Raw genomic sequence first — 72,089 nt, 5'->3', positions numbered from 1 at the left:
AGATTTAGAGCTTCTTTTCATAGTTTTTATAGTGCTGGCTTGGTAGCAGCGAATTCTCTCAGCATTTGTTTGTCTGAAAATGACTATCCTTCCTTCATTTATGAAGCTTAGTTTCACTGAATATAAAGTTCTTGGCTGATAATTGTTTTGTTTAAGTAGGCTGAAGACAGGGCCCCAATCTATTCTAGCTGATAGGGGTTTTCTGAGAAATCTTCTGTTAGTCTGATAGGTTTTTCTTTATAGGTTGCCTGTTGCTTTTGCCTCAGACCTCTTATGATTCTTTCCTTCATCTTGACTTTAGATAACCTGATAACAATGGGCCTAGGCAATGATCTTTTTGTGATTAATTTCCCAGGTGTTATTTGAGCTTCTTCTATTTGAATGTCTAGTTCTCTAGCAAGGTCAGTGAAGATTTCCTCGATTATTCCCTCAAATATATTTCTCAAACTTTTAGATTCCTTTTCTTTCTCAGGAATGCCAATTATTCTTAGGTTTTGTCATTTACCATAATCCCAAACTTCTTGGAGGCTTTGTTCATTTTGAAATTCCTTTTTCTTTGTCTTTGTTGGATTGAGTTAATTCAAAAACTTTGTTTTTGAACTCTGAGGTTCTTTCTTCTTCTTGTTTGATTCTATTGCTGAGACTATTCAGAACATTTTGCATTTCTCCAAATGTGTCCTTTAATTCCTGAAGTTGTGATTGTTTTTTATTTATGCTATTTCATTGAAGATTTATTCCCTCATTTCTTTGATTTCTTGAAATTGGACTTCACCTTTTTCTGATGCCTCCTTGATTAGCTTAATAATCAACCTTCTGAATTCTTTTTCAGGTAAATCAGAGATTTCTTCTAGGTTTGGATCTATTGCTGGTGAGCTAGTGTGATTTTGGGGGTGAGTGTTAAATAACCTTGTTTTGTCATATTACCAGAACTGTTTTTCTGGTTCCTTCTCATTTGGATAGGCTATGTCAGAGGGAGGATCTGGGGCTCAAGACTGCTGTTCAGATTCTTTTGTCTCACAGGGTGTTCCCTTGATGTAGTACTCTCCCCCTTTTCCTAGGCATGTGGCTTCCTGAGAGCTGAGTTGTAGTGATTATTATTTCTCTTCTCAATCTAGTCACCGAGCAAGGCTACCAGGCTCCAGGCTAGTAGGCTCCAGGCTAGTACTATGAGTTGTCTTTACAGAGTCCTGTGATGTGAACTATCTTCAGATCTCTCAGCCCTAGATTCAGCACCTGCACCAATGGAGGTGGAGTATTTGAGCTGTCTCTTGGATCCTGCAGGAGCAATCAGTTTCCTTCAGAGAGTCTGTGGATTCTCTTGGCTTTTCTGATATATTCCTGCAATAGTTCTGGAGCAAAAGTTCATGATGTGAGTCTCCACATGCTGATCTGTCCGTCTGAGTAAACAATTATTTTTTAAATGAGCATATTCTGAATGAATATTGTTTTAGTTCATTTTCTGTTGCTTATAACAGAACACCTGAAATTAAGTAATTTATAAAGAAAATAAATTTACGTCTTACAATTTAGGAGGCTAGGAAGTGCCAGGGCATGTCCTGGCCTCTCCTGAGGACCTACTTTCTGGTGAGGATTCTCTTCATGGTCTTGAGGTGGTACAGAGTGTCACACAGCAAAGGCTAGAGCACACTAATATGCTTGCTGAGGTTCCTTTTCCTCTTGTTATAAAGCTACCAATTTCACTCCTATGATAATCCACCAGTCCTTTAATTCATGAAAGGGTTAATCCAGTTATGAGAGAACAGCCATCATGATCCAATCACCACTTAAAGGCTCCACCTTTTGATACCCTAATATCAAAACTAGATTAACAAATTACAGGAAAAAAAACTGCAGACCAAAATATCTCATGAATGCAGACACAAAAATTCTCAACAAAATATTAGCAGATTGAATTTGATAATATGTAAAAAGAATTATACACCACTACTAAGAGAGATTTATCCAAGATATGTGAGTCTGATTCAATATTTGGAAATCAATTCATGCAAATTTTCATATCAACAGGCTAGAGAAGAAACATTACATAATCATATCAATAGACGCACAAGAGTGTTTTGAGCAAATCCAATACTCATTAATAGTAAAAACACTCAGCAAATTAAGAATAAAGGGTAACTTCCTCAATTGATAAAGAATCTCTACCATAAAGCTACAGATACTATCATACTTAATGGAGGGATAGTAGAAAGTTTCCTGCTAAGATAAGGAACAAACCAAGGATGTTCTCTCTCATCATTCATTGTCTATCTTATACTGAAAATGATACCTAATGTAATAAGACAAGAATATAATATAAAAGATACATTGATTGGGAAGAAAGATTTAAAACTTTGTTCACAGATGACATGACTTCTATATAGAAACTCTCAGCATTCCTTCTTATTTCTTTTATCATCATTGTCATTCATTTCACTTACACATAAGCATATCTAAGCATGAATGTATCCATAATTCAACACATTTTTCTATTATTATTTCTCTTAGATTAAGAATGAGAAAAATAAAATGCTAGTTTAATTTTCGTTTATTTTTTCTCCAGTGCTCTTTCTTTATAGAGATCTGAGTTTCCAATCTATATTATTCATCTTTCCGAAGGTTTCATTTGACATTTCTTGCAAGGCAGTTCTGCTGGTAATAATTGCCATCAACTTATTGTTCATTTGAGAAAGTCTTTATTTAGCCTTCATTTTGAAAAATAACTTCACAGGTTACAGAATTGTACGTGGATTATTTTATTCTCCCAACATTTTAAGTATTTTATTTCACTTTCTCCTTACTCGTGTGGTATCTGTAGAGAACTCTAATGTAATTCTTACCTTTGCTTCTCCAGATGGCATAGTGTTTTTTCTTTTTTTTTTCCACTAGATACTTCCCATATTTTTTCTATGATTTTCTATGATTAAAATATGACATGCTTAGGTATAGTATTTTTTTTTTTTTTTTTTTTTTTTTTGTCATTTATCCTGCTTGGCATTCTCTGAGCTCCTCGGATCCGTGGCTTGTTACCTGACATTAATTTGTGAAAAATCTCAGTCATTCATGCTTCAAATATTTCTTCTGCTCTGTTTTCTCATTCTTCTCCTTCTCATATAGCCATTATGAAAAACTATACCTTTTATAGTTATCTCAGAGATCTTTCATATAATGTTCTGTTTTTTTCAATCTTTTTTCTCCTTGTTCCTCAGACTTGGAGGTTTGTATTGAGATACACTCAAGCTCATAGAAAAATTTCCCAACTCTGTCTAGTCTATTAATGAACTGTGAAAGACATTTTTCATTTCTTTACATTTAATGTATAGAATTTCTATTATTTTTTCCCCAGAATTTCTGTCTCTGTATTTACATTGCCCATCTGTTTAAAAACCCTATGTATTTAATTTTTTTCTTTGTATAAATTTATGGGTGCAAGTGTTGCAGGAACCTTGGGATGTCACTTTTCTGGACAGAAACCTGTGGCCAGTGGTGCCTTTGCCTGAGTTTTGCTTGGGCCCACTGGGCTCCTTGTGCCCACTCAGCCTGGCAAGCTGTGCTCAGCTCACACTACTAGCCTGGATCCCAAGCTTCCAAGGGCAACTGCTGGAGAGTGAGCAGCAGTCTCCATAAGCTGGAGCTCCTTGCTTTTATTCAGTACAGATATAATGCCAAAAGCCTGGAGCCAATATAATCTGTGGGTAATTAACATTATTGTTCCCCCTTTCTGGGAGCAGTTGCACCGATGATGATCAAAGATGGGTTCCTGGTTAACATAAGTAAACAAGCCTGTTTACACTCAATTCCCCTTCCTTGTACCTACTCTTTGCCCTCTGCCTCAGGGTAAGAGAAGAGCTGCCGTCAGCTTGTTCTCCATTGAAGCTTTGCAGAGCCTTCTGACCTTTCAAAAGGTCTGCTTCTTTCCTTATAGCTTTTTCCACCACTCTGACCAATCCCGCACTGCTCAGGTCTAGGTGGGGGCAGCAGGTGGGGGAGTCCAGTTCCAGTGCCAGAGGCTGGAGTGCATGTTATGCTGACTTCTTAGTTCTGGTTGCGGAGCCCCACTCCTGCTCACGCCTGAGTTCCACAAACTGCAGCCCAAGTCTCCCTAATACCAGAATGGCACTGCTAGTTTTCAGGATGGCTCACAGCTAGGATTGAGAATGGCATCTTAGTGCTTCTGCTTAGACCTGAGAGACTGCATTGGACACTCCCTGGAGAGGTTCTTTTTCACACTCTGAGGCTGCTCCCTAAGTTAGATTCAGGACTTGTGAGAACAAAGGTGCTCTCCTGTGACCTGAATTGTATGATTCCCCAGTAGAAAAGTGTACCTCAAAAAGAACTCATGCAATCTCTTCTATGTTGGGGATTGTCTCCCAGTTTTCTTTTTCGTTGGTCTTGGTCACATGTGCTGCTTGTTTTCTTTCTCCCTCCCAGAATTTGAAGTTTCCTTTCACTTTTCTGTGAACTCCTGTGTTCCATCTTGGGTAATAAATTTAAAGTGTGATTATCTGCATGCTATTTTGGTTCTTCTAAGTTGATGAGGCCAGCTGGAAATGCTTCTAGTCAGCCATCTTGGAAAAACAAAAATCCTATGTACTTTATTAGAGCCAGGCATATTAATCATGGTTATGTAATTTTTTCCAGCTTAACTTAAGCTCATTTTAAGGGAGGAGACCACCCCTCACATTGTCTTATGCCCAATTTCTGCCTCCAAAGAAAGAAGTAAAAACTAAAAGGTAGAAATGAAATCCATAGGCAGACAGCCTGGCGCCTTGCCCTGGGCCTGGTAGTTAAAGATCGACCCCTGACCTAACCGGTTATGTTATCTATAGATTCCAGATATTATATGGAAAAGCATTGTAAAAATCCCTGTCGTGTTCTGTTTCGTTCTGATTACCGGTACATGCATCCCCCAGTCATGTACTCCCTGCTTGCTCAATAGATCAGGACCCTCTAACGTGGACCCCCTTAGAGTTGTGAGCCCTTAAAAGGGACAGGAATTTCTCACTCGGGGAACTCGGCTCTTGAGACAGGAGTCTTGCTCGATGCTCCCGGCCGAATAAACCCCTTCCTTCTTTAACTTGGTATCTGAGGAGTTTTGTCTGCGGCTCGTCCTGCTACAATATAGTTACATTAAATTTCCAATCTATTAATTCCAACATTTCTGCCATATCTGGGTCAAGTTCTAATGGTTGCTATGTCACTTCAACTATGTTTTTGCCTTTTGTCTTGTAATTTCTTCTGGATTGTCAGACTGGGTAAAATAAACTATGGAAAATTGTAAGAATTGTGGTGGTAAGGTGTCAGGGGAGGGGAAGCATTGTATGGTCCCATGATTAGGTTTCAGTCTCTTAGCAAGCCTGTGCCTCTAGACTGTGAACTTCACAGGTGCTGTTCAATTACCTCCTTCCCCCTTAGGTGTGACCAGATGGATAGAATGGGCTGGAGCTGAGTATTTCCCTTCCCCCTTATCAATTAGACTCTGGGGAGAAAAACCCAATAGATTAGGCTCTTGTACTATAATTTCTCTTGAGAGCAGGCTTTGTTAAGAGAACAGAATGTTCTGGCATATTTTAAAAGGCCTTCTTCTCCAGCCAAAAGCACAAGATTTTTCACCGATGTTCACAGTGGAGTCCTGGCTGAGCTCTTGGAAGTAATGATGTATAAAGTGTGCAATACTCCCTAAAACTAAGATCCCTTGGAGCTCTTAATTCTCACACTTGTACACACTGACCCTCCAGCAATTCTTCAATTAAAGTTGAGGTTTCGTACCCTGACACCAGTTCCCCTGGAGGTGTCTGCTCATGGGTTTCTCCTGTAGTAAGTTAGTAAGTAGTTAGTAAATTAATCTCTATATTTGCCTATTAATCTCTCCAGTTCTGGGGGATAGCAGTTTGTTCTGTAATCTCACTTCTCTGACAGATCTAAGAGGAGTAGCTTTTTCAATTTTTTTGGGTTTTTTTACTTGTTGTAAGGATGGAAGGATGACTTCCCAGCTCCTTATATGCCAAACCAAACACTGGAAATATCCAAAAAGAATTTCTTAAAAAACAATTTTAATATAAAATGGAGATTTACTTGGAAATTCATTTTTAAATACTCAATCGTTTGTTATTCAAAGTTAGTCACTCCGTGTAAATACCATCCAAACCTCAACTCTGAGAAGCCTCTCCCAAATAGGGAAAATATCCAGAAGCACTGACTCCAACCATCCCCTAGATAAGACAAGAACTGAAAGAGTTACATGAGGCCCAGGGTTTGTCAAATGATGACAAGGCCCTCTTCCAAGTTGCTGAAACTACATCATAGTTTTCATTTGGAACTTAAGGTATTTACTAGTTTATTTCAAAAGTGCTTGGTTACATCAGGTTCTAGGGCTTCCCTGAGGGAACAGAACAAATATGACCAGATTTTGAACACAACGAATCAAGTTATAAACATGTGATCTTATTTGCAATTAAAAGTTCAGTGCATAATTTCATAGTTATCTACAGGGACCATTGCCTAGAAACCTGTATTAATTTGTTTACAATTGTTTAAACAATAAAAATTTATTCTCACATGCACACAAAAAGCACAAAGAATACAGGAAAGTGATTATAAATGTATTAATTATTTTGCAAGAACATATGTTACCAATATACTCTGCAGATTGTGGGATTCTACTGCTTTTTGCTTTACAATGACTGTGTGTGTGTGTGTGTGTGTGTGTGTGTGTTTTCTGTTTCTAGAGATACAGAATACAATCTCAAATTAAAATATTCATGTGCTAACAATCAGCCATTCATCCAGAGGGGTGAAAGAAATGTAAGTAATTGGTAGAAACTGAAAAAATCTGATAGCCCACCACTGTAAGAAACTTATAGTTAGTGTTCTCTGAAGACGTGTGCAGCAACCATAGAGGATCCTGAGTTTCTCATCTTTGTCAGGATCTCTGGAGCGCAGATATAAGTACCAACATTTACAGTTTCCACTAAGCTTAAGGTTCCAGTTCTGCGGTAGTGAATGGGACAGTGTGGTATAAATTTAAACATTATTATGTGACCCTAAAGTGATGTTATTGGGAACTTTAATATTTTTTGCAGGGCGTGATTCAAACATCATCAGTTTTCTTTTTATTTAGCAAAAAATTTATCAGTCCACCCAACTCAATATTATGAATGAATACATCAGGTAGTATAGGAGTGTAATTATAATCTCTTAATGTTTTGAAGAAGAAATATAAATAAATGTAAGAAGAGTCAAAGGAAGAAACAGAAGTTTATGCAGTAAGTATTAACCAAGATAAACTCTAGAAGTATAAAATTTGTTATTTTTATAACAAAATTATATAAAAATCAGATTTATATTTGTTCGCCTATATTTTCTATAATAACAATGTCATACTTTTGAGGTTAAAAAACAAAGCTCCCAAAAGATACAAATATTTGAGTAATCATAAAAATATTTGTAGTGGGGGAAAGGCCTGGAAAAAGAAGGCAATTCAAACTTTAATACAAGCAAAGAGTAGAAGAACATTGGGAGCATGAAGGGACATGGGACGTGAAACTGGAGTCCTGAGGGAAAATACAGCTGAGGGAAAACATTCTGTGGAGGTAGGTGCGAAAGGAGTGAGCTGGGACCATTGACTCAGGAGCTGACTGCTAGCCCAAGGGATATAGAAGTCTCATTGAGCCAGGTAGGGGAAGCAGCCTCAGGTCCAGGATAGGCACACAGGCTCAGGTTGATAGGCAACAGCAGCAGTAGTCCCCAGAGAAAGGCTGAAAAGCCCAGAGCAGGAGAGACCAGGCCCTGGATACAGCTCCTGTTCTTGTCCAACCTGCTAGGAGACTCGCTGCTGCTGAGCCACTCCCTAGTGAGACCTCAGCAAGCTCTAAAATGTCAGCCTAAATGCTTATTTAATGACTTGATTGTCAGTAGCCTAGAATCCCTCCGCAGGAAAGTCAGGAGGATTTCCAAAGTCCAGGAGGGACTCTCACTGGAACCTGTACCACTCTCAGATGAGAGCTCCCACTGCCCAGGTCATGCTGCACTTCCCATTGGTTGTCATCAGAACCACTGCTCACAGGCCGAACTAGGTATCTCATTGGCTGCCAGCTTTCAGTTCCCAGTCTGCTGTGGCTGGTGCCCAAAAGTTTAGACTTTTCCTTTGTAATTTGCCTTTAACATTTAAAAAACATTTTTGTGGGTACCTGGTAGGTATATATATTTATGGGATACCTGAGATGTTTTGACACAGTCATACAATGCATAATAATCACATCATGTAAAATGGGGTATCCGTCCCTTCAAGCATTTATCCTTTGTGTTACGAACAATCCATCCCTTCAAGCATTTATCCTTTGTGTTACAAAAATTATACTCTTTTAGTGGTGTTAAAATGTAGAATTGAGCTATTATTGGCTATAGTCACCCTGTTGTGCTATCAAATACTAGGTTTTATTCATTCTAACTATTTTGTTGTACCCATTAACCAACCCCACCTACCCGCTCACCTTCCTACTACCCTTCCCGGCCTGTCATAGCCATCCTTCTACTCTCTATCTCCATAAGTTCAATTGTTTTGATTTTTAGATCCCACAAATAAGTGAGAACATGTGATGCTCGTCTTTCTGCAACTGACTTATATCATTTAATATAATGACCTCCAGTTCCATCCATGTTGTTGCAAATGACGGGATCGCATCTTTTTTATGGCTAAATAGTACTCCATTGTGTATAAACATCAAATTATTGTTATACTTTCATCAGTTGATGGACACTTAGGTTGCTTCCAAATTTTGGCTATTTATTTATTTATTTAGAGATGGAGTCTTGCTCTGTCACTAGGCGGGAGTGCAGTGGGGTGATCCCAGTTCACTGCAATCTCCACCTCCCAGGTTCAAGTGATTCTACTGCCTCAGTCTCCCGAGTAGCTGGGATTACAGGTGTGTGCCACAACACCCAGCTAATTTTTGTATTTTTAGTAGAGATGGGGTTTCAGCATGTTGGCCAGGATGGTCTCTATCTCCTGACCTCGTGATCTGCCCTGACCTCTCCTGACCTTGTGATCTGCTTGCCTGGGCCTCCCAACCAAATTATGGATATTGTGAACAGTGCTGCAACAAATATGTCTCTTTGATATACTGATCTCCTTTATTTTGGGAATATATCCAGCAGTGGAATGGCTGGATCACATGGTAGCTCTACTTTTAGTTTTTTAAGGAACCTCCAAACTGTTCTCCATAGTGGTTATACTAATTTACATTCTCACCAACAGTGTATGAAGGTTCCCGTTTCTCCACATCCTTGCCAGTATTTGTTATTGCCTATCTTTCAGATATGAGCCATTTTAACTGAGGTGAGATAATATCTCATTGTAGTTTGGATGTGCATTTATCTGATGATCAATGATGTTGAGCACTATTTCATATGCCTATTTACCATTTGTATGTCTTCTTTAAAGAAATGTCTACTCAACTATTTTGCCCATTTTAAAATCAGATTAGATTTTTTTTCTATAGAAAAATCTATGTTTGAGCTCCTTGTATATTAATTTCTTGTCAGATGGATAGTTTGCAAATATTATCTCCCATTATGTGGGTTGTCTCTTCACTTTGTTGATTGTTTCCTTTGTTGTGCATTAGCTTTTTAATGTGATGTGATCCCATTTGTCCATTTTTGCTTTGGTTGCCTGTGCGTATTGGGTATTACTCAAGAAATTTTTGCCCAGTCCAATGTTCTGGAGATTTTCTCCAATGTTTACTTATAGTAGTTTAATAGTTTGAGGTCTTTTATGTCTTTGATCCATTTTTATTTGATTTTTGTATATGATAAGAGGGATCTAGTTTCTTCTGCATATGGATATCCAGTTTTTCAGCACCATTTATTGAAGAGACTGTATTTTCCCCAACATATATTCTTGGCATCTTTGTCGAAAATGATTTACTATAAGTGTGTGTATTTCTTTCTGGGTTCTCTATTCTGTTCCACTGGTTATGTGTCTTTTCTTATGCCAGTACCATGCTGTTTTGGTTACTATAGCTCTGTAATATAATTTAAAGTCAGGTAATGTGATTCCTTCTGTTTTGTTCTTGTTTTTATTTTTTGGCTTAGGACAGTTTTTTGGCTATTCTGGGTCTTTTGTGGTTCTATATAAATTTTAGGGATTTTTTTTCTTCTATTTCTGTGAAGAATGTTATTGCATTGAATCTGTAGATTGCTTTGGGTAGTATATATAAATATTAACAATATTGATTCTTCCAATCCATGAACATGGAATATCTTTCCTTTTTTTTGTTTGTCTTCTTCAATTTCCTTCATCAGTGTTTTATAGTTTTCTTTGAAGATCTTTCACTTATTTGGTTAATTCCTAGGTATTTAATTTTATTTGTGGCTATTGTAAATGGGATTTTTAAAAATGTCTTCAGATTGTTCACTATTGGCATAAAGGAATGCTACTGATTTTTGTATGTTGATTTTGTGTCCTGCAACTTTACTGAATTGGTTTATCAGTTCTAACAGGTTTTTTGTGGAGACTTTAATTTCTTCCAAATACAAGATCATATCAATTGCAAACAAAACAACAGCCTAAATGTCTGCTTTCTTTTCCATTTAGATGTCCTTTATTTCTTTCTCTTGTCTGATTGCTCTAGCTAGGTCTTCCACTACTATACTGAATAACAGCGGTGAAAATGGGCCTTGTGGTGTTCCAGATCTTAGAAGAAAGGCTTCCAGTTTTTCCCTATTCTGTAACTTACTTTTATTGAAAGAGTCTCACTGAGAATGTCATCAGAGAGAGAGAGAAAAAACACTGCAGAAATAGCAAACAACCTCACTTGACAGGCCCTTCCCACTTAGTAGCCAGGACAACAAGGTGGAGTGAATGGAAAAGCATCAGAAGACATGATGCTATACAAAGGCCTGCAGGAGGCACTCTGCTGTCCTGCACTGTTTTGATGTTTCATTATATTGAGGGAATGCTGTCATTTTTAAATATGAAAACATAATTTTCCTGACTCTCTTTGACATTAATACTTTTTTCACACCTATTTTCCCCTCACTTTTTTAACCTAACAGAATTCAAATCTTCCATCCACAAAAATGCAGCAACCATAAATATTTTGGTGGAATTCATTCCCAGTTTGCCACAGGAAATTAATATACTTTCTGACAGTCAGTTATTATTGAGGAACCTGTAATATTCAAGGGGATTTCTGCCTTTTCTTCTCCCATTTTGTTTAATTTTCTGTACAGTAAATTGTGTCAGAAATTTTAAAAATATGTAATGATAATTCATCATAGTAATTATTGATTTCTTATATAATTTCCCTTTGCAATCTCTCTTATACCTTGCATGACATCCAAGTCAGTCACCACAGGTTATTAGAAACATGAAAAATCAAACCTACTGTTTGCATTTTCATTTTTCTGTAGGAAACAGTTTTCTCCAAAGCATAATTTGTATCAACACTTTTTGCTGTAGTGTTTTACCTTTTTAATTAAATGGTACAGTGACATTAATCATTTTTTAATTATATTTACTTAAAAATAATTATAAAGTCTTTACCACATTAACCAATATAACTTTTACACACCTAACACCAGGTACATAAAATAGAACAAAATTATTTCATGGACCTTTTGAATTTAGACTATATGGACATAAAACTACAAATCTTGCAATTTTCTACTTGAGTTAGATACATGGTATTATTCACATATTCTTTGCAAACAATCAGATTGGACAGAAAATCTATTTCCTTTGGATTTTGTGCCCAAGTAAACATGATTGTTTGTCAAAATAGAAATCTTTTATGTTTCTAAGAGATCCAGATATGCATTTTAAGTGATAAACTGATTAGTCCCAACAGAATATTTCTGTGTGTAATAAGCATGAATTTATTAGCAAAGTCTCTGCTGTGCAAAATAAAAATAAAAATTCTACTTTTTCATTTTTAACAAATGAACAAATACGAAACTCTGCCACTAAGTGGGAAATTAATTCACAGAGATTATTTTATTACAATTATTCCATTTGAGCTGTATCTTGAATCCTGGGGTCTTAGCACTAAAGCATCAAAGCTCTCAGGGCCCATAGTGCTCAGCAGTTCCTACTGCAACACACTGAGGGCTAGTCTGCCTGGTCCTCTCATTTGCAGCTTTCTCTTCCTGGGTGCAGGGGAATTTTGCCAAAAGTTGCCATCTATTCTCTAGGGTACTACACATCTCCTACCCTGGAGTCTTCAACTCTCAATGGCACCACCACTGAGCAGTGTACAGCAGAAACCAAGACCTGAACTAGATATAGATATAGATATAGATATAGATATAGATATAGATATAGATATAGATATAGATGATATAGATATAGATAGAAAAATAATTCCCTTTATCTGTACTCTCTCTTCCTCTCTTTTTCTTATATCTTGTTAGAGATACTTGGATAACCTTTTGGCTTATCAAGTATTTGTAAATGATGGGAAGAGTAGCTTTAAGAAGATTCTCTTTGATTGCTCTGTGTTAGTTTGCCCATTTGTGCTAATGATTGGTGTATGTATAAAGGTTGTAACTTTATCAATTCTTGAGAGATGTATAGGCAACAAAAACAATTGAAATACTCTTAATACATTGCAACAGGGTCACTGGGCTGTGGCTATGCATTGACTTTTTGCCTTTCAGTGTACTGGAGACAACTGGGGATCTTTCAAAATAATGATGTCTGTCTCTGACACCAGGACATAATGATTTGATTATTTTGGAATGCAACAAAGGCATTGGGATTTTGTTAAAAGCTTCCCAGGGGAATGTAATGTGCTGTAACACTGGAGAATCTCCCCGGCAGGAGTAGTGGTTAGTGTGGGAGGGGGGACAATGGACCACTGAGGAAGAGTGTCCAGGTTCACAGGATGGCCTTTACTATTTTGTTTCTAACAAATAATTGTGGATCAAAAATCCAGTGAGTCATTCAACAAACTGTTATATCCATATCATGGAATAGTAGTCAGTGATAAAAAAAAAAAAGTAACCAATTAATTAACCAACTAATACACACAACTTGGGAGAACCAACACAGAATTTGGCTGAGTGAAAAAAGCCAGTCCTCAAAGGTTACATATTTTATGATTGCTTTACAAACTAGTATTCAAATAAAACATTTTAGAATTAGAGAACATTTTTGCCATGGGTTAAGGCTAGAGGGTGGAGCATGGGAATGAAGTGAGTGTGACTATGAAGATTCTTGTGGTATTAGGATGATTTTATATCTTGGTTATCAATGTCAATATCCCAGTTGTTATATTGTAGCAAGTTATCATTAGCAAAAAACAGGTAAAGCATAGATATTATTATTTTGCATTATTCCAGATCTTCACATGTGTGATTCTACCTTATATTAAAATTCAAAACTTAATTTCAAAACTTCCTCTAAGTCCTAAGAGGCATTGGGATTAGGTGTTGGTTAATTGCTGTTAGCAGTCACATAATAGAGTAGGAATTCATAGGAGATATGAGGTAGTTGGAGAGATATTAATTGTGACATAAAAAAGAGAAGCATACTCACTCTTTAGAATATGTAATTCAAGTGCTACTAAACTATGCCTAAGACTGTCACAAGAAACTGATACGTGTAAGCTTAATTTATTTCACATATAAAACCCCATTACCATAACTCTCAATGATGAAGAACTGAAAACTTATCCCCTCAGATCAGAAACAGGGCAAGGTGTTCATTTTAACCACTTCTATTCATATAGTATTGGAAGTCATAGCCAGACAAACTAATTAACCAATTAATCAGAAAATACACGAAAATTAGGGAGAAAAAGTAAAATACTGTCTGCCTTCAGATGATATAAACTTATACGTGAAAAGAACAAAGGCTTTGAAAACCAGTGTTAGAACTAATAAATAATTTCTGTAAAGAAGCAAAATAAAAAATCAGCATGCAAAATTGATTGCCAATGAACATCCAGAAACAAAACTAAGAAAATAATTGTATTTTTAATAGCATTAAAAACAATAAAATACTTAGGAATATATTTAAGGAGAACCTACAATGTATTGCTGGAACATACTAAAGAAGACATAAATAGCAGAAAACAGATATATTCACAGATTTTCCTGAATTAAATGACTTAATATTGTTAAGATGTCAATACTACCCAAAGCGATGTACAAAATTAATGTTATCCACATAAAAATTCCAGGGATGTTTTTCTGTAAAAATAGGAAAACCCTTCCTAATATTAATACGCAATCTCAAGAGACTCCTAAAGAACCAAAACTATCTTGATAAAAAAAGAATAAAGTTGGAGTACTCACCCTTCCTGTTTTCAAAACTTTCTACAAAGATCCAGTAATCAAAAGAATGAACTATTGGCATGAGGACAATTATATAGACCAATGGAATAGAACAGAGAGAATAGAAATTAGTTGCTGTTATTTAGTAAAACGATTTTTGAGAAGGATGTCAAGACCATTATGGGGAAAGAACAGTTTTTCAACAAGTGGTGCTGGGAAAACTGGATATATACACACAAAAGAAGGACTTGATCCTTACCTTACACAATATATAACGTTTAACTTAAACTGTATCAAAGACAAAATGTAAAAGCTAAAAATAAACTTCTTAGAAGAATCCATAAAGGAAAATTATCCTGACATTGGATTTGTCAATGATTTCATAAATATGACATGAAAAGACCAGGAAATAAAAGAAAACATACATATTTGACAGTGTCAAAGTTTAAAACTTTTGTGTCAAAGGATACTACCAAAGAGTAAAATGAAAATTTACAAAATGGTGAGAAATAATCATAAATTATATCCTGGAGAAAGGTTGAATATACTGAACATACAAAATAGAAAATAATTTTTAGAAAGGAATAATATGAGGAGACACCTAGAAATTCATTTTTATGTTATCCATTATGTTGTAGAACAGCATTGCACATAGAGTATTCTCCAAAGTCCATCAATCTGTATAAAGAAATGTGAAACACCAGTTTTGAGAAGCCTCTGGCAAGCACCTTTTCTTAGTGAAAACACAGCTAAAATCACTTATTCTGACCATTGTGTAGTCCTAGCAGGTGTTGTTTGAAGAGTTATATAATATCATCTTTTGATGGGCAATGATTGGGACTTCCTCAATATGAGGAACACAGATCATGTTTTTTATTGAGAAGAAAGAGGATTTATTAATTTATTTCCAAAATACCATAGTGTCCATCAATCCCTCAGGCTTACTTGAATAGAACAGATCTGGTCTGACTAGGTTTTGTTTTCAAACAATGCATATAATCAAGTGGTACTATTTGCATTTAATATTTACCAGTACTTTGAGAGTTTTCTAACAAGCCAATTGCCTCAAAACTGTGTTAACTTGTTTTTAAATTTAAAAAATAAAATTTCTGTTCATGAATTACCACACACAGAGTATGTAGTAAATCAATCATAAAGAGATAAATTTATGTGCACGAAAATGTGTATCAGTAATAATTAGATTATCAAATTAAAATATTTAGATTACCAAAACAATTCACCAATCACCAAGAGAGTTCAAAGAAATAAATTGGTAGAAACAGTCCAATTTTCCCCAACTTTAAGAAGACTTCCATAGGTGCTCTCCCAAGACTTAACAGTCAAGCCTCTGTGGTCTCTGTGTTTTCTCAGCCTTGACAGGATTTCTAGAGGGTAGATAAAAGTACGGATCTTTGAAATTCCCCGTAAGTTGAAATCTTAAAGTTTATCCACAGTGAGATGCCATCTCAACCAGTCAAAATGATGATTACTGAAAAGTCAAAATACAACACATGTTGGTGAGGCTGCAGAGAAAAGGGAATGCTTATTCATTGTTGGGAGGAATGTTAATTAGTTCAGCCACTATGAAAGCAGTTCAGAGATTTCTCAATGAACTTAAAACAGAGCTACCATTCAACCCAGCAATCCCATTACTGGGTATATACCCAAAGGAAAAGATATCTACCAAAGAGACACATGCGGGGGGGCGGAGCAAGATGGCCGAATAGGAACAGCTCCAGTCTCCAACTCGCAGCGCGAGCGACACAGACCGGTGATTTCTGCATTTTCGACTGAGGTACTGGAGTCATCTCACTAGGGAGTGCCGGACAATCGGTGCTGGTCAGCTGCTGCAGCCCGACCAGCGAGAGCTGAAGCAGGGCGAGGCATCGCCTCACCTGGGAAGCGCAAGGGGGAAGGGAATCCCTTTTCCTAGCCAGGGGAACTGAGACACACAACACCTGTATTGTGTTTGTGTAACCCCCACCCCAATATTGCGCTTTAAGCAAACGGGCACACCAGGAGAATATATCCCACACCTGGCCGGGAGGGTCCCACGCCCACAGAGCCTCCCTCATTGCGAACACAGCAGTCTGTGATCTAAACGAAACGGCAGCAGTGAGGCTGGGGGAGGGGCGCCCGCCATTGCTGAGGCTTAAGTGGGTAAACAAAGCCACTGGGAAGCTCGAACTGGGTGGAGCTCATAGCAGCTCAAGGAAACCTGCCTGTCTCTGTAGACTCCACCTCTGGGGACAGGATACAGCTAAAAAAAAAAAAAACAACAACAAAAAGGCAGCAGAACCTCTGCAGACGCAAACGACTCTGTCTGACAGCTTTGAAGAGAGGAGTGGGTCTCCCAACACAGAGGTTGAGATCTGAGAAGGGACAGACTGCTCAAGTGGGTCCCTGACCCCTGAGTAGCCTAAATGGGAGACATCCCCCACTAGGGGCAGTCTGACACCCCACACCTCATAGGGGGGAGTATACCCCTGAGAGGAAGCTTCCAAAGTAAGAATCAGACAGGTACACTCGCTGTTCAGCAATATTCTATCTTCTGCAACCTCTGCTGCTGATACCCAGGCAAACAGGGTCTGGAGTGGACCGCAAGCAATCTCCAACAGACCTACAGCTGAGGGTCCTGACTGTCAGAAGGAAAACTATCAAACAGGAAGGACACCTATACCAAAACCCCATCAGTACGTCACCATCAACAAAGACCAGAGACAGATAAAACCACAAAGATGGGGAAAAAGCAGGGCAGAAAAGCTGGAAATTTAAAAAATAAGAGCGCATCTCCCCCTGCAAAGGAGCGCAGCCCATTGCCAGCAACGGATCAAAGCTGGTCAGAGAATGACTTTGACGAGATGAGAGAAGAAGGCTTCAGTCCATCAAACTTCTCAGAGCTAAAGGAGGAATTACATACCCAGCGCAAAGAAACTAAAAATCTTGAAAAAAGAGTGGAAGAATTGACAGCTAGACTAATTAATGCAGAGAAGGTCATAAACGAAATGACAGAGATGAAAACCATGACACGAGAAATACGTGACAAATGCACAAGCTTCAGTAACCGACTCGATCAACTGGAAGAAAGAGTATCAGCGATTGAGGATCAAATGAATGAAATGAAGCGAGAAGAGAAACCAAAAGAAAAAAGAAGAAAAAGAAATGAACAAAGCCTGCAAGAAGTATGGGATTATGTAAAAAGACCAAATCTACGTCTGATTGGGGTGCCTGAAAGTGAGGGGGAAAATGGAACCAAGTTGGAAAACACTCTTCAGGATATCATCCAGGAGAACTTCCCCAACCTAGTAGGGCAGGCCAACATTCAAATTCAGGAAATACAGAGAATGCCACAAAGATACTCCTCGAGAAGAGTAACTCCAAGACACATAATTGCCAGATTCATCAAAGTTGAAATGAAGGAAAAAATCTTAAGGGCAGCCAGAGAGAAAGGTCGGGTTACCCACAAAGGGAAGCCCATCAGACTAACAGCAGATCTCTTGGCAGAAACTCTACAAGCCAGAAGAGAGTGGGGGCCAATATTCAACGTTCTTAAAGAAAAGAATTTTAAACCCAGAACTTCATATCCAGCCAAACTAAGTTTCATAAGTGAAGGAGAAATAAAATCCTTTACAGATAAGAAAATGCTTAGAGATTTTGTCACCACCAGGCCTGCCTTACAAGAGACCCTGAAGGAAGCCCTAAACATGGAAAGGAACAACCGGTACCAGCCATTGCAAAAACATGCCAAAATGTAAAGACCATCGAGGCTAGGAAGAAACTGCATCAACTAACAAGCAAAATAACCAGTTAATATCATAATGGCAGGATCAAGTTCACACATAACAATATTAACCTTAAATGTAAATGGACTAAATGCTCCAATTAAAAGACACAGACTGGCAAACTGGATAAAGAGTCAAGACCCATCAGTCTGCTGTATTCAGGAGACCCATCTCACATGCAGAGACATACATAGGCTCAAAATAAAGGGATGGAGGAAGATCTACCAAGCAAATGGAGAACAAAAAAAAGCAGGGGTTGCAATCCTAGTCTCTGATAAAATAGACTTTAAACCATCAAAGATCAAAAGAGACAAAGAAGGCCATTACATAATGGTAAAGGGATCAATTCAACAGGAAGAGCTAACTCTCCTAAATATATATGCACCCAATACAGGAGCACCCAGATTCATAAAGCAAGTCCTTAGAGACTTACAAAGAGACTTAGACTCCCATACAATAATAATGGGAGACTTCAACACTCCACTGTCAACATTAGACAGATCAACGAGACAGAAAGTTAACAAGGATATCCAGGAATTGAACTCATCTCTGCACCAAGCGGACCTAATAGACATCTACAGAACTCTCCACCCCAAATCAACAGAATATACATTCTTCTCAGCACCACATCGCACTTATTCCAAAATTGACCACATGATTGGAAGTAAAGCACTCCTCAGCAAATGTACAAGAAAAGAAATTATAACAAACTGTCTCTCAGACCACAGTGCAATCAAACTAGAACTCAGGACTAAGAAACTCAATCAAAACCGCTCAACTACATGGAAACTGAACAACCTGCTCCTGAATGACTACTGGGTACATAATGAAATGAAAGCAGAAATAAAGATGTTCTTTGAAACCAATGAGAACAAAGATACAACATACCAGAATCTCTGGGACACATTTAAAGCAGTGTGTAGAGGGAAATTTATAGCACTAAATGCCCACAAGAGAAAGCTGGAAAGATCTAAAATTGACACTCTAACATCACAATTAAAAGAACTAGAGAGGCAAGAGCAAACACATTCAAAAGCTAGCAGAAGGCAAGAAATAACTAAGATCAGAGCAGAACTGAAGGAGATAGAGACACAAAAAACCCTCCAAAAAATCAATGAATCCAGGAGTTGGTTTTTTGAAAAGATCAACAAAATTGACAGACCGCTAGCAAGACTAATAAAGAAGAAAAGAGAGAGGAATCAAATAGACACAATAAAAAGTGATAAAGGGGATATCACCACCGACCCCACAGAAATACAAACTACCATCAGAGAATACTATAAACACCTCTATGCAAATCAACTAGAAAATCTAGAAGAAATGGATAATTTCCTGGACACTTACACTCTTCCAAGACTAAACCAGGAAGAAGTTGAATCCCTGAATTGATCAATAGCAGGCTCTGAAATTGAGGCAATAATTAATAGCCTACCCACCAAAAAAAGTCCAGGACGAGATGGATTCACAGCTGAATTCTACCAGATGTACAAGGAGGAGCTGGTACCATTCCTTCTGAAACTATTCCAATCAATAGAAAAAGAGGAATCCTCCCTAACTCATTTTATGAGGCCAACATCATCCTCATACCAAAGCCTGGCAGAGACACAACAAAAAAAGAGAATTTTAGACCAATATCCCTGATGAACATCGATGCAAAAATCCTCAATAAAATACTGGCAAACCGGATTCAGTAGCACATCAAAAAGCTTATCCACCATGATCAAGTGGGCTTCATCCCTGGGATGCAAGGCTGGTTCAACATTCGCAAATCAATAAACGTAATCCAGCGTATAAACAGAACCAAAGACAAGAACCACATGATTATCTCAATAGATGCAGAAAAGGCTTTTGACAAAATTCAACAGCCCTTCATGCTAAAAACGCTCAATAAATTCGGTATTGATGGAACGTACCTCAAAATAATAAGAGCTATTTATGACAAACCCACAGCTAATATCATACTGAATGGGCAAAAACTGGAAAAATTCCCTTTGAAAACTGGCACAAGACAGGGATGCCCTCTCTCACCACTCCTATTCAACATAGTCTTGGACGTTCTGGCTAGGGCAATCAGGCAAGAGAAAGAAATAAAGGGTATTCAGTTAGGAAAAGAAGAAGTCAAATTGTCCCTGTTTGCAGATGACATGATTGTATATTTAGAAAACCCCGTTGTCTCAGCCCAAAATCTCCTTAAGCTGATAAGCAACTTCAGCAAAGTCTCAGGATACAAAATCAAGGTGCAAAAATCACAAGCATTCTTATACACCAGTAACAGACAAACAGAGAGCCAAATCATGAATGAACTTCCATTCACAATTACTTCAAAGAGAATAAAATACCTAGGAATCCAACTTACAAGGGATGTAAAGGACCTCTTCAAGGAGAACTACAAACCACTGCTCAGTGAAATCAAAGAGGACACAAACAAATGGAAGAACATACCATGCTCATGGATAGGAAGAATCAATATCGTGAAAATGGCCATACTGCCCAAGGTTATTTATAGATTCAATGCCATCCCCATCAAGCTACCAATGAGTTTCTTCACAGAACTGGAAAAAAGTGCTTTAAAGTTCATATGGAACCAAAAAAGAGCCCGCATTGCCAAGACAATCCTAAGTCAAAAGGACAAAGCTGGAGGCGTCACGCTACCTGACTTCAAACTATACTACAAGGCTACAGTAACCAAAACAGCATGGTACTGGTACCAAAACAGAGCTATAGACCAATGGAACAGAACAGAGTCCTCAGAAATAATACCACACATCTACAGCCATCTGATCTTTGACAAACCTGAGAGAAACAAAAAATGGGGAAAGGACTCCCTATTTAATAAATGGTGCTGGGAAAATTGGCTAGCCATAAGTAGAAAGCTGAAACTGGATCCTTTCCTTACTCCTTATACGAAAATTAATTCAAGATGGATTAGAGACTTAAATGTTAGACCTAATACCATAAAAACCCTAGAAGAAAACCTAGGTAGTACCATTCAGGACATAGGCATGGGCAAGGACTTCATGTCTAAAACACCAAAAGCAACAGCAGCAAAAGCCAAAATTGGCAAATGGAATATGATTAAACTAAAGAGCTTCTGCACAGCAAAAGAAACTACCATCAGAGTGAACAGGCAACCTACAGAATGGGAGAAAATTTTTGCAATCTACTCATCTGACAAAGGGCTAATATCCAGAATCTACAAAGAACTCAAACAAATATACAAGAAAAAAACAACCCCATCAAAAAGTGGGCAAAGGATATGAACAGACATTTCTCAAAAGAAGACATTCATACAGCCAACAGACACATGAAAAAATGCTCATCATCACTCGCCGTCAGAGAAATGCAAATCAAAACCACAATGAGATACCATCTCACACCAGTTAGAATGGCAATCATTAAAAAGTCAGGAAACAACAGATGTTGGAGAGGATGTGGAGAAATAGGAACACTTTTACACTGTTGGTGGGATTGTAAACTAGTTCAACCATTATGGAAAACAGTATGGCAATTCCTCAAGGATCTAGAACTAGATGTACCATATGACCCAGCCATCCCACTACTGGGTATATACCCAAAGGATTATAAATTATTCTACTACAAAGACACATGCACAGGTATGTTTATTGCAGCACTATTCACAATAGCAAAGACTTGGAATCAACCCAAATGTCCATCTGTGACAGACTGGATTAAGAAAATGTGGCACATATACACCATGGAATACTATGCAGCCATAAAAAAGGATGAGTTTGCGTCCTTTGTAGGGACATGGATGCAGCTGGAGACCCTCATTCTTAGCAAACTATCACAAGAAGAGAAAACCAAACACCGCATGTTCTCACTCATAGGTGGGAACTGAACAATGAGATCACTTGGACTCGGGACGGGGAACATCACACACTGGGGCCTATCATGGGGAGGGGGGAGGGGGGAGGGATTGCATTGGGAGTTACACATGATATAAATGATGAATTGATGGGTGCTGACTAGATGATGGGTGCAGCACACCAACATGGCACAAGTATACATATGTAACAAACCTGCACGTTATGCACATGTACCCTAGAACTTAAAGTATAATAAAAAAAAAAAAAGAGGAACACACTCAGTTAAGATAAAATGTATTGTGATTAATAAAAATGTTAATATTTGAAACATAAAGGCCAACCATAAAAAAAAAAAAGAGACACATGCACTTTTATGTTCATTGCAGCATTATTTACAACAGCAAAGATATGGAATCAACCTAGATGTCCCTCTGTGATGAACTGGATAAAGAAACTGTGGTAAAGATACACCACAGAATGCTATGCAGCCACAAAAAAGAACAAAAATGTCCTCAGCAGCAACTTGGATGCAGCTGGAGGCCATTATCCAAAGTGTGTTAACGCAGGAACAGAAAACCAAATACCACATATTCTCACTTATAAGTGGGGGCTAAACATTAAGTATACATGGACATAAAGATGGGAACAATAGACTCTGGGGACTATAAGAGGAGGTAGAGAAGTAGGGTGGCATGGGCTGAAAAACTACCTTTTGGGTACTATGCTCACTACCTGAGTGATGGGATCATCCATACCCCAAACCTCAGCATCACACAATATGCCTATGTAACAAACATGCACGTGTACCTTCCAAATCCAAAATAAAAGTGGAAAAAAGAAGATTTCAGGTTTATACAATTGTGAATGGGAAATTGCCTTGTAAACCTTAAACATTATTATATACAAGCTTAAAGTGATGTTACTGAAATTTTAGTAATGTTCACAGGACTTGGTTTCAATATCATCAGTTTTCTTTCTTTTGTGAGCAGTTGCTCCATCCACTCATCATGATACTGCAGATGAATAAACAAGGCGCTATAGAAATCAATCTAATTATAATCTCTAACTGCTTCGAAGAAGAAATAAAAACAAAATGGGGGAAGTTAGGAAGAATAGTAAATGTTATACAGCAAGTGTTAATGGAGACAGTCTCTATCTGATGAACTTACATTTCAATTTCATTTTTATTTTACCTGAATTTTCCATAATGACCGGGACATGCCTTTAAATAAGCAAATTACATTTAAATGACAAATATTTTGGTAAATATAAAAATACTCATGGAGGAGGAAAGAAAAAAGAAGTAGAAAATTTAAATTAAAATCAAGCAAAGGGTAGAAGTTGGGAGCATGGAGATGAAAAGGGATATGAGGAGTGGAGGTAGGGAGGGTGAATAAGAGCTGAGGGAGAAAGTTCTTTGTGGGTAGGTGGAAAATTGGTAGAACTTGGACCGTTGACTCAAAAGGTGAGTAATAGCTTTAGGAAGACATATAGAAAGTAGTCTGAAGCCCAGGTTGGTACATAAGCACAGGCTGTTAGGCAACAGCAGTGACACTCCCTAAAGAAAGACTGAAATGCCCAGAACAGGACAGACCAGCTCCAGCATGCTCAACTGTTCTGGTCCTGTATGCCAGTATTCTGGCTACTGCAAAGTCAGCTTCAGAAAGAACCTCATGAAGTGGGTGAGTGATGAAAAGGTGAAGTTAAGTGGCATTAAATTCCAAGAGACCACAATGTACAAGGATCCCCAGGACAAAATCTCCAGCATCCAGGAGGTGCTTCTGCAGGTATCTGGACCACCCACAGGCAAATGGCCCCCCAATCCCTGGCCATCCCACACTTCTTATTGGTTGCCTTAGGGCAAACAATCAATTGGAACAGCGGCCTGCAAGGCCTGGCTCCACAGCTCTGTAGCTGCCCTTGCTCAGTCCTTACTCCACAGATGTTGATACCTGAAGTTTGGGCTTTTTGTTTGTAACGTACTTTTATTGAAAGGGTCTCAGTGGGACAGTTGGGAGGAGGTAGGACCTAGGTGGGGGGCGGGGGAAGGTGCTGGGAGAGAGGAGGACAGGCACCTGGACAGCGAATTTCGAATTGAGAGAAAAGTGAGCAAGCAGAGAGATGGTGCACTGGTTATCAAGCTTCTTTACATGCCAGACAGGCACAGGCACTCTGAGACCTGTTAGGGTCCTTGAATGGGAGACAGAAAGGGCCTTAGATTTAATGGCTCTTCTTTTATCCAAAAGCCAGACTGTGGCCTAAGCAATTAAAAGCGTCCTCCCTCTCTCTCTGTTTTAATGGTTTTAAATGCACTCCACGAGAGCCTTGCTTCACATATTTTTAAATGGGTCTTACAGGGTGTTGAGAGACAAGAGCTGTAAGAGAAAGATGCCTGGATCATTAGAGGAGAAATTGGAGAGGACCAGAGACAAGGGAAGCTACCCCTTCAGATCACTGTAGCTGAAGATCTGATTAATGTTTTCAACATTTGAAGCTGCAATGGATTTTAAAAGTGAAATTTCAGAGTTGAGAATAGTTCAATACCAGAATGGTGTTTAAACTTTACCAAGTCATAGGGTAGCCATAAAGATAAATTGCAAGTTAAGTTAGAATTAGCAAGGGCATCTTTCAAAAGCTACAGAGGCTACTCTAGTCGGTCTAATAGGTTGTATTAAATTCTGAGAAGCCAAGGTAAATTACTAATTATTGTTTTACATTTAATGTAGAGGAAACAGGAATAGGCAATGTGTGAATCCAAAATTACATCTTGTAAGTGCATTGGTGGTATAGTGGTGTACATGGCTGCCTTCCAAAATTACATCTTGTAGACTATATGCATAACCTATATTAAATCACTAAATGACCCCATTAAAAGTCATCATGGACAGCAAACACTTGCTTCCTTTTTATAGGATTCACAGCGTGATTTCAAAGTTATTTACTTTTCCTACATTATTGGTCAGAGTTTGTTTATTTTATTATAAAATAGGGGAAAACAACACAGTTTAGGAAAATTACTAATGCAAATCAAGAAAGAGTAGATTGTAGTACAATTTGTGTTTAATTTTCACTTTTTCTGAATAAATTAGTAAAAATGCTTATTAAAAGTCTTTGAAAACTATAGACGAATTTAACAAGAAAAATGGAAAGTGCACATAGAAAATCAATGTTAAATGTCTGGCATTGGGGTGGATGTAGATATAGACGTACAGTTATATGTGAATAGAGACTTAAATATGTGAGTCTTTCTATTGGAAAATTTTTGATTATGAAAGAAATTTCCTTATTGTTATCTAGTCGATAATGCAGTTGGAAGTTATCAATCAAAATAGCATTAGAGAGAGTCAAAAGTGCCATGATGCAAGCATTTTGACTGTCATGGAAAGAGTCCACAGACAGGAGAGTGAAGTTAGCAGATCCTTAATAATACTGTAGTACTTCAAGGTGCCCAACTCTAAGTAAGCTAAGTTGTTTAGATGTTAGGATACTTGCTGATTCTCTTTGGTGTTTAATTACATTGAGGCAATGGTTATAATGCGATCCAGGCAAAATTCTGTAATTTTTCTAATCCTCTTTGACATGAATAGTTTTCCTCACCTTCCACCCCTCCTTTTTGACTTCAGAGAGATGATGTCATCCACCATTAACAAAGATGCAGAGACCTTAGATATGATGTTGGGATTCATTCCTAAGTTGTCACAGGAGCTGAAGGCAATTCTGTCTGAGGGGCAGCTGTCATTGAGAAAGGTACTACTTTCCTGACCAAAGAGAAGTGAAGCTGATGATGCCAGTAAACTATACTGTGAAGAATGTTGTGACAAACGGACTTTTCTGAAAGTATGCACAAAGTAAGTAATTGTGAACTTCTCACCTAACCTCCTATGTATTCTCCATGAAACATTCACTGATGTCCAATTCAGTCACCACTGATTGTTAGAATGTGAGAAATCATTATTAATGCTTACATGTTTCACTTGCTCTGTAACAATAGTCTTTCCACTATTGTACTTCTATGAAATTGATCTTTTTTCTGCTGAAAAAGTCTTTTTCTTTTTTATTAATAGTATATTTAGATCAATTGCTTTTGAATCTTATTAACTATATAATGATTATAAAAGCCTTATTACTTTAACCAATATAATAACTTTTTATACACAACTGACACCAACCACATATAACAGTTATACATTTATTGAATCAATTTTGTCAACATATACTACATGAACACAAAACCACACACATTGTAATATTTTACTTCATTGGAAGTGGGAGGGTTTGGGGCAGTGAAATATTATTTGAAAACAATCTGAACTGACAATAAATATATTCAGATTTTTGTGCCTAAATGAACTCAACTGTTTCTCTAGTAAGGCTTTTTTATGCTTCTAAATAAATATATCATCATATAGATAACTGAATAAATAATTCATTTTTTGGTGTTAGAACTGGTAAGGAAATGGATTCAAGTCTACCATTTTAGAATTTACAGAACATTTATGTAAGTAAAATAAACCATGAAATAATATGAGCATTTCTTAGAGTTGGTAAAGCATCATGGTATCATTTTTAAATTTAGTCAGTTTCTTCAACCTCTGTATCCATACATTTTAACTAGCCTCTACAGAGAAAATGCACTTTAGAAAAAATTTACTTTAGAAAAAGTAAATTGCTTCAATCAAATGTCTGTAAACAGAATTATAGGAGAAGAACACAGAAGTTCCTATATTCCAAAGTTCCATACATGGTCAATCATAACCGAGGCTCGGAGGTTTATCATGTCCTCTCCTAGTCCCTCCTGGATAGCTTCTTCTCATTGAGAGAGCAGAGAACGACAGAATGTAAGTGTTCGGTCAGAAAGCCAACATGTTTTAAGAGTTGTGCTTTCATGGTGGAACCCTTGTTGCTCATTGTAACTCTTGCATTCAAACTTACTTATCCACAGTATGCAGCTCACTGTCCATTACAGAACACATTTTCGCCAAGTTTGTCCTGAACTGATAACACTGAGGACTATCACTATTATCTATCTATTATCTACTGACATAGTTGCCTCAATCTGCACCAGTATATACTCCTACTACTAGCCTATCTTTCTCTCCATTTTTCCCTCTCCTTTCCCAGTTGTGTCATGACCCCTACCTTTCTTATTCCCAAAGACTGTTTTTGTGCACAGGTATGAATTTTAAGGCACAGTCTCTCACATGCAGAAAATATCCACCTTTCTTCTTTACCAAATCAATAGCAATCCCAATTCTGTCACCTAGTAGAGAATTCAACATCAGACATTGTTCTAATGGGGACACCCATGAAGGTGTGCACTGAACCCAGGGTCTTCGCACTAAAGCACCAAGACCCTTGGGCTGCACTATCCTCAATGGCTACCACTGCAACACTCAGTGCAATCCCACATGGTCCTCTCACCTCTGTACTTGTGTCCCTCACTGGGGACAGAAAGAATGCTGACAAGGATGATCTCTTCCCTTGGATAGGGAAGTTTCAACCCCAGGGTAGTTTAGGGAAATAATCATATTATCTCCCTTCTGTCTCTTTTTCTGTGTCTGTCTCTGTATTTCTCTCTCTCTGGCTCAAGTCCTATCAGGGTTACTTGCATACCATTTTACATGTCTTTGGGCATTTATAAACAATTGGACGTGCAGTGTCAGGCATCTCCTTTCTAGTATAGCCCTTCAAAAGTAAGCTAGACAGGCAAAAACCAAGGCCCAGGCAGCCTGCTTGAACTGGGCTAGGGAATGGAAATGTGAGACAGAATAGTACAGTATCACGCCAAACCAGGATAACATCTCAAGAAATTATCCTAACACACACACTGATCACTAACCTTTTCAGCCTTTCCTAATTGGTTTTCTAATGGTTTTCTAATATTTTTTCGTAAACAAACACCAATCATTTCCCCACCAAACTCTAAAGTATCTCTGAAATTCTATACTTCTCATTACCGCTGGGTCCCACTGTAAATGGGCTTCCCTCTCACACTCTGACTCTTGTCAGATGCCACAATGGCCCCCACTGCCCAAATCCAGTGGTGACTCTTGCCTCTTGTTCTCCTTTACTCTTTCATATTTCACACTGTGTTGCTAATGATTGATGTACACAGTATATAAAAGTTGTAACATTATGAAATACGAAGGGATAGACAACAGATGTGATTGAATTACTCCTAAAATCTTCCTACAAGGTATTTGGGGAATAGCTAGGTGATATTTCTCCTACTTTTAGCACACTAGAAACCACTGGGGATCTTCACAAATACTCGGGACAGGCTCCACACCCAGAGATATGACTTCCTTGTTTCAGAGTGCAACAGCGGGAAAGGGTGTTCTTAAAAGTCCCCATGTGATTCCAATGTGCTGCTATTAATACACTGGAGAACTACTGAGGCGGGTTGTGGGGTGAGTTAGGACAAAGAGTGCAGCGGGGGCCAGAAATGACTGGCTGATTTGAAGGAACAGTCACTTTTTTTTGTTTTGTTTTGTTTTGTTTTTGAGGAAGGAATGTCAGGATTATATGTGATAAGACTTTATTGGAAAGTTAATTTTTGCTCATCAGGATGTATAGTTCCTAAATCCTGTGGAAATGTGGCCATTTGATTATGAACATGGACAAACTATGCGGGAAATAAGAACCAAAAACTACTAGAAGGAATTTTTGAAGCCCTACACATATTCACAAACAGGTAGATCTCAATATATTCCCCCCTCTTTAAAGTAGAAAGCATGCAAGAGCTAAAGGAGCTACCTTCTCTAGTTAAACACCAGACTAAAGATTATAAAAGGAACTAAAAGATTGGTTTGGTGGTATGAGGAATTAGGCATGATTACCTAGGAGGAACCCCATACACATCTTGAAAGCCCTGCTGCCCTAGATTTTGCCCATATAGACCCTCTAACTCCCTCTTGGTCCCCCACCTTCTAACCCACGTCCTCTGTGAATTGTACTTTTATCCATAGTGACTACACCAGTTAACTTCATCAAAGAGGTGAATCACCCTAGGATGGGTCGGGTCCTCCTATTGCATCCCTGACCTCATCCCTGTATGGCACAAGATCACTAATCATAGAGGCTTTGCCTTTTTCTAGTTTTACTAACCTGAGCACTCAGTGCATTTTTTACTCTGTAGCCAGGTTCTACGGTTCCACCATCCTCCTATCCTCCAGCCCCAGAGTCTGCAAATATCTTGTGATGAAGTGCAATTTCTTTAACTAATATGATGTGTTGAGCAGCTACCAAGTGCGTGCAACTGACCTTACAGTGAGCTCACAGAAGCTCATAGTCAGTCTAGTGTGGGAGGCCAATAAGTAAGGGGGAATAAGTGCTATGATATCAGTAAAGCATCACTGAGAATGTAATGAACCCACAGGGAATGGGGTCTACTTTATTTCCATCATGGGAAGGAGAAAACATAGAGGAAGCAACATAAGAGAGTTTGTGGTAATTTCCCTAAAGGAAGTAATGTTGAATCTGAATCTTAAAAGGTATCTGAGCAAATGAGAGGGCAACAAGGGACAGGGAAAGACATAGACAACAACAGAAAGCACAGTATGTGTGAACCTGCCCAGGAGTCAGTAGGATAGGAGGCCAGTTACTGTAAAGGGGATTATCAAGGTATGGCTGGAGATGGAGGCAGGAAGAGGGATTCGTAACTCATCTAGTTCATCCTGGATATGGAGTTTAGATTGCATCCTTATGTGTTCGGGAACCACTCATGATTACAATTTCTCTTGCATAGAAAATGTTTTCCATCAATACTGGACACAGAATGAGAAGGAATCTTGGGACCATTAGGGCAGAGAACCCAGGAATCATAGAATATATTTCACACTTTGAAATAACTCCTCTGGTTTGTCCAAGTTACTCTGCCTTTTTCTGTAAGAATAAGGAGTAGGATCAGATATGTTATATGATTTGACATTAATAATGATAAATAAATTATCAATATTTGGGGGATCCTATTCATTTATTCAGCAAACAATTATCAACCTCCTCCTCTTACATGCCTAGCAGTGTCTTGTGTCCTTAGGGTTTAATAGTTGGGGGGAAAACCCACAAAATTGCTGCTCACATGGAGCTTCTACCTAGACATATAACTGTTTCTCAACTTTCCCTTGCCATATGCACTCTATATATAACCCTGCTATTATTATAAAAATAAGATGTGAGGGAAAATAATAATAGATGAAGTTTCATAATTTTACTAGTGTATATAATTTTAAATCTCTTAACCAAGAAATGTTCAAAGCTTTGCTTCCTGGAGGACATTTGGAAGATATACATTTCCCTTTATTCTTAGTTTTAATATTCTTTATAAATCAGTGTGACAACTGAAGTAAAAGGACAGACTCCTAGAGTAGCTCTAAGGCCCAGGTTGAGATTCCCAGGTTAGATGTAACCAAGAACCTAAACTGGTTTAAAACAAAAGAATTTTTTTTTTCTCATAGTTCTGAATGCTGCAAGTTAAAATCCAGGTGTTGGCAGTGCCAAGGTTGTTCTGAAACCTTTGGGGAGCATCCTCTTTTTTTCTTCCTAACTTCACATGGCTTGCTGCTGCTTTTTGGCATTCCTTCGTTGCAGCTGCAGCTCTTCAATGTTATCCCTCTTGACACATGGTGCTCTCCATTCCTTTGTTTTCACATTATCTTTGTGTAAGGATATCCATCCTACTGAATATAGGGCCCAGCTCCAGAGGGACCTCATCCTAACTAACTACATCTGCAGTCACACTAGGGTCTATAAAGGTCCCATTCTGAAATACAAGTATGTATGGTTTCAGTGCATCACTTCTGGGACACAATTCAATGCATAACAGAGCCTGAGGAGAAATCCAGACAGGACAGTCAGGGCAGCTGAAAGAATACACTCATTTACCTCTCTTCCCTCCCTTGATACACAGAAATAAAAATAAACCACTCTTCTGAGAAAACATAGAGGCAAAATTTTCTCCTGGGACTACAAAACGGTACAGCCACCCCAGAAAATATTTTGGTGACTTTTTAAGAAAAACTAAACATGCAACCACCTTACAAAGCAGAGATTACATTACTGAACATTTTCCCAGGAATTTAAAATTAATGTTTATGTAAATCCTGTGCATGAATGTTTATATAGGCTGATTTGTAATCACCAAACATTGGAACTAAGCAAAACGTTCTTTATGCGTGTTAGTTAAACAAACTGTGGTATATCCGTGCCATTGAATAAGACTCACCAATAAAAACAGCCAACTAGTGACAAATGCATCAAGCCACATGACTATCCAGAGAATCAGGCTGAGTTTTTTCACTAACTCCAGAAAGTTACATGCTGTATGATTTCATTTATAAAACATTCACAAAATGACAAAATTTAAAAATGGAAAATCTCTTTTTCAAAATTTAAGGACTAGGTTAGGGCGCAGGTTGGAAGTTGGAATGACTTTAAGGAATCCTTATGGTGGTGGAACAGATTTATATCATGACTATTCAACTGTCAATATCCTCATTTTGATATATGGTGTAGTTTCATAGCTGTTACCTTTTGGCAAAACTGGAAAGGGTCTAGTAATTATTTATTATATTGGCATGTGTCAATCTGTAATTATCAAAAAATTTAAAATTTAATTTGTTAAAAATCAGAAACTTCAGCTTTAGAAGTTGTTAGGGATTGAATGTAAATTGTTTGCTGTTGTCAAGTCAGGCAAAACAGTGAGGAATTCACAGAAAATATGAAGTTGTAAGAAATTGGTCATGAAATTAAAAGAGTGGCAGATATGATCTTAAATCAAAATGAATTTATCTAAGAACCTCTGACTGGATGAAATGGAGACTGGAAGATGGTACAGATAGAAGGCTATGAGCAACAGAATCCAAAAAAGGGCTTCAGAACCTCAGAGACCATCAGCTACCTGGGATAAAGCCAGTGAGAGTGCTGTCTGAAATACTGATTCCAATCCAAAAGGATGAGAACAATGTCCAGCAAAGTTAATGCTAGAACAAGACAAACATGCTGCCCCAGAAATAAAAGGCAGCTTCCTAGATCGAGCCTGTCCCTGGCCCATATCCCTCATCTCTTCCTCTGCAAAGTTATAATTCAAGATGATATTTGGGTGGGGACACAGAGCCAAACCATATCAGCAGTATTAAGTAAGTGCACCTTAAGTAGGTAGAAAGAGAACAAGCCAGAAGAAGGAAGAAAAAAAATGAAGATTACAATGGAGCTAAATAAAACAGAAGATAGGCAAATTCCTTGAATCCCGGAGCAGCCAAGATGGCGAAACAGAAACAGCTCCACTCTGCAGCTCTTACCTAGAAGGATGAAAATGGAGAGTGAATTCTGCATTGTCAATTGAGGTACCAAGGTTCTCTCACTGGGACTGGCTAGGTAGTTGGTGCGACCCACAGAGGGTGAGAAAAAGCAGGGTAGAGTGAGGGCCCACCTGGGAGCTGCATGGGGCAAAGGGAACTCCCTCCCCCAGTCATCTGGGGCAGTGATGGATTGTGCTACCCTACCCTGAAAACCACACTTTTCCCATGGATCAATGCAACCTGCAGATCAGGAGGTCCCCTTGTGAGTCCATGCCACGAGGGCTTTGGGTCACAAGCACAAAGCTGTACAGACTCATGATGGTGGCTGGGGTGGGTGGCCAGTAGAGCAGGCACTGAGACACAGGAATATGTGCATACTTCAGCTTTGGAAACTCCCGTGATGCAGGAGATCCATCCACTCCCATTGGAAGGGAGCTGAAGCCAGGGAGCCAAAAGGTCTTGCTTCCACAGAACCCCACAAGCTAAAACCTGCTGGCTTGGAATCCTCTCTGGCCAGCATGGCAGGCTAGAGACTGCCTAAAAAGACTGAGTTCTTGGGGGTGAGGGTGTGCTGCCATCACTGTGGCTCCAGTCCAAAGTTTTCCCATGCCACTGGTGCCAACGAGACTCAGCAGTCTGAATTGGGAGCGATTCCCCAGAGCACAGTACAGCAGCTGGGTCAGTTTGTAGCCAGACTGCTTCTTTAAGTAGGATCCTGATCCACTCCTCCTCACCAGGCAGGGACCCCCCTGTGGGAATCTCAGCATCCCAGTCAGGGGTTCATGGACAGAACTCTGATATCCCCGAGAGGAGCCCCTGGGAGGAGAAGTGGCTGTGGTATTGTGGATCAGCGATCTTAGTCTTTTCTGCCTGCTGGCTCTGAAGAGTAAGGGCAGCCCAGACGAGGGGGATTCCCACCAGTGCAGCACACCCACCCTGCCAAGGGGCAGTTACATTGCTTATTTAAGTGGGTCCCTAATCCTGGTCATCTTTTCAAAGAACCAACTTTAGTTTTGTGAAACTTTTCTATTGTTTTGCTAGCCTCTATTTTTAAATTTTTTTGTCTGACTTTTGTTATTTCCTTCTTTCTGCTAAATTTGAGCTTAGTTTGTTTTTCTAGTTCCTTGAAATACAATGTTAAGTTGTTTATTTGAGATCTTTTATGACATAGGTGCTTATTACTATAAACTTCTCTCTCAGCACTATGTTTGCTGCATACCATAAATTTTGGTATGTTGTGTTTCCATTTTGGAGTTTTTCAGATGGAGTCTCACTCTGTCACCCAGGCTGGAGTGCAGTGACGCAATCTCAGCTCACGGCAACCTCCGCTTCCCAGGTTCAAACGATTCTCCTGCCTCAGCCTCCTGAGCTGTAGGGATTACAGGTGCCTGCCACCATACCTGACTAATTTTTTGTATTTTTAGTAGAGACAGGGTTTCACCATGTTGGCCAGGCTGGTCTTGAGCTCTTGGCCTCAAGTGATCCACTTGCCTCAGCCTCCCAAAGTGCTGGAATTACAGGCATGAGCCACTGAGCAGCCTGTCTCAAGATATTTTTTAAATTCCCTTTACATTTCTTCTTTGACCTATTGGTAGTTAGGAACATGTTCTTTAATTTCCACATATTTGTGAGTTTTCAAAAATTCCTTTTATTGATTTCTACTTTTATCCCATTGTGGTCAGAAAAGATATTTGATATTATTTTATTATCCTAAATTTATTAGGACTTGCTTTGTAGCATAACATATGATCTATTCTGGTGAATGTTCTGTGTGCATTTTAGAAGAATGTGTATTCTGTTGCTGTTAGATGGAGTGTCCCATAAAAATCTGTTAGCTCTACTTGTTCTAAAGTATAGTTCAGGTCTCTTGATGAGTCTCTTGTAGGCAGTATATAGTTGAGTCTTGTTTTTTAAATCCATTCAGCCCTTTTTTTTATTAAATAACATAATCCATTTACATTCAAAGTAGTTATTAATGGGTTAGAATTTACTACTGCCATTTTGCTAATTGTTTAGTGGTTATTTTGTAGATTCTTTGTTCTTTTCTTTTTCTCTTGCTCTCTTTGTGGTTAGATGATTTCCTGTAGTGGTATGCTTTGATTTCTTCTTTTTTATATTTTATATATCTACTATAGGTTTTGCCTTGTGGGCTTACATTTTTTACATTTTGCCACTATAGTGGGCTTACATTCACCTCAGTATGATTAATATTTTCCTTTCTCAAAAACTTTACCTGATAAAGTTCTGACTAGGACTCATGGCCCACTATAGTTCGGACATAAGTTGTTTTTCAAGGAAGGTGATTAAATTTTACTAATCTATATTGTATCAACCATTTAAAAAATCCAATGGGCAGTTAATATAACAGCATTCATGGATGCCACTGGGAAGCAGGGAAAAGATGGGGAAACGGAAAATGAAGAAAAAGACAGAGTCAGAAGACAGAAAAGAACGGGAGAAAAAAAATTGTATAGGGAAATGGTGAGATCACTGATAAGCTGGCACCTGTAGCTTCAGCCTTATTCCTGAGACAGCCCCCGAATGCCCTCTTGTGGCCGATAGTACATCCTTCCACGCCAACACACTAATAACGCAGAACTTCTTTTAAAATGATAAAGCTACCTATGCCGATTGTGCTTCGCTTCCATGCCCCTTCCCTACTAACTGAGCAAAATTATCTCATCTAAATGAGCATTTCATGCTGCATGCTGTTATTCTTACAAGGCAAGTCCTCTAGGGGTCCCTGTCACAAGTTAATTTGGTAACAGACAATCCTCTACGTTCTCTAATCGAAAGAACCAGCCGGGCGCGGTGGCTCAAGCCTGTAATCCCAGCACTTTGGGAGGCCGAGACGGGCGGATCACGAGGTCAGGAGATCGAGACCATCCTGGCTAACACGGTGAAACCCCGTCTCTACTAAAAACTACAAAAAACTAGCCGGGCGACGTGGCGGCGCCTGTAGTCCCAGCTACCCGGGAGGCTGAGACAGGAGAATGGCGTGAACCCGGGAGGCGGAGCTTGCAGTGAGCTGAGATCCGGCCACAGCACTCCAGCCTGGGCGACAGAGCGAGACTCCGTCTCAAAAAAAAAAAAAAAAAAAAAAAAAAAAAAAAAAAAAAGAGAGAACCAGATTTCTATCCCAGGTACTTCAAGACAACATCCCTACTTCTTTTTTCTGGAGATTGAGGCTAAGGCCTATGCCTCCCTGTGAACCAGCAGGATTTTTCTGAAGAAGCTTTGAACCTGACTAAACGCACATGCCCGTATGCAACACACAAACGTTTCACCACATGTTTGATTGCCAGCTAAATGCTAGACCCCGGGGTACAATGGAAAGCAAGAACAGACGCAGGCCCTGCCTTCATGAAGCGGGGGTCTCAGGAAAGAGGTCACACGCCCACAAATGGAAACAGGTCGATTAACACCGTGAAAGAGATGAGAGGGGGTTTCTGTGAGGGAGACGAAGCTTCATTAACAACCCGGCAAACAAGAACGGGAAACGCATTCCAGGTGGAGGGAGCAACACCTTTCAACGTCCGTTATCAAGTCACAGGGGTCCTATGCTCTCACGCTGGGTGAGGAATCTCCCATTGAGGAAGGAAAGAAAAATGAATCAAACCGGAGGGTGGCGGGGTAGTGAGGGGATTTTTGGCTTTCATTTTAGGAGCCAGGGCCTGCTACCTTCGACCACCTGAGACCCCTGGGAGGGCGGGAAAGCCTCGGCGCCGCCAGCGCGCGCCTTCCCTTGAGGTTCTCGCGAGGCCCCCAAGCGCTCGGAATTCCACAGGCTTGTGAGCGCGGCTCGGTCTGGCGCAGGCGCAGACAGGGAGCAGGGTCAGGCCGACCGCCATTGAACAACGCGGAGGTCTCGCCTGCGGTCAGAGGAATGCCGAGGCTCCTCCGCTTGTGCATGCTGTGGCTTGGACTCTTGCTGGTTCGATTTTCCCGTGAACTGAGCGACATCAGCAGTGCCAGGAAGCTGTGCGGCAGGTACTTGGTGAAAGAAATAGAAAAACTCTGCGGCCATGTCAACTGGAGCCAGTTCCATTTCGAGGAGGAAACCCCTTTCCCACGGTTGATTGCACAGGCCTCGGAAAAGGTCGAAGCCTTAAGCCCCTACCATTTCGAAAGCCAGCAAACTGCTTTCCCGGCCCGAGGAAGACGCACAAACCCAGGTAAAAATCCAATCCCGAAGGCATGTTTGTTCACCTCTGTACATTTCTTATTCCTGTATTTGCTTTGCCAGAAGGTAAGCTTCCCCAGGAAGTGGAATTTGTGCCTAGTACACAGCTTTTTAAAAAAGTTGTAAAAAACAGTGTGTTGAAAATATACAAAACTTCCGCGAAGCACCTTTTTTTTTTTTTTTTTTTAAACTTAGAGGAAATAAGTGTACACTTGTAAGTCTACAATTTATGTAAGAATGTTGTTCCTTTCGGGAGTGCCCGTCATCTGGCAAACTCCTTTTTGTCCTTCAAAGCCCAACTTAAGTATCATTTTCCCTGTGAAGTCATCATTGACCTTTTCGTAGCCAATAGCTCCATTGTCCTTTCTACCACAGTATCTAGCACATAGTTCTATTTGACTGTCGTCACTGGCTACAGAATCAGCCAACCTTGTAGAAGATAAAAATGCAGAGTACCTTGTTCAAAAAAGCAGGAAAGGGCCATTAAAATAAAGGTGGTAAAATATAAATCTGTTTTCCTTACTTGTTCATATCCCCTGGTCACGTACCAGGAGATAGGCCTGGTTCATTCTATCAGGCTTCATTTAAAAGTTTACGTACTTGTATTTCATTCACTTACAGTTTCAAAGGTAAATTTATTGAGAATTTCTACTACAACAACGGAACATTTAAACCAAATGCACGGCCTGTGTGACTACACAGGTTTCAGTCCCATGAAGTCAGCCTTATATACCATAATGTATTATAGGGACTATTTCATGCATATTTTTGTCTGAAATGCCTGGCAGATGGCCTGGCACGTAGCATGTGTTTAATATGTGTTGAATTTATACTTAATGCTTTCTTTTTTTTTTTTTTTTTTTTTTTTTTTTTTTTGAGACGGAGTCTCGCTCTGTCACCCAAGCTGGAGTGCAGTGGCCAGATCTCAGCTCACTGCAAGCTCCGCCTCCCGGGTTCACGCCATTCTCCTGCCTCAGCCTCCCGGGTAGCTGGGACTACAGGCGCCGCCACCTCGCCCGGCTAGTTTTTTGTAGTTTTTAGTAGAGATGGGGTTTCACCGTGTTAGCCAGGATGGTCTCGATCTCCTGACCTCGTGATCCGCCCGTCTCGGCCTCCCAAAGTGCTGGGATTACAGGCTTGAGCCACCGCGCCCGGCCTATACTTAATGCTTTCAAGCAGTCTGCAGGAAGAATATTCTTGTTTCAGATTCATTGGTATCGTCTTACTATGTTTTTACATTTGTGGACTTAACATATTTTAGTCCCAATATGATTTGCCATTTTAAAAGAAATTGCACTTTGTTTATAGTCTATCCATAGGAAGAAAATTACTGCCTTTTACAGTAATTCAGTTTATTTGATTTGGACAAAGGTTGCAAAAGTGAATATTTCTGAAATTAAGGAAATGAGTAAACTATCATGCCAAAAAGAGACCCTAATGTAGAGGACTGAAAAAAGTCAAACAGTGCACATTGTAGGCACTCATTAACTTTTTTGAAATGAATGAATACAATTTCTAAAATCACTGTTGCTGAATGAAAACTTTTAAAGACAGAAACCATGAGACTGATTCTTGATCATTTTCAAACTGACCGTCAAACTAACCCACATGCAGACCTCACGTTGTCCTTCTGTTAGAATGAAGGAAGTGTCTCTCTCCAGTCTTCTACTTTTACTTTAGTTCAGTGACTCTCACGCTTTAATGTGCGTATGAATCATTTGGGAATCCTGTTAATTTATGGACTCTGAGTGGGTTGGCCTGGGGTGGGGCCTGAGATTTTTCATTTTTAACTAGCTCCCAGGTGCTGCTAGTTGGTGACCCACACTTTTGAGTAACAAGGTCCAGCTTACTCTCTTTCTCTTTTTTTTTTTTTTTTTTTTTTACTCCTCTTTCTTATTCTTTTCTCCCAGGAGCGCAAGGAGAGCCTTCCCTTTCTGCTTTATGTTGGGTAGGCATTTCTCTTACATCAAATACTGTGCTCTCACTACCTGTGCTATAATACTGTAGTCAAAATTTTATTTTTAGACCTCCAAGCTTGAGGCTGTTATTTAAATAGAGGTTGGAATGCCTTTTCTTAACAAAGTGCTCTAAAGACAAATTTTCTTAATAAAAATGTTCAACCTTAAAACTCAGCTTGTTAATGATCCCTTTGTTTTAGTTATTATTCACACTCCCCTGGAAGAATAAATGTCATTAACAATGAGCAGGGAGCTGCAATGAAACAAGACTTGTAGAAAATAAAAATGTATCTGACAATATTTGAAAATTGTTATACCCACAAAACCTGCTACTATGGAAACTATGTAAAAGACAGTTTGCTGAAGTGGAAATACGGTGTAGCAGTAAAACCACAGTTGTATTGAAATACGTAGAGGAAGGAAAAATGAGTTAGGTTATCAATATGAATTGTATTATTTTAAAATTTGTTAATTTATAAGGGAAGATGGCATTTATTCTGTCCTGTTAATTTCTAGGAAATAATTTAGAAGTTGCAGAGATGTATGTGTTTCTAATATAGAATACATAATTATGCCGTCATTTTTATATATGAATGTGGCTGGCAAGTTGGTTACTTTTTATTTCGCTTTTAGCAGCAGGACAAGCTGTTGTGTTAAATCAAGTCAGTTGTCTGAAATTTTAATATTCTGATGATCTATTTGAGTCTGACACAGAAAATATAATTTGGTACGCCGCTATTAAAAAATGCTTTTTTTCAAAGCTACTCATACATAACTTGAATCTGTAATTGTGTGTTTCTTGTTAATGGACCCTGAAGGTGGAGGCAGTATCTCCATGACCTACCCATAATGTGGCACCATGAAGTTGAAAACATATTTCTAAATTACGACTGAGTATTGTGGTTCCCAGATATTAGTGCCAGGTGAAATCATTAATGTTTCAAAATCAGCTTTTCATAATATGTAACCTCTATTCCAGTTAGATTAATCATATTCTCATATTCTTGGTCTTCATGTCACATATTCTTGTTTTTTTGTTTCTTTATGTTTCAGATATCACAACTAATCTGTAAAGGGCCCTTCTCTTTATATATTAGTTCAACAAAATTTGAGTGCCTCTTATGTGTTAGGCATTTTTCTTGGTGCTTGGGATGTTAAACAGTGAAGGCTCCTACCCTCATGAAGCCTACAGAATAGTAAAGATAGACAATAAACATAAGTAAATTCTAATTTACAGATGATGATTGTCCTCTCTTAGCCCCTTTCTCCACCTCCATTCTCCTCCTCTCATTGACAGTTGTTGTAATGTGTTCATTATATATTTTTTGTCTGTATAAGTTTTTGTAAATTATGCATTCTTTCCTGTGCGTATGTTTTTAAGATATATCTAAATGGCATTTAAGATCTACATCTTATTGTTGCCATGTGAACATTTAGTCCATTGCTTCTAACTACTGCGTAGTACTCGTGCATTCCTCACATTTTACTGATTTATTCAGTTATGAACACCTAATCTATATAGCCTTGAACTCCCTACCACTATAAATAACGCTACCATGAACATCATTGTATATGTACCCTTATGAACCTAGAAGTGTTTCTGGGATACATATCTATAGTGGTATTACGGTGTCATGAAGTATGTGTATGTTTAATTTGCTTGAGGAGTGTCGGATTGCTCTTCAGAATGACTATACCAATGTATAGTTGTACCACTAACCCTATGTCCTCGTATCTAGGTCAACAATTAGCATTATACAGTTATGAACTTTTACCAGTGTAATAGACATAAAATGACATTATATATCTATTTTAACTTGCTCTGGGTCTGAACATCTTTTCATATATATGTTAGCCTTTTGGATTTTCTCTTAAAATTTCCTGTTTATATATTTTGCCCAATTCTTGTTGGAATTCTTACCATTTTCCAATTGATTTGTAGGAGTTAATCAAATCTAGATACAATAATAACTAGTTGTTGGTTTTAGATGTCACAAATGTGTTCTTCCATTTTGACATCTGTCTATTGGTATTGCTTGACTGAAAGCCTTAACTTTTATATAATTAGGCAGTAAGTGTTTTGCCTTATGTATTAGAGGTCCTTTTCTGTCCTTCTGTTAACTTTTCAGTTTTACTTTTCACATTAAGTCCTTAATTAGGCCAATTTTTAGTTCTGGTGTAGGTAGGAATATTACCTCAGTTTCTCAATAAGTCTTATTTTTCTCTACATAGGGAGCTAGTTTTCTGAACACTTTCTACTAATCAACTATTTTTCTCACTAATTTGTGGGATTACCATTATTGGTAAGTTTGAGCTTCCTATTTTAATTGGTCATTTATTTGACCTTGTATCATTACTATTTTTGATACTGTGACTCTATAGGATGTGATTTATCTGACAGGACAAGTCTTCAATATTTATTTTTTCTCTTAGGATTGACTAAGCTAAATCTTCAACCTTTATTCTTTCATATATATTTAAAAGTATGCTTATTGAATATCTTTTTTAAAAATCCGTATGGAATTTTATTCGGGATGCATGGAATATTATCAGGGGAAACTGCCCCCAATATTTCAATGTAGGTTCTGTTTTCCATAAGTGTCGGCCAGCAGCTGAGAAATAAAGAGAAAGAGTACAAAGAGAGGAATTTTACAGCTGGGCCACCAGGTGTGACATCACATATTGGTAGGACTGTGATGCCCGTCTGAGCCTCAAACCAGCAAGTGTTTTATTAAGGGTTTCAAAAGGGGAGGGGGTATAAGAACAGGGAGTAAATCACATGCTTCAAAGGGCAAAAAGCAGAACTACTAATAAGGGTCTAACAAAGATCACATCCTTCTGAGGGAACAGGACAAATGGCAAAAGCAGAACTACTGATAAGGGTCCAACAAAGATCACAAGGCAAAGGGCAAAAGCAGAACTACTGATAAGGGTCTATGTTCAGTGGTGCACGTATTGTCTTGATAAACATCTTAGATAACAGAAAGCAGGATTCGAGAGCAGAGAACCGGTCTGACCACAGATTTACCAGGGTGGAGTTTTTCCCCACCCTGGTAAGCCTGAGGGTACTGCAGGAGACCAGGGTGTGTCTCAGTCCTTATCTCAGCTGCGTAAGACAGACATTCCCAGAGCAACTGTTTATAGACCTACCCCCAGGAATGCATTCCTTTCCCAGGGTATTAATATTAATATTCCTTGCTAGGAAAAGAATTGAACGATATCTTCCCTATTTGCACGTCCATTTATAGGCTCTCTGCAAGAAGAAAAATATGGCTCTTTTTGCCCAACCCTGCAGGCAGTCAGACTTCATGGTTGCCTTCCCTTGTTCCCTAAAAATTGTTTTATTCTGTTCTTTTTCAAGGCGCACTGATTTCATATTGTTCAAACACACATGTTTTACAATCAATTTGTACAGTTAACACAATTATCACAGTGGTCCCGAGGTGACGTACATCCTCAGCTTATGAAGATAACAGGATTAAGAGATTAAAGGCAGGCGTAAGAAATTATAAAAGTGTTATTTGGGAACTGATGAATGTCCATATTAAAATGAAATCTTCACAATTTATGTTCCTCTGCCGTGGCTCCAGCCAGTCCCTCCGCTTGGGGTCCCTGACTTCCCGTGACATCTCTCCCTTTTTATATAAATGTGCCATGGTGATGAAGGCTTGTTCATTCTCTTGTTTTGACGCAGGATTCTTTGACTGGTCCAGCACACTAAAAACAAGCTGATTAAACAGAGAAACATGATTCCAAAATTTACTACAATGGAGTCCCCAGTAGACTTAATCCAAGTCATGGGGTTTAGTCCAGAAAGACTTTCTGCCACCCTATCTAACGCCTCAGCTCCAGGCACAATGGATAAATGAGCTTGAGAGTCTTCAAAAATTTGTTTCTTTAATTTAGTTATGTCCAAAAATAAATTATCTTCCCTACCTAGAAGGTGTCCTTTGACCATTTCCCATGAATGGTCAGTCTCGTTGTAGGAATATGGTGTGATACAGAAATCAAAAGTATTCCAGTCGCACTGCATTTGCTTGCAATGTTCGAGACTCATTAGCCAGTCTCCAAGCCAAATAACAGACTGTCTTAAATCATTAATTTGATTAGCTAATATTTGATCAGTGCCCTGCTGAGAATTCCACGTTTGGGTGGAATTGTCTTGCCATTCCTTAACAAAATGAGCCGTTTGAATAGATTGGTGTAATGCCACTCTGGCAGTGGTGGCCAGCGCAGTGACTGTAATTAGGCCCATGATCACAGCAATTAAAGTGAAAACAAATCTCTTAGATCTTTTGAGAATTTGTTGTAACACGTCGTTAATTAAATGTCCTGAGGGGGAATATTCCCAAGGTCTGGGTAAAGTTACCAGTATCCAGATTCCTTCTTAAGCTTGAACCAACATTACACTTTTCCTGAAGTCAAAATGGGAGTTAACACAAGTGTATAAATGACAGTTAATGCATTGGACAGTTTGATTGTTCGTCCAAATTTTGATATTTCCCACTAACAGCATGTAAGGAGGCTTAACACAACTCTGTATAGGAATGGTCAGGCTGGAGGTAAACAAAGCAAAATGTTTGAATCTACGTTGATACTGAGGGAGAGGAGCGGCAGTGGCAACACCCAATGTTCTCCACTGTAAAGAAGCAATCCGAGCTGCCCAGGGATGCCAAAGAGGTAGAGGGGCATACCTGGGTCAAAAAGAATTATAATGCCAATTGGAGTCCCATAAAGGAGGATTGGCATCAAAAAGAGGATAAGAGTTCAAAGGGGATTTATCATGGGGTTCAGAATCACGTATGTGAGGGGCGACAGTGGGGACAACAGACAGAAAACCTTCCAATTCCCATACTCGCAGTCCGGACATGGCAATAGCCAATTTCCACAGTTCTGGGTGTTCTCTGGACTCAGAATGGGGAATATCATAGGCCTCGGAGGGGGGGGAGGGGTGCGTGGGTAATGCCATTATCTTCCCGTTTTAAGGGAAAGAACGAGCTGAACCTTCTATGCAAAGTATGATGATGATCCTTGTCCTCCCAATAAGAAAAAAAATAAGTAGCCTCCAGGCACTCCTTTCAGCCAGAGGAGCAACTGTTTTTTAAATAGCCCTTTAGTGCCCAGTCTATTACTAAACCATATGAGTCATTTTTTAATACTACTGCATGTGAATTAACACAGTCTTCCCAAATTAAAGTTTTAGATAGGCTCTCAAAATTTTTAGAACATGGTTTTCCTACAGGTTTATATTGAAAATATAGGGATCTCCTTTTACTCCCCTTTTCATTTGTCTTAAAGGAGAAAGGGAGAGGCCGGGGACCAAATGTCCCCATTCCCCTGTGGCTAATCTCCCTGGAAGATAAGCAGCCCAGACTTGAGTTTCTAGATGGATACAACCAGGTGCATGTCTGAGGCACAGATGAGGGTATTTATAACCCACAGTAACATTAAATGCAGTGCCTTCTCCTGGTTGAGCAAGGCAACGGTCATCTGTAGCTCCAGGCATCCACACACTATTGTTAGTATACCTTTCTGCAGGAGCATCCATCCAGGTGAGAGGTTGAATAAGTGGAGGAAAAGGCACATAAGCCCAATAAGAATAATTTTGTGTAGCAGGTAAATAAGTTTGAGGGGAAACTGGTGAGACAAAGTATAAGGAAGATAATTATTAAATAAAACCTATTGTAAGCGAGATCCAGTGCTGAAGGAGAAACAGAAGAACAGGGGGATGTTATTTTCAGGCTAGTAGAAAATATTTTTAGGTTCATAAAGAGAAAAATGGAATTAGGAGAAGTGGGATTAGTTAGAGGGGTCTCTGTTGCCATTAGGGAGGATTGAACCAGACCCATTTTGATTTGGTGTGCCAGTTTATGAGGAGTTGGCACAGATCTCACCGGGTATGAGGGTGGTCTCTGATGCAGACGTCTCTTCCCTGTGGTTTTCATTGTCAGTATTCACACGAAGTTTAAGTCTTTAGTGGGCACCCAGACAGGGGATTGATGATCTCCTGGTGAAACATAAGCATACCCTCTTCTCCGCATTTTAATTGTTCCAGGTTCCCAGTATTGGTTTGGGAGTTTTTCCATAACACTGGCTTGCCTTCATTTAGGAATATTTTTGCCTGTATAATGGCGTTTAGCTGCAGTCAGAGTATTGTCTTCAGGAACATTTAGAAAGTTTAAAGTAAACAATGCTAAATGTAATTGAGGTAAATTTTGTTATTGGAAGCAACACATGGCCATTTTACACTCACGGTTTGCAATCTCAAAAGCTAACATGTGAAAGAGAAAATCTTGAGTGCGCTCATCAGAGACAGATTTTTCAACAGCATCTTGTAATTTAGCCAGAAAATCAGAGTATAATTCATTGTGACCCTGTTTAACAGTGGTGAAAACAGGAGCTTGGCCCAAGGTGTGTAATTTATCCCAAGCTCTCGTACACACCTTTGTTACTTGTTCCGTGGTGAGAGCATCAAAGCCTAATTGGGCAGTAGTGTCAGAGTAATATCCAAGCCTGTGAGCTGAGTCTGAGTTATTGGAATGCCATCAGCCCGATTTAGCTGAGCCTGCAGATGGGCCTCCTCTGACCACCAGGTACAGAATTGTAAATGCTGAGATGAAGTTAGAACAGCTTTTGCCAAAAGGTCCTAGTCTAAAGGAAGCAAAATGACCTCAGTACAAAGAGTCTGTAATACCATTTTAGCATATGGAAAAGTAGGACCATACTGAGTATAAGCATCCTTGAATTCTTTTTAAAAGGTAGGATTGGCACATATCAACACACTTGTACTCCTTGAGCATTGGGAGGTTCCAGTGCGATGGGATAAGCCCATGCCTCTAATCCACTTGTTTCTTTGTTCTGGTGTAATAAGTGTTGCATGGTAGTTTCAAGAACAGGCACATGAGACAGAGTCGGCATAGAAGTGACAGGAAAAGTATGTGTAGATAAGGGAAACTGAGGTTGAGGAGGTCAGACCAGTATGAGAGTGTGAGAAAGGGGCATTGGGGGGGGGAAGAGGCAGATGCATACTGATGATTATTGTCCCAATCCTGTGCAACCAGAATGGCAGGAGCATCCATGTGTGAAGAAGGGTAGAGGAACAGGTTGAGTGGATGGCAAAGTGACCGGTTGAGGGACCGAAATGACAGGAGGGTGAGGGGCTGTGGAGGATGGGGGAGGGCCTGCAGAATTACAGGTAAATTGTAGTTTGGTCCCGGAGCCATTAGATGGCTCTGGAGGCAAAGGCTGCAAAGGTTTGAAGAGGGAAGAGTTAGCATAGTTATGGTCCCGGAATGTCCAAGTCAGGGCCATGGGAGCTACAAGTTCTGGCTCTTTGTGAAAAGAAATAAGGTCATCAGGGGGTGACGTTAAGCCAAAGTCACCGGAGTTAGATATTGAATCCTCAATATCGTCAGGTTGGGGAGGAGTAGGTGAAGGGAGAGGCTGAGCACATAACGAAGGCCGAACGGGAGAGGAAACCTGAGGAAGAGGTAGAGGGTCGCCAGATTCAGAAAATTGTGGTAACTGCAGGGGATCATGGGATTGGTATGTCATTAGGATGGCACGTACCAAGGCCCAATCACCCCAAACAGTGACAGGAACATAATTCCCTGTTGGGACCAGTTCCCGGAATTTTGTACCAACATGATCCCAGTTCCCTTTCTAGTTCACATCTAACGTTCCCTTTTCAGGAAACCAAGGACAGTGTTCCTCCACTGCCCTGAATAGGGTGACCATATTTTCCATGGGCACTTGAACTCCTGCCTGTTTTAATAGGAGGTTAATATAGCAGAGATAAGCATAATGTTTAGACTCTTCATGACCCATAGTTACCCTGGACAATACACAGACAGCTCACCAATTGTCAGGGATCCAAACAAGCATTTCTGTGGACTGGACTGATGAATGTTTCTAGGCTCTCTGCAAGAAGAAAAATATGGCTCTTTTTGCCCAACCCCACAGGCAGTCAGACCTATGGTTGCCTTCCCTTGTTCCCTAAAAATTGCTGTTTTTCTGTTCTTTTTCAAGGTGCACTGATTTCATATTGTTCAAACACATATGTCTTACAATCAATTTGTACAGTTAACACAGTTATCACAGTGGTCCTGAGGTGACATACATCCTCAGCTTATGAAGATAACAGGATTAAGAGATTAAAGGCAGGCGTAAGAAATTATAAAAGTATTATTTGGGAACTGATAAATGTCCATATTAACATGAAATCTTCACAATTTATGTTCCTCTGCTGCGGCTCCAGCCGGTCCCTCCGTTGGGGTTCCCTGACTTCCGGCAACATAATGTATACACTAATTTGAAGAGGATTGACTTCTTTTTTTCCTTCACCTTTTAAGTTCAGGGGTACATGTGCAGGATGTGCAGGTTTGTTACATAGGTAAATGTGTGCGATGGTGGTTTGCTGCACAGATCATCCTATCACCTAGGTATTAAGCCCAGCCTCCATTAGCTATTCCTCCTGATATTCTCCATTCCCCCAGGCCCCCTGTCAGGCAGGCCTCATTGTGTCTTGTTCCCCTGCATGTGTCCATGTGTTCTCATCATTCATCTCTCACTTACAAGTGAGAACATGTGGTGTTTGGTTTCCGTTTCTGCATTAGTTTGCTGAGGATGATGGTTTCCAACTCCATCCATGTCCCTGCAAAGGACATGATCTCGTTCTTTTTTTATAGCTGCATAGTACTCCATGGTATATATGTACTGAGTTTTCTATATCCAGTCTATCATTGGTGGGCATTAAGGTTGATTCCATGTGTTTGCTATTGTGAATAGTGCTGCAGTGAACATATGCTTGCATGTATCTTTATAATAGAATGATTTATATTCCTACACCCAATAATAGATTGCTGGGTCAAACGGTATTTCTGCCTCTAGGTCTTTGAGAAATCACCACACTGTCTTCCACAATGGTTGAACCCCACCAACAGTGTAAAAGTGTTCCATTTTCTCCACAACCTTGCCAGCATCTGTTGTTTTTTTAACTTTAATAATAGCCATTCTGACTGGCATGAGATGGTATCTCATTGTAATTTTGATTTGCATTTCTGTAATGATCAGTGATGTTGAGCTATTTTTCATGTTTGTTGGTCACGTATATGTCTTCTTTTGAGAACTCTCTGTTCATGTTGTTTGCGCACTTTTTAATGGGATTGTTTTTTCTTGTAAATTTGTTTAAGTTACTTATAGATGCTGGATATTAGAGCTTTGTCAGATGGATAGACTGCAGAAATTTTCTCCCATTCTGTAGGTTGTCTGTTCACTCTCATGGTAGTTTTTTTTTGCTCTGCAGAAGCTCTTCGGTTTAATTAAATCCCTTTGTCAAGTTTTGCTTTTGTTGCAGTTGCTTTTGGTGTTTTTGTCTTGAAATCTTTGCCTGTGCCTATGTCTTGAATGGTATTGCCTAGATTTTCTTCTAAGGTTTTCATGGTTTTGGATTTTACATAAGTCTTTAATCCATCTTGAATTAATTTTTATGTAGGGTGTAAGAAAGGGGTCCAGTTTCAATTTTGAGCCTACGGCTAGCCAATTCTTCCAGCACCATTTAATAAATAGGGAATTATTCCTTCATTGCTTCTGTTTGTCAGGTTTGTCCAAGATCATATGGTTGTAGGTGTGTGGTGTGTGCTTTTGAGTTCTCTATTCTGTTCCATTGGTCTATGTGTCTGTTCTTGAACCAGTACCAAGCTGTTGTGGTTATTGTAGCATTGTGGTATAGTTTGAAGTTGGGTAGTGTGATGCAGAAAACCACAGAGATGGTGGCTGCCTCTCCCCACAGGAGCTTTGTCCCAGAGTGAGATCAGAGTTCTGTCTGTATAACCCTGGCTGGAGTGGCTGAAGCCTCCACATGGAGGTCCTGCCCAGTGAGGAATAATGGATCAGTGTCCTGCTTAAAGAAGCAGTCTGGTCACAATCTGCCAAAGCAGCTGTACTGCCTTCTGGGGAACCCTTTCTCATGCCAACTGGCAGGGTGGAACAGCTGAGTAAAGGGAACTGCAGAGATGGTGGCAGCCCCTCCTCCCCAGGAGCTCAGTCCTAGGGAGAGATCACATCTCTGTCCCTGTGACCCTGGCTGGAGTGGCTGAAGCCCCCACAAAGAGGTTCCGCCCAGGGAGGAGGAATGGATTGGGGTCCCACTTAAAGCAGCAATCTGAACATGGTGGCTCACGCCTGTAATCATGGCACTTTGGGAGGCCAAGGCAGGCAGATCACTTGACATCAGGAGTTCGAGACCAGCCTGGCCAACATGGCAAACTCTGTCTCTACTAAAAATACAAAAATTAGGCATGGTGGCACATGCCTGTAATCCCAGCTACTCGGGAGGCTGAGGCAGGAGAACCGCTTGAACCTGGGAGGTGGAGGTTACAGTGAGCCGAGATCACACCACTGTACTCCAGCCTGGATGACAGAGTGAGACTCCATCTCAAAAAAAAAAAAAAAAAAAAAACATTCTGGCCACAATCTGACACGGCAGCTGTGCTGCGTTGTGAGGTGCCTTCCTCCTCTGGACTGTTTGGATTCTCCAAAGCCGGGAGGCTGAAACGGCTGAGTTGACCTTTCCCAGAGATGGCGGCTGCCCCTCCTCCCAGGAACTCTGTCCCGTTTCAGGCAGACTCCAGCTTTTGCCTTGGCTGGCTGGAATTCCAAATCAGGTCTTAACTTGTGAGGTACTGTGGAAGTGGGACGTGCAGAACAATGGCTTGGCTCCCTGGATTCAGCCCCCTTCCTTGGGATATGCACTGTTGTATCTCCCGCCTTGCCGGGATGCCGGGGCCAGAGTCTGTAAAACTCCTGGGCCTCGGTGTGGGCCTGAGCGTCTGCCCTGCTGAGACTCCACACAGCTCTGTGTATCGAACCCAAGGCCCTAGTGGCATGGGCTCATGATGGGATCTCCTGATCTGCAAAGATCAGGGATCAAAGATGGGATTTCCTGATCTGGGTTTCAGAGATCTCTGGGAGAAACATGGTTTCCCGGGCGGGGTGACGCAATCACTCACCACTTTCCTTGGCTGAGGGTGGGGTTCCTTTGGCTCCCTGCTGTTCCCTGGTGGGCCATTCATTGCTCCACCCTGCATTTCTTCATTCTTTTTGGGTCAAGTCGTTTGCCTAGTCAGTCCCAATGTGAGAACCTGGATATTTCGGCTGAAGGTGCTGAATTCACTCTTTTATTCCTCTCCCTGAGTGCCACAGATCACAGCTGCATCTAATTGGTCATCTTGTTCCCCTCTCGTTATTGATATCTTTATTACATAAAGTCATCCTAATCAAAGTCATGAAATTACTTATATTCTATTATTAGGATTTTAAAGTTTTCTTTTTTTTTTTTTTTTTTTTTATTATACTTTAAGTTCTAGGGTACATGTGCATAACGTGCAGGTTTGTTACATATGTATACTTATGCCATGTTGGTGTGCTGCACCCATCAACTCGTCAGCACCCATCAATTCATCATTTATATCTTGTATAACTCCCCAATGCAAGCCCTCCCTCCTCCCCCCTCCCCCCCCCCCATGATAGGCCCCTGTGCGTGATGTTCCCCTTCCCGAGTCCAAGTGATCTCATTGTTCAGTTCCCACCTATGAGTGAGAACATGCGGTGTTTGGTTTTCTGTTCTTGTGATAGTTTGCTAAGAATGATGGTTTCCAGCTGCATCCATGTCCCTACAAAGGACGCAAACTCATCCTTTTTTGTGGCTGCATAGTATTCCATGGTGTATATGTGCCACATTTTCTTAATCCAGTCTGTCACAGATGGACATTTGGGTTGATTCCAAGTCTTTGCTATTGTGAATAGTGCCGCAATAAACATACGTGTACATGTGTCTTTGTAGTAGAATAATTTATAATCCTTTGGGTATATACCCAGTAGTGGGATGGCTGGGTCATATGGTACATCTAGTTCTAGATCCTTGAGGAATTGCCATACTGTTTTCCATAATGGTTGAACTAGTTTACAATCCCACCAACAGTGTAAAAGTGTTCCTATTTCTCCACATCCTCTCCAACACCTGTTGTTTCCTGACTTCTTAATGATTGCCATTCTAACTGGTGTGAGATGGTATCTCATTGTGGTTTTGATTTGCATTTCTCTGATGGCGAGTGATGATGAGCATTTTTTCATGTGTCTGTTGGCTGTATGAATATCTTCTTTTGAGAAATGTCTGTTCATATCCTTTCCCCACTTTTTGATGGGGTTGTTTTTTTCTCGTATATTTGTTTGAGTTCTTTGTAGATTCTGGATATTAGCCCTTTGTCAGATGAGTAGGTTGCAAAAATTTTCTCCCATTCTGTAGGTTGCCTTTTCACTCTGATGGTAGTTTCTTTTGCTGTACAAAAGCTCTTTAGTTTAATTAGATCCCATTTGTCAATTTTTGCTTTTGCTGCCGTTGCTTTTGGTGTTTTAGACATGAAGTCCTTACCCATGCCTATGTCCTGAATGGTACTACCTAGATTTTCTTCTAGGGTTTTTATGGTATTAGGTCTAACATTTAAGTCTCTAATCCATCTTGAATTAATCTTCGTATAAGGGGTAAGGAAAGGATCCAGTTTCAGCTTTCTACTTATGGCTAGCCAATTTTCCCAGCACCATTTATTAATTAGGGAATCCTTTCCCCATTTCTTTTTTCTCTCAGGTTTGTCAAAGATCAGATGGCTGTAGATGTGTGGTATTATTTCTGAGGACTCTGTTCTGTTCCATTGATCTATATCTCTGTTTTGGTACCAGTACCATGCTGTTTTGGTTACTGTAGCCTTGTAGTATAGTTTGAAGTCAGGTAGCGTGACGCCTCCAGCTTTGTCCTTTTGACTTAGGATTGTCTTGGCAATGCGGGCTCTTTTTTGGTTCCATATGAACTTTAAAGCAGTTTTTTCCAATTCTGTGAAGAAACTCATTGGTAGCTTGATGGGGATGGCATTGAATCTATAAATAACCTTGGGGAGTATGGCCATTTTCACGATATTGATTCTTCCTATCCATGAGCATGGTATGTTCTTCCATTTGTTTGTGTCCTCTTTTATTTCACTGAGCAGTGGTTTGTAGTTCTCCTTGAAGAGGTCCTTTACATCCCTTGTAAGCTGGATTCCTAGGTATTTTATTCTCTTTGAAGCAATTGTGAATGGAAGTTCATTCCTGATTTGGCTCTCTGCTTGTCTGTTACTGGTGTATAAGAATGCTTGTGATTTTTGCACATTAATTTTGTATCCTGAGACTTTGCTGAAGTTGCTTATCAGCTTAAGGAGATTTTGGGCTGAGACGATGGGGTTTTCTAAATATACAATCATGTCATCTGCAAACAGGGACAATTTGACTTCTTCTTTTCCTAACTGGATACCCTTGATTTCTTTCTCTTGCCTGATTGCCCTAGCCAGAACTTCCAACACTATGTTGAATAGGAGTGGTGAGAGAGGGCATCCCTGTCTTGTGCCAGTTTTCAAAGGGAATTTTTCCAGTTTTTGCCCATTCAGTATGATATTAGCTGTGGGTTTGTCATAAATAGCTCTTATTATTTTGAGGTACGTTCCATCAATACCGAATTTATTGAGCGTTTTTAGCATGAAGGGCTGTTGAATTTTGTCAAAAGCCTTTTCTGCATCTATTGAGACAATCATGTGGTTCTTGTCTTTGGTTCTGTTTATATGCTGGATTACGTTTATTGATTTGCGAATGTTGAACCAGCCTTGCATCCCAGGGATGAAGCCCACTTGATCATGATGGATAAGCTTTTTGATGTGCTGCTGAATCCGGTTTGCCAGTATTTTATTGAGAATTTTTGCATCAATGTTCATCAGGGATATTGGTCTAAAATTCTCTTTTTTTGATGTGTCTCTGCCAGGCTTTGGTATCAGAATGATGTTGGCCTCATAAAATGAGTTAGGGAGGATTCCCTCTTTTTCTATTGATTGGAATAGTTTCAGAAGGAATGGTACCAGCTCCTCCTTGTACCTCTGGTAGAATTCAGCTGTGAATCCATCTGGTCCTGGACTTTTTTTGGTGGGTAGGCTGTTAATTGTTGCCTCAATTTCAGAGCCTACTATTGGTCTATTCAGGGATTCAACTTCTTCCTGGTTTAGCCTTGGGAGAGTGTAAGTGTCCAGGAATTTATCCATTTCTTCTAGATTTTCTAGTTGATTTGCGTAGAGGCGTTTATAGTATTCTCTGATGGTAGTTTGTATTTCTGTGGGGTCAGTGGTGATATCCCCTTTATCATTTTTTATTGCATCTATTTGATTCCTCTCTCTTTTCTTCTTTATTAGCCTTGCTAGCGGTCTGTCAATTTTGTTGATCTTTTCAAAAAACCAACTCCTGGATTCATTGATTTTTTGGAGGGTTTTTCGTGTCTCTATCTCCTTCAGTTCGGCTCTGATCTTAGTTATTTCTTGCCTTCTGCTAGCTTTTGAATGTGTTTGCTCTTGCCTCTCTAGTTCTTTTAATTGTGATGTTAGAGTGTCAATTTTAGATCTTTCCTGCTTTCTCTTGTGGGCATTTAGTGCTATAAATTTCCCTCTACACACTGCTTTAAATGTGTCCCAGAGATTCTGGTATGTTGTATCTTTGTTCTCATTGGTTTCAAAGAACATCTTTATTTCCGCTTTCATTTCGTTATGTACCCAGTAGTCATTCAGGAGCAGGTTGTTCAGTTTCCATGTAGTTGAGCGGTTTTGATTGAGTTTCTTAGTCCTGAGTTCTAGTTTGATTGCACTGTGGTCTGAGAGACAGTTTGTTATAATTTCTGTTCTTTTACATTTGCTGAGGAGTGCTTTACTTCCAATTATGTGGTCAATTTTGGAATAAGTGCGATGTGGTGCTGAGAAGAATGTATATTCTGTTGATTTGGGGTGGAGAGTTCTATAGATGTCTATTAGGTCCGCTTGGTGCAGAGATGAGTTCAATTCCTGGATATCCTTGTTAACTTTCTGTCTCGTTGATCTGTCTAATGTTGACAGTGGAGTGTTGAAGTCTCCCATTATTATTGTATGGGAGTCTAAGTCTCTTTGTAAGTCTCTAAGGACTTGCTTTATGAATCTGGGTGCTCCTGTATTGGGTGCATATATATTTAGGAGAGTTAGCTCTTCCTGTTGAATTGATCCCTTTACCATTATGTAATGGCCTTCTTTGTCTCTTTTGATCTTTGATGGTTTAAAGTCTGTTTTATCAGAGACAAGGATTGCAACCCCTGCTTTTTTTTGTTCTCCATTTGCTTGGTAGATCTTCCTCCATCCCTTTATTTTGAGCCTATGTATGTCTCTGCATGTGAGATGGGTCTCCTGAATACAGCAGACTGATGGGTCTTGACTCTTTATCCAGTTTGCCAGTCTGTGTCTTTTAATTGGAGCATTTAGTCCATTAACATTTAAGGTTAATATTGTTATGTGTGAACTTGATCCTGCCATTATGATATTAACTAGTTATTTTGCTCGTTAGTCGATGCAGTTTCTTCCTAGCCTCGATGGTCTTTACATTTTGGCATGTTTTTGTGATGGCTGGTACCGGTTGTTCGTTTCCATGTTTAGGGCTTCCTTCAGGGTCTCTTGTAAGGCAGGCCTGGTGGTGACAAAATCTCTAAGCATTTGCTTATCTGTAAAGGATTTTATTTCTCCTTCACTTATGAAACTTAGTTTGGCTGGATATGAAATTCTAGGTTTAAAATTCTTTTCTTTAAGAACGTTGAATATTGGCCCCCACTCTCTTCTGGCTTGTAGAGTTTCTGCCGAGAGATCTGCTGTTATTCTGATGGGCTTCCCTTTGTGGGTTACCCGACCTTTCTCTCTGGCTGCCCTTAAGATTTTTTCCTTCATTTCAACTTTGGTGAATCTGGCAATGATGTGTCTTGGAGTTGCTCTTCTGGAGGAGTATCTTTGTGGCGTTCTCTGTATTTCCTGAATTTGAATGTTGTCCTGCCCTACTAGGTTGGGGAAGTTCTCCTGGATGATATCCTGAAGAGTGTTTTCCAACTTGGTTCCATTTTCCCCCTCACTTTCAGGCACCCCAATCAGACGTAGATTTGGTCTTTTTACGTAATCCCATACTTCTTGCAGGCTTTGCTCATTTCTTTTTCTTCTTTTTTCTTTTGGTTTCTCTTCTCGCTTCATTTCATTCATTTGATCTTCAATCGCTGATACTCTTTCTTCCAGTTGATCGAGTCGGTTACTGAAGCTTGTGCATTTGTCACGTATTTCTCGTGTCATGGTTTTCATCTCTGTCATTTCGTTTATGATCTTCTCTGCATTAATTAGTCTAGCTGTCAATTCTTCCACTCTTTTTTCAAGATTTTTAGTTTCTTTGCGCTGGGTATGTAATTCCTCCTTTAGCTCTGATAAGTTTGATGGACTGAAGCCTTCTTCTCTCCTCTCGTCCAAGTCATTCTCTGACCAGCTTTGATCCGTTGCTGGCGATGGGCTGCGCTCCTTCGCAGGGGGAGATGCGCTCTTATTTTTTGAATTTCCAGCTTTTCTGCCCTGCTTCTTCCCCATCTTTGTGGTTTTATCTGTCTCTGGTCTTTGATGGTGGTGACGTACTGATGGGGTTTTGGTATAGGTGTCCTTCCTGTTTGATAGTTTTCCTTCTGACAGTCAGAAGGACTGTCTGTTGGTCTGTTGGAGATTGCTTGAGGTCCACTCCAGACCCTGTTTGCCTGGGTAACAGCAGCAGAGGTTGCCGAAGATAGAATATTGCTGAACAGCGAGTGTACCTGTCTGATTCTTCCTTTGGAAGTTTCCTCTCAGGGGTGTACTCCACCCTGTGAGGTGTGGGGTGTCAGACTGCCCCTAGTGGGGGATTTCTCCCAGCTAGGCTACTCAGGGGTCAGAGACACACCTGAGCAGGCAGTCTGTCCGTTCTCAGATCTCAACCTCCGCGTTGGGAGATCCACGGCTCTCCCCAAAGCTGTCAGACAGAGTCGTTGGCGTCTGCACCGGCTCCTGCTACTTCCCCTGTTGGTCTTCAGCTGTGCGCTGTCCCCAGAGGTGGAGACTACAGAGACAGGCAGGCTTCCTTGAGCTGCTGTGAGCTCCACCCAGTTCAAGCTTCCCAGCGGCTTTGTTTACCTACTTAAGCCTCAGCAATGGCGGGCGCCCCTCCCCCAGCCTCGCTGCTGCCTTGCGGATAGATCGCGGCAGACTGCTGTGTTAGCAGTGAGGGAGGCTTCGTGGGCGTGGGACCCTCCCGGCCAGGATTGGGATATATTCTCCTGGTGTGCCTGTATGCTTACAGCGCAGTATTGGGGTGGGAGTTACCCGATTTTCCAGGTGTTGTGTGTCTCAGTTCCCCTGGCTAGGAAAACGGATCCCCTTCCCCCTTGCGCTTCCAGGTGAGGCGATGCCTCGCCCTGCTTCAGCTCTCGCTGGTCAGGCTGCAGCAGCTGACCAGCACCGATTGTCCGGCACTCCCTAGTGAGACGACCCCAGTACCTCAGTTGAAAATGCAGAAATCACCGGTCTTCTGTGTCGCTTGCGCTGGGAGTTGGAGACTGGAGCTGTTCCTATTCGGCCATCTTGCTCCGCCCCCCTTAAAGTTTTCTTTATGGAAACTTTTATGGTATCGGTTAAGTTCATGCTTAATAATTTTTTTTTTTTTTAGCTATTGTAAATACCTGTGAATTATATTTACTAGTTAGTGACTTGGCTAGAGAAATGCAATTTACTTTTATAGGTTGATCTTTATCTAGCAACCATGCTGAACTATCTTCATAGTTCTAATAGTTTGTTGATTCTGTAGGGTTTATCATTTGAAAATGATAGTTGTATCACTTTCTTTCTAAACTTATACCATTTTTTTGCTTTGATTTCTTGTGTTATTCCCAGGCTTAAAGGGCATACATTTAAATATTTCCATTAGGTATGATGTTTGTAGGTTTATGCTATATAATCTTCACTAAGGTAACGAAGCTTGCTAAGAGATAGTTTTTTTAATCATTGTAAATAGGGCTGTACTTTATTAAGGTCTTCTTTTGGCATACTTTTGCATAGTCTTACGATTTTTTCTTTTATTAATTAAGCAAATACTCATTGGGTACCTACTAAGCACCCAGGCACAATTTTAGATTCTTGGGAATATATCAGTGGACAAAACAGACAAAGATCAAAGGCTTTATGGAGCACTCTTAAGTAATAAACATAATAAGTAAATATTAGAACGTAGTAAGAGCTACAGAAAAATGAAAAAACAGTATAAGGGAGATAAACAGAGCAAGGAGTTGAAAAGTGGGGTATAGTATTAAACAGTGTGGTAAGGGTAGACCAATTATTGAAAAGGTGAGATATGAGAAAAGAAGTGGTAAGGGAATTAGCCAAGTGGATATCTGAAGAAAGGACATTCACACAGAGGAAACAGTGGAGCAGATACCCTTCTGCCTGATGTATACAGGGAATACCTAAGAGGCCAAGTATGGTTGGAGCAGAGAAAGTGAGGAAAGTAGTAGAGATAAGGTAGGATAGGTAATAGGCAGACATGATAAAACAGGGTATTTTAGGCCAGTAGTCCCCAACCTTTTTGGTACCGGGAACCAGTTTCATGGAAGACAGTTTTTCCTTGAACCAGGAAGGGAATGATTTTCAGATGATCCAAGTGCATTACATTTATTGTGTACTTTACTTCTATTACTATTACATGATAATGTATAATGAAATAATTATACAACTTACCATAATGTAGAATCAGTGGGAGCCCTGAACTCGTTTTCCTGAAACTGGATGGGCCCATCTGGACTTGATGGGAGACCGTGATAGATAATCAGGCGTTAGATTCTCATAAGGAGCATGCAACCTAGATTCCTGGCATGCGTAGTTCACAATAGGGTTCATGTTCCTATAAGAATCTGATGCTGTCCCTGGTCTGACAGGAGGTGGAGCTCAGGTGATAATGCGAGCAATGGGGAGCAGCTGTAAATACAGATGAAGCTTTGCTCGCTCCCCTGCCCACTGTTCACCTCCTGCCATGTGGCCTGGTTCCTAACAGGCCATAGACCAGTTAAGTCGCCAGGGGTTGGGGACCCCCTGTTTTAGATCATTTTAAAGACTTTGTTTTGGGGTGAAGCAAGGAGTCATTAAGATTTTTTAGCAGAGAAGTGACATAATTGACATTTTAAATGGATCACTCTGGCTACTGTGTTGAGAATAGACTGTAGAAAGGCAAGACTAGAAACAGAGACCTATTAGGGAGGGTCTTAGATAAGGATGATAGAAGTGGAGGTAGTGAAAACTGTTAAATTCTAGTTATACATGGGCCATATTTGATGTGAAATATGAGGAAGATAAATCAAGAATGACTCCAAAACATTGTTGATTCTAAAGTTTTGTATATGGAACACCTGGAAGGATAGGATTGTCATAAATGAGATAGGAAAGGCCTCAAAGTGGAACAGGTTTGGAAGACAGTATCAGTAGTTCAGTTTTGGAGATGTTGAATTTCATGGCGTTTTAAACAATGTTGAGTTTGAAACATTAATGTGGAGGTGTTGAGTAGGAAGTAAGGTATATAAATCTGGAGTTTGAAAGAGTAATCTTGTTTGCAGGTAGAAGTTCAGGAGTCATAGATAGATACATAATTTTTTGAGCTGTAAGACTAGAGGAGATCACCAGAAGAGTAAGTGTACATAGAAAATAGTACTAAGAATTGAGTCCTCAGAAACACCAACATTAAAAAGTTGGAGAGTGAGAATTGTAAAGGAGACAGAAAAGGGACAGCTACTTAGGTTGGAAGAAAAGAGAGTGTGGTGCTGTGCAAACCAAATGATGAAAGTATATCAGGAAGAGGTGTATTTGATAAATCAATTAAGATGTGAATGGCTGTTGAATTTAGCAATATGTTTGTGACCTTCATAAGAGAAGTTTCGGTAGAGTGATGAAACAAAAGCCTGATTAGAGTGGGTTTAAGACAGAGAAGAGGAACAAGTTAGTAAATATAGAAAACTCTTTTCAAGGAGTTTTGTCACAGAAAAGAGAAAATAAACAGATGGTAGCTGGCAGGGTAAGTGGGGCCAAGAGAAATATGTATGGGTTTGTGTGTGTGTGTTTTTGTAATTGGGAGAAATAACAAATTTTCTGATAAGAGTGATTCAATAGAAGTTAAAAACTGATGAAGAATACAGAGAAGGATTGCTGGAGTAGTGTCCTAGAGTGGGCAAGAGGAGGTGAGATGTAATATGTAAGTGCAGAAATTGGCTTTAGAGTGTATAGTTCATCTGTAGAAATAGGTAGAAAGGGAGAGTATATGGGTGTACATGTTAAGAGATGAATTAAAAAATTTGGCAAAGGGAGTTGATGCAAGTTCTTTTTCAGATTGCTTCAATTTTCTCCTGAAGTAGAAAGCAAATCCAGCTGTGAGTGAGGATGGGAGTCTATTAACATGATAAACTACATTGATAGATTTTGTGATCTTGACCTATCCTTGCATTTCTGGGATGAACCCTTTCATTCTTTTTTTTTTTTTTTTTAATTTTATTTTTAAGTTCGGCGATACATGAGCGAGATATGCAGGTTCATTACATAGGTAAACGTGTGCTGTGGTGGTTTTCTATGCCTATCAAACCATCACCTAGGCATTAAGCCTAGCATGCATTAGCTATTTTTCCTAAATGGTAGCCCTCCAACCCCACCTTCTGACAGGCCCCATTGTGTGTTATTCCCCTCCCCATGTTCATGTGATCTCATTGTTCACCTTCCACTTATAAGTGAGAACTTGCGGTGTTTGGTTTTCTCTTCCTGCCTTAGTTTGCTGAGGATAATGACTTCCAGTTCCATCCATTTCCCTGCAAAGGACATGATGTCATATCTTTTTATGGCTACATAGTATTCCATGGTGTATATGTACCACATTTTCTATATTCAGTCTATTATTGATGGGTTGAATTCATGTCTTTGCTATTGTGAATAGTGCTGCAATGAACATACGCATCTTTGTAGTAGAATGATTTGTATTTCCTTTGGATATATACCCAATAATGGTATTGCTGGGTCAAATGGTATTTCTGGTTCTAGATCTTTGAGGAGTCACCACACTGTCTTCCACAATGATTGAACTAATTACATTCCCACCAACAGTGGCAATTAGTTCCTATCTCTCTGCAACCTCAAAAGCATCTGTTGTTTCGTGACTTTGTAATAATCGCTATTCTGACTGTTGTGAGTTAGTATCTTATTATATAATTTTGATTTGCATTTCTCTAATGATCAGTGATGTTGAGCTTTTTTTCAAATGTCTGTTGGCCGCATGAATGCCTTCTGTTAAGAAACGTCATTTCATGTCCTTTGCCTGCTCTGTTTTTTCTATCTTTTGAGATGGAGTCTTGCTTTGTCGCCCAGGCTGGAGTGCAATGGCATGATCTCGGCTCACTGCAACCTCTGCCTCCTGGGTTCAAGCAGTTCTCCTGCCTCAGCCTCTCCAGTAGGTGGGACTACAGGCACATGCCACCATACCTGGCTAATTTTTGTACTTTTAGAAGAGATGAGGTTTCACTACATTGGCTAGACTGGTCTCAAACTCCTGACCTCAGGTATCTGCCCACCTGGGCCTCCCAAAGTGCTGGGATTACAGGCGTGAGCCACTCACTGCACCCGGCCTGCCCACTCTTTAATGGGGTTGTTTGTTTTTTCTTGTAAATTTGTTTAAATTCCTATAGATTCTGGATATTAGACCTTTGTTAAATGGATAGATTGCAAAATTTTTCTCCCACTCTGTAGGTTATCTGTTGACTCTGCTGATAGTTTCTTTTGCTGTGCAGAAGTTCTTTAGTTTAATTAGATCTCATTTGTCAATTTGGGCTTTTGTTGCAATTGCTTTTGGTGATTTTATCATGAAATCTTTGCCCATGCCTATGTTGTGAATGGCATTGCCTAGATTTTCTTCTAGGGTTTTTATAGTTTTGGTTTTACATTTAAGTCTTTAATTCAGCTTGAGTTAATTTTTCTATAAGGTGTATGGAAGTGGTCCAGTTTCAGTGTTCAGCATATGGCTAGCCAGTTCTCCCAGCACCATTTATTAAATAGGGGATCCTTTGCCCATTGCTTGTTTTTGTCAAGTTTGTCCAAGATCAGATGGTCATAGATGTGCAGCCTTATTTCTGAATTCTGGAACAGAAATTCTATTGGTTTATGCTGTTTTGGTTACGGTACCCTTGTAGTATAGTTAGAAGTCCAGTAGTGTGATGCCTCCCTTCAGCTTTGTTCTTTTTACTTAGGATTGTCTTGGCTATTTGAGCTGTTTTGGTTCCATATGACTTTTTAAATAGTTTATTCTAATTCTGTGAAGAATGTCAATAGTAGTTTGATGGGAATAGCATTGAATCTATAAATTACTTTGGGCAGGATGTCCATTTTCATGATATTGATTCTTCCTATCTGTGAACATGGAATTTTTTTTGTTTGTGTCCTCTCAGATTTCCTTGAACAGTGGTTTGTATACAGTTCTCGTTGAAGAGGTCCTTCACTTTCCTTGCTAACTGTAATTCATAGGTATATCCTCTTTGTAGCAATTGTGAATGGGAGTTCGTTCATAATTCAGCTCTCTGCTTTCTTGTTCTTGGTATGTAGAAATGCTGGTGACCTTTGCATATTGATTTTGTATCTTGAGACTTGCTGAATTTGCTTATCAGCTTAAGGAGCTTTTGGGCTGAGATGATGGTGTGTTCTAGATGGGGTGTCTATGTTTGCATGTCATCTGCAAACAAAGACAATTTGGCTTCCTCTCTTCCTATTTGAATACCTTTATTTCTTTCTCTTGCCTGATTGCCTTGGCCAGGACTTCAGATACTATGTTGAATAGGAGTGATGAGAGAAGGCCTCCTTATCTTGTGCCAGTTTTCAAGGGGAATACTTCCAGCTTTTACCCATTCAGTGTGATATTTGGCTGTGGGTTTGTCATAAATGGCTATTATTTTGAGGTATGCTCCATCAACACCTGACTTATTGACAGTTTTTAACATGAAGGGATGTTGAATTTTTTGGAAGACTTTTTCTGCATCTATTAAGATAATCATGTGGTTTTTGTCTTTAGATATGTTTTTGTGATTAATTACATTTATTGATTTTGTGTATTTTGAACCACCCTTGCACCCTGGAGATGAAGCCAACTTGATCATGGCAGATAAGATTTTTGATGTGCTGCTGTATTTGGTTTGCCAGTATTTTATTGAGGATTTTTACGTTGATGTTCTTCAAGAATATTGGCCTGAAGTTCTTTTTGTTGTATCTCTGTCAGGTTTTGGTATCAGGATGATGCTGGCCTCGTAGAATGAGTTAGGGAGGAGTTCCTCCTTTTTGATTGTTTGGAATAGTTTCAAAAGAAAGGATATCAGCTCCTCTTTGTACTTTTGGTAGAATTCAGCTGTGAATCCATCTGGTCCTGGGCTTTTTTTTTGGTTGGTAGACTATTTATTACTGCCTCAATTTCAGAACATTTTATTAGTCTATTCAGGGGTTCAACTTCTTCCTGGTTTAGTCTTACAGGGGTGTACGTGTTCAGGAATTTATCCATTTCTTTTAGATTTTCCAGTTTATTGGCATAGAGGTGTTTATAGTATTATCTGATGGTTATTTGTATTTCTGTGGAGTCAATGGTGATATTCCCTTTATCATTTTTATTGTGTCTATTTGATTCTTCTTTCATTTCTTTATTAGCCTAGCTAGTGGTCTATTTGATTAATTTTTCCAAAAAAAAAAAAAAAAAAAAAAAAAAAAAAAAAAAAAACAGCTCCTGGACTCATTGATTGTTTGAAGGGTTTTTTGTGTCTCTGTCTCCTTCAGTTTTGCTCTAAGCTTGGTTTTTTCTTCTCTAGTTTTGGGGTTTGATTGCTCTTGGTTCTCTAGTTCTTATAGTTGAGATGTTAGGGTGTCAATTTGAGATATACCTTTTTGATGTGAGCATTTAGTGCTATAAAGTTGCCTGTTAAGAGTGCTTTAGCTATGTCCCAGAGATTCTGATATGTTGTCTCTTTGTTCCTTGGTTTCAAAGAACTTCTTGATTTCTGCCTTAATTTTACTGTTTACCGAGGAGTCAATCAGGAGCAGGTTGTTGAATTTCCATGTACTTGTGTGGTTTTGAGTGAGTTTCTTAATCTTGAGTTCTAATTTGTTTGTGCTGTGGTCTTAGAGTCTGATTGTTATGATTTCAGTTCTTTTGCATTTGCTGAGGAGTGTTTTACTTCCAATTACGTGATGTGCCATGTGATGCCAAGAAGAATCTATATGCTCTTGTTTGGGGTTGGAGAGTTCTGTAGATATCTATCAGGTCCATTTGATCCAGAGTTGAATTCAAGTCCTAAATACCTTTGTTAATTTTCTGTCTCAATGGTCAGTCTCATGTTTACAGTGGAGTGTTAAAGTCTCCCACTATTATTGTGCGGGAGTCTAAGTCTCTTCATAGGTCTCTAAGAACGTGTTTTATGAATCTAGGTGCTCCTGCATGTTTGCATATATATTTAGGATAGTTAGCTCTTCTTATTGAATTGACCTGTTTACCATTATGTAATGCTCTTCTTTGTCTTTTTTATCTTCATTGGTTTAAAGTCTGTTTTGTCAGAAACTAAGATTGCAACCCGTGCTGCTTTCTGTTTTCCATTTGCTTGGTAAATTTTCCTTCACACTTTATTTTGAGTCTATGTGTATCTTTGCATGTGAGATAAGTCTCTTGAATTCAGCACACCAATGGATCATGACTCTTTATCCAGCTTGCCCTTTGTGTCTTTTAATTGGGGAAGTTAGCCCATTTACATTTAAGGTTAATATTGTTATGTGTGAATTTGATCCTGTCATCATGATGCTGGCTGGTTGTTTTGCAGACTTGTTTATGTAGTTGCTTCATAGTGTCACTGGTCTTCTGTGTACTTCAGTGTGTTTTTGTAGTGGCCAATAATGGTTTTTCCTTTCCATATTTACTGCTTCCTTCAGGAGCTCTTGCAAGGCAGGTCTAGTGGTGATTAATTCCCTCAGAATTTGCTTGTCTGAAAAATGTTTTATTTCTTCTTTGCTTATGAAGCTTAGTTTGACCAGATACAATATTCTAGGTTAGAAATTCTTTAAGAATATCAGCTTGGTGCAGTGGTTTATGCCTGTAATCCTAGCACTTTGGGAGGGCAAGGCAAGTGCTGAGGTCAGGAGTTTGAGATCAGCCTGGCCAACTTGGCGAAACTCTGTCTCTACTAAAAATACAAAATTAGCTGGGCATGGTGGCACATGCCTGTAATCCCACGGACTTGGGAGGGTGAGGCAGGAGAACTGCTTGAACCCTGGAGACTGAGGTTGAAGTGAGCTGAGATGATGCATTGTACTACAGCCTGGGTGACAAGAGTGAAACTCTGTCTCAAAAAAAAAAAAAAAAAAAATCAAATAAATATTGGCCCCTAGTCTCTTCTGGCTTGTAGGGTTTCCACTGAAAGGCCTGCTGTTAGTGTGATGGGCTTCCCTTTATAGGTGACTCGACCTTTCTCTCTGGCTGCCCTTAACATTTTTTCGTTCATTTCGACCTTGGAGAACTGATGATTATATGTCATCAGGCTGATCCTCTCATGGTGTATCTTACTGGGGTTCTCTGGATTTCCTGAATTTGAATGTTGGCCTGTCTTGCTAGTTTGGGGAAATTCTCCTGGATGATATCTTGTAGTGTGTTTACCAACTTGTTTCTGTTCTCCCCACCTCTTTCAGGTACCCCTATCAGTTGTAGGTTCAGTCTTTTAACATAATCCCATAGTTCTCAGAGGTTTTATTCATTCCTTTTCATTCTTTTTTCTCTAATCTTGCCTGCCTGCCTTATTTCAGCAAGATAGTCTTCAAGCTCTGATATATTTTCTTCCACTTGGTTTGTTCAGCTGCAGACTTCAAACTTGCATTTGCATCATGAAGTTCACAGGTTGTGTTTTTCAGCTCCATCGGGTTATTTGTCTTCCTCTCTAAACTGGTCATTCTTCTTAAACAGCTCCTGTAATGTTTTATCATGGTTCTTAGCTTCTTTGCAGCAAGTTAGAACATATTCCTTTAGCTCAGGGATGTTTGTTATTATCCATCTTTTGAAGCCTACTTCTGTCAATTTGCCATCTCTGACTCAGCCCAGTTCTGTGCCCTTGCTAGAGTCATGTTACAGTCATTTGGAGGAGAAGAGGCACTCTTGCTTTTTGAGTTTCCAGCATTTTTGCATTGATTATTTCTCACCTTCATGGGTTTATCTACCTTTGATCTTTGAGGCCAATGACCTTTGGATGGGGTTTTTGTGAGGTCTTTCTTGTTTATGTTGTTGTTGTTGCTCCCTGTTTGTTTTTCTTTTAGCAGTAGGGCCACTCTTACATAGGGTTGCTGCAGTTTGCTGGGAGTCCATTCCAGACTTTATTCACTTTGGTTTCTTCTGCCCCTGGAGGTATCACTGTGGAGGTTGCAGACCAGCAAAGATGGAAGACTGCTCCTTCCTCTGAGAACTTTGTCCCAGAGGGGCACTGACGTGATGCCAGTGGAACACTCCTGTTGGGAGGCCTCACCCAGTTTGGAGGAATAGGATCAGGGACCCACTTAAATAAGCAGTCGGCTGTCCCTTGGTGGAGTGAGTGTGCTGTGCTGGGAGAAATCTCCCTCTCCAGAGCCAGTAGGCAGAAAAGACTAAGATGGCTGATCAATGATAGTGCAGCCAACCCCCCTCCTAGACCCTCTTCTCAGGGATATCAGAGTTCTATCCATAAACCCTCCACTGGGGATGCCAAAATTCCCACAGGGAGGCCCTGCTCTGTGAGGGGGAATGGATTGGAGTCCCACCTAAAGAAGCAGTCTGGCTACAAACTGTCCCAGCTACTGTGTTGTGCCGTAGGGGAATTGCTCCCCATCCAAACTGCACTGGCATCATGGTAAAGGAAAACAGTGAACTGGAGACACAGTAATGGCAGCCTCCTCTTCCCCCCCACCAGGAACTTGTGATCTCAGTGCCTGCTTGAGTGCCACCCACCCTAGCAGCCATTATCAGTCTGCACAGCTTAATGCTTGGAACCCAAGGCCCTGGTTCATGAGGGGAGCTCCTCATTCCCAGGTTGCAAGAATTCGTGGGAAAAGCATGGTTTTCAGGGAGGGGTAGCACAATCCCTCTCTGCCTCCCTTGGCTGGGGAAGGGGAGCTCCCTTTGCCCCATGTGGCTCCCAAGTGGGCCCTTGCTCCACTCTGCTTTTCCTTGTTCTCTGAGTCACACCAACCTCCTAGTCAGTCCCAATGAGAGAACATTGGTAACTCAATTGAAGATGCAAAATCCACTTGCCATTTTCGTCCTTTTCAGTGGGAACTGCAGAGCAAAGGTGTTTCTATTCAGCCATCTTGGCTGCTCCGCTGAACCCTTTCTTAATATATTTGTAAAACATGTTTATGGATGCAGTTAACTAATATTTAGGAGTTTGAAATCAACATTTGAAAGTGAAATGAGTTTTTAAATATTTTAAAATCTCATATTGTTCTTATCTAGTTTTGGAATAAAGATTATGCCAACTTCATAAAATGAGCTGGGCAACTTTTGCTCTTTTTCTGAAACAACTTGTTTGTATATGATTAGTATTTCCTGTTTTTTAAAAATAGGTGGAACCATCCATATATGTGTTTTTTTGAAGGTGATAACTGACTAACCCTTTTCATTTCTTTGAATATTGTTGGTACATTTAGGTTTTCTGTGTCATTGTGTATCAATTAAGGCATCTTGTATTTTTCTAGGAATTCATACATTTAATCTTTATTTTTAAATGTATAAGCATTCATAATATTTATTTTAAAACCTTAAAAATATTATGTTTTAAAATTAAAACAATATTTGTTTTAAAAATCTTAAAAATATTTGTTAACATATTTGCTTTAAAACTATATCTACTTATTTCTTTTTTTCTGCTGTATTTTGTTCATTTCCATCTTTTTTGTTCCTGATTAGTCTGGATAGAGTTCTTATTCTTTTAAACAAGCAACTTTTTAATTAAATAAAAAGTTTTTAAAGAGTGCTGTAGGCCGGGCGTGGTGGCTCAAGCCTGTAATCCCAGCACTTTGGGAGGCCGAGACGGGCGGATCACGAGGTCAGGAGATCAAGACCATCCTGGCTAACACGGTGAAACCCCGTCTCTACTAAAAATACAAAAACTAGCCGGGCGAGGTGGCGGGCGCCTGTAGTCCCAGCTACTCGGGAGGCTGAGGCAGGAGAATGGTGTAAACCTGGGAGGCGGAGCTTGCAGTGAGCTGAGATCTTGCCACTGCACTCCAGTCTGGGCGACAGAGCGAGACTCCGCCTCAAAAAAAAAAAAAAAAGAATGCTGTAATAGGCCTCTAACTGCAAAGTACATAGATTCACCTAAATAACTTCAAGATAAAAGGGGATAGTAGTTATTACCAAAAAAAAAAAAAAAAAAAAAAAGAAGTTATAGAAGTGAACCTAGAAAGACTTGGTAAAGCCTGGGGAATCATATTAGCTCTAAAAAATAAAAGCAAAAAACTTCTGCCTTCCTCTCTCTCTCTCTGAATCTTTTCTTTTCTCTCTATGTTCCTTTATGATTTTAGCTTGTCGTGACAAACCTCATAGAATCTTTTTAGCTTTGGTTCTCACTAACTCATTTTTTTCTTGTTACTTATTCTAGTTTCAAACTGAGGAAATCTGATTGGGTCGATTCATGTTTTTCACATGACATGGCTTGCTAGCTGTTGTGACAGATTGGTTTCTTTGGGGTCAGGTGCCAACCTCCAGTTTGTTCAACTGTGGCTAGAGGATAGAGTCACATGGTTCAGAACATGGCTGCCTAAGAGCTGGCACTACAATAGAGGCTATTGGCAAATATATCCTCCTAGAAGGTACTGTATATGAGCAAGGGCCATAATGGAAGCACAATAAGTCTTCAAATAATTACCTTCTGGAGTTATTTTGGTTTCCAGTATCCAGTATTGCTAAGTGAGTTAAGAGCAACATAACAGTGACCATCAGTTCATTGTACCTAGAGCATATTAACACTTCTCTATTTCTTTATATTTTAATAAAGAACAAAATGGTTTCTACTGCTCAGTTATAAGATGCGCGTAAGAAGACAAATGATAAAATTTGAAAATGGGCAAAGGATTTGAACAGACATTTCTTCAAAGAGGATATATAATAAGCATATGAAAAGATGCTTAACATCATTAGCCGTGAGGTAGATGCGAATCAGAACTACAGTGAGATACCACTGTGCATCCGTGGGGATAATTATAATCAAAAAATGGAAAGTGTCAAGTTTTGATGGGGATGTGGAAAAAATGGAACTCTACTATATTGATGCTGGGATTGAAAACTTGTGCAGCTGCTGTGGAAAAGTTTGGCAGTTCCTCAAAACGTTAAACAAAATTATATCATGCAGTGCTCCTTCCATCCCTAGGTTACACCCCAAAGAATTCAAAACATATGTTCACACAAAAACTTGTATGTGAAAGCTCATAGCGGCACTATTCTTTTTTTTTTATTTTTTGAGACAGTCTTGCTCTGTCATCTAGACTGGAGTGCAGTGGCGCTATCTCAGCTCGCTGCAACTTCTGCCTCCCGCATTCAAGTGATTCTCATGCCTCAGCCTCCCAACTACCTGGGATTACAGGAGTGCACCGCCACGCCTGGCTAATTTTTTGTGTGTTTGTAGTAGAGACAGTTTCGCCATGTTGGCGAAGCTGGTAGTGAACTCCTGACCTCAAGTGATCCTCCTGCCTTGACCTCCCAAATTGCTGGGATACAGGCATGAGCCACCATGTGGGGCCATCAGCACTATTCATAATGATCAAAAGTGGAAACCACTCAAATGTCCATTGATAAATGGATAAACAAAATGTGGAATATCCACACAATGGAAAATTATTCAGCCATAAAAAGATGCATGATACAATGTAGGTGAACCTTGAAAATACTATGCTAAGTGAAAGAGACCAAGCACAATAGGTCATGTATTGTATGCTTTCATTTATATGAAATATACGGAACAGGCAAATCCATAGAAACAGAAAGTAGATTGGTGATTGCCAGGGAATAGTGGGAGAGTGAAATGGAAATGACTGCTAATGGGCATAGGGTTTCTTTTTGGATACAGATGTTCTGGAATTAGATTTATAGTTTCACAACCCTGTGAATATACTAAAACCCACTGAATTGTATACTTTAAAATGACTAATTTTATGGCATGTGAATGATATCTCAACTTCATTTGTTAATACAAAATGTACAAAGGCGTACAGCCTTTTTATAGGAAAACACTACACCTGCTTTAGTTAAAAATAAATACTGCTTTTGAATAGCCATACTTTCCATTCTTTATTTAAAATGTGATTTTTTAAAATAATTAGCTGATTTTACTGTTCCAATATTAAATTTTCATCTAAAGGAAGATTTTAATAAAGGAGCATTTCTTTTCTTCTCTCTCAACAGTGTCTACTTCTGCCTCTTGGGAAGAAGCAGTAAACAATTGGGAAATGCAGTCACTACCTGAGTATCAGGATAAAAAGGCATATTCACCCCTTGATAAGGAAAGAGAATTTTCTTCATCACATAATACCAATCTGTATATTCATGAGAATGCAAAATTTCAGAAGAAAAGTAGAAACAAAATTAAAACCTTAAGCAATTTGTTTTGGGGGAATCATCCCCAAAGAAAACGCAGAGGATATTCAGAAAAGTGTTGTCTTACAGGATGTACAAAAGAAGAACTTAGCATTGCATGTCTTCCATATATTGATTTTAAAAGGTTAAAGGAAAAAAGATCATCACTTGTAACTAAGATATACTAACCATCATAGAAATTTTTCTAACCTAATAAAAGCTTAATACATTTATTTTACTCTATTTTTATTTTTTTGTAATTGTGCTTATAAGTGATATGCTGTGAACAGTGTCTGAATGCACTTGCAAGCACTTGACCATAGCTTACAGTGGTAATAGGAATCTTAGTATTTTATTTGGTGACCCTGTTGTTTTCCTTAGTTTTCATATGCTTTTTGAAGATGTTTCTGGAGGTGGTTTGACCCATGCAGACATCTAAGAGTTACCTGTTCACTTGTCATTATCATTGAAACTCTCTTAAGCTGTATTTTAAGAAGGATTATGGAACCTTCTGCTTTCCATCTGTATGACATGCAAACTGATGCCCATGACAGTTAGGCTTACCCCAAAATGCCAACCCATCTGCCCCACCAACTTAAAAATAACGAATCAATTACCATTCCTGGTAGAAGCTGTCGTACTGTAATAGTAGTTACACTTCTAATTCCTTGAGTTTTTTTATAGTAATTTCTCTTCACAATTTCTACTTAGGACTTAAAAGAGAGTTTTGTGAATCTAAAATCTCTCCAACATACCCTGTCTTTGCTTTGAATCAACATATAAATCTCAATATTTGATTGAGAAATCTGTAGAAAAGATTCTTCAAGTGTGGTCCCTGACCAAATTGGCAGCATCAGCGTCACATGGGAACTTGTTAGAAATGCAGTTCTAAAGTCTCACCTCAAACCTACTGAATCAGAAACTCTAGTTATAGGGGCCAGCAATCTGTATTTAATAAGCCTTCTAGGGTATTCTGAAGTAGGTTAAAGATCAAGAACCACTGGTAATAGAGTTAATGTGTGCATATTGTTGAAGTCCTACTATTCAAGTGCTTGCATATCTCAAGTCAGTATAAAAGTTACAATACTAAATTTTTGGTGTTTTTTTTCCTGTCCACACATGTAATAATTTTAGTACTGCAAATTAGAGCAAAACAGAGCCCAGTGAACCCAAAATGGAATTCCTACTTCATACACATTAATTAGTTGATAAGCAGCATTTGAGATTGTTCTCTAGTTTCTTTCCCAAATGTGTACAATAATGTTCTTAAATTTTTTATTCCTGTTTGGCTTTGTTAATTCTTAGGACAAAGGTTCCACTTATATCTATGTCATACATACATTGAATGCATTAATAAATATTTTTGGGAGGGAGCACCCAAGATGGTTGAATAGGAACAGCTCCAGCCTCCAGCTCCCAGCGTGAGCAACACAGAAGATGGGTGATCTCTGCATTTTCAACTGAGGTACGGCTTTATCTCACTGGGCCGTGTGAGACACTTGGTGCTGGTGAGTGGGTGCAACCCAAGCAGCAAGTGCTGAAGCAGGGCAAGGCATCATCTCACCTTGGAAGTGGAAGGGGGAAGGGAATTCCTTTTCCTAGCCAAGGGAAACTGAGACACACAACACCTGGAAAATTGGGTAACTCCCACCCTATACTGCGCTTTGCCAAGGGTCTTAGCAAATGGCACACCAGGATATTATATCCCACGCCGGGCCCGAAGGGTCCCACACCCACAGAGCCTCCCTCATTGCTAGCACAGCAGTCTCAGATCTAACTGCAGGGCGACAGCGAGGCTAGGGGAGGGGTGCCTGCTATTGCGGAGGCTTAAGTAGGTAAACAAAGCCACCGGGAAGCTTGAACTAAGTGGAGACCACTACAGCTCAAGGAGGCCTGCCTGCTTCTGTAGACTCCACCTCTGGGGACAGGGCATAGCTAAACAAAAAACAGCAGACCTCTGCAGATGTAAATGTCCCTGTCTGACAGCTTTGAAGAGAGCAGTGGATCTCCCAGCATGGAGGTTGAGATCTGAGAATGGACAGACTGCTTGCTCAAGTGGGACCTTGACCCCTGACTAGCCTAACTGGTAGACATCCCCCACTAGGAGCAGACTGATACCTCATACCTCACACAGCAGAGTACGCTTCTGAGGTGAAGCTTCCAGAGCAAGAATCAGACAGCAACACTTGCTGTTCAGCAATATTCTATCTTCTGCAGCCTCCACTGCTGATACCCAGGCAAACAGGGTCTGGAGTGGACCTCAAGCAAGCTCCAACAGACCTGCAGCTGAGGGTCTTGACTGTTAGAAGGAAAACTAACAAACAGAAAGGACACTCACACCAAAACCCAATCAGTACGTTACCATCATCAAAGACCAAAGGCAGATAAAACCACAAAGATGGGGAAAAAGCAGTGCAGAAAAGCTGGAAATTCAAAAAATCAGAGTGCATCTCCCCCTCCAAAGGAACGCAGCTCATCGCCAGCAACGGGAAAAAACTGGATGGAGGATGACTTTCACGAGTTGAGAGAAGAAAGCTTCAGTCGGTCAAGCTTCTCAGAGCTAAAGGAGGCACTATATACCCAGCACAAAGAAACTAAAAATCTTGAAAAAAGAATGGAAGAATGCATAACTAGAATAACCAATGCAGAGAAGTCCATAAACGAACTGACAGAGATGAAAACTATGGCACAAGAACTATGTGACAAATGTACAAGCTTCCATAACCAACCCAATCAACTGGAAGAAAGAGTATCAGTGATTGAAGATCAAATGAATGAAATGAAGCGAGAAGAGAAGTTTAGAGAAAAAAGAGTAAAAAGAAATAAACAAAGCCTCGAAGCAATATGGGATTATGTGAAAAGATCAAATCTACGTCTGATTGGTGTGCCTGAAAGTGACAGGGAGAACGGAACCAAGTTGGAAAGCACTCTGCAGGATATTATCCAGGAGAACTTCCCAACCTAGCAAGGCAGGCCAGCATTCAAATTCAGGAAATACGGAGAACACCACAAAGATACTCCTCAAAAGAGCAATTCCAAGACATGTAATTGTCAGATTCACCAAAGTTGAAATGAAGGAAAAAATGTTAAGGGCAGCCAGAGAGAAAGGTCAGGTTACCCACAAAGAGAAGCCCATCAGACAGCAGATCTCTTGGCAGAAACTCTACAAGCCAGAAGAGAGTAGGGGCCAATATTCAACATTCTTAAAGAAAAGAAATTTC

The 72,089-nt window shown here is 39.7% G+C and overlaps 1 protein-coding gene across 1 annotated transcript; it reads left to right on the top strand.

The window, feature by feature from the left end:
• The first annotated feature begins 36,036 nt into the window (after window positions 1-36,036).
• On the top strand, window positions 36,037-69,180 carry INSL6 (insulin like 6). Its single transcript, XM_010367596.2, has 2 exons — window positions 36,037-36,356; window positions 68,698-69,180. Exons 1-2 carry the CDS (start codon window positions 36,068-36,070, stop codon window positions 69,054-69,056), a joined length of 648 nt encoding a protein of 215 aa, XP_010365898.2. The 5' UTR covers window positions 36,037-36,067; the 3' UTR covers window positions 69,057-69,180.
• Window positions 69,181-72,089: the final 2,909 nt, after the last annotated feature.

Source organism: Rhinopithecus roxellana, chromosome 16 (genome assembly GCF_007565055.1).
Source record: "Rhinopithecus roxellana isolate Shanxi Qingling chromosome 16, ASM756505v1, whole genome shotgun sequence".
NCBI lineage: Eukaryota > Metazoa > Chordata > Mammalia > Primates > Cercopithecidae > Rhinopithecus > Rhinopithecus roxellana.
The sequence above is the reverse complement of the archived record's forward strand: the minus strand, read 5'-3'. Positions and strand labels throughout refer to the sequence as shown.

Excerpts from the sequence above, each read along its gene's own strand:
- INSL6 (XM_010367596.2), top strand. The coding sequence starts at position 36,068 with ATGCCGAGGCTCCTCCGCTTGTGCATGCTGTGGCTTGGACTCTTGCTG. Across the intron at positions 36,357-68,697 it reads AGGAAGACGCACAAACCCAG|TGTCTACTTCTGCCTCTTGG; the intron begins GTAAAAATCCAA and ends CTCTCTCAACAG.